The 71,889-nt window shown below is 41.3% G+C and overlaps 2 protein-coding genes across 4 annotated transcripts in view; one reads left to right on the top strand and one right to left on the bottom strand.

The window, feature by feature from the left end:
* The first annotated feature begins 22,561 nt into the window (after positions 1-22,561).
* ATP2A2 (ATPase sarcoplasmic/endoplasmic reticulum Ca2+ transporting 2) lies at positions 22,562-66,475 on the top strand. Of its 3 annotated transcripts, none has more exons than XR_008966095.1 (21): positions 22,562-22,896; positions 23,964-23,981; positions 24,072-24,154; positions 31,020-31,124; positions 34,540-34,678; positions 45,480-45,560; positions 46,997-47,082; positions 48,018-48,482; positions 50,799-50,887; positions 54,037-54,139; positions 54,660-54,791; positions 54,880-55,002; positions 55,178-55,396; positions 56,122-56,457; positions 56,674-56,894; positions 57,895-58,097; positions 58,258-58,343; positions 58,719-58,852; positions 59,824-59,941; positions 60,049-61,594; positions 65,373-66,475. XR_008966095.1 is itself a non-coding variant. In XM_057377784.1 (21 exons), the coding sequence occupies exons 1-21, from the start codon at positions 22,779-22,781 to the stop codon at positions 65,384-65,386; spliced, it is 2,994 nt and encodes a 997-aa protein (XP_057233767.1). In that variant the 5' UTR covers positions 22,562-22,778; the 3' UTR covers positions 65,387-66,475. The 3 variants fall into 3 exon arrangements, 2 of the variants coding, with proteins under 2 accessions (XP_057233767.1, XP_057233766.1); XM_057377784.1 differs by having other exon boundaries at positions 60,049-60,169; XM_057377783.1 differs by having other exon boundaries at positions 60,049-66,475.
* Positions 66,476-70,413: 3,938 nt separating this feature from the next.
* ANAPC7 (anaphase promoting complex subunit 7) overlaps positions 70,414-71,889 on the bottom strand; it is an 8,405-nt gene continuing 6,929 nt past the window's right edge. Inside the window, exon 11 of the mRNA XM_057377781.1 lies at positions 70,414-71,780. Coding sequence (XP_057233764.1) covers positions 71,591-71,780 — 190 coding nt within the window. The 3' untranslated portion in view covers positions 70,414-71,590. The remainder of the gene's footprint in view (positions 71,781-71,889) is intronic.

The raw sequence follows: 71,889 nt of genomic DNA, 5'->3' as shown, positions 1-71,889 counted from the left end.
CATATAATTTTATGGAAAAAAAAAAGAAAAATCATATTTAAAAAACCCCACAACTTTATAATGCAAAGTCAAAATATTCAAGAGAAAATTTAGACTTTTGCAAAAAAAAAGAAAAAAGAAAAAGGAAGAAAAATATCAAACCCAGGTTCTTTAGTTTACACAAAAAATTAAAACAAATTCAAAATGCTTTGATGGAGATGTTCTTACAAGATGTACAGCCTGTGACTGAGCAGTTCATTTAGAATCAGATGAACACCTCATCACAGGCTCAGCAATGTTTCCAGTATTATATCCCACAAGGAATGACATGAATACTGGATTTTCATAAAAAGGGAATTTTTCTTGGATACAGCAGCTGCATCCGAGCCAGTTTTACCTGCAAACACAGGGTGCTGGTGCAATTTATCTTTCTTTGAAATTATCCATATGGGTACACCCAGTTTTTTATAAAACAGCATTTAACAAACAGAGTGGTTTGCAATGTTATTGTTTCCCTGATGCATAAATATGGAATCCCCAAATGCAGAATTAGCTAATTAAGTTGGGGATGATTATTGGCTGGGGGAAAAGCACACAGTCAGTGCTCATGGGCTAAGCCTGCCCTCTTACTGCACACATTGTGGTTGCTCCCTGAATACAATGAGGATGTGGCTTTCCAGGAGATTAAACCCAGCAATAATTCGCACCTGGAATCTAAAAGGAAGCAAAAAAAAAAGTTGGATGGAGCTTCTTAAATTGCAGGGTGCTGCATAGACTGTGTGCAGCTTCAGCCAAARCTTCTTCAAAACTAAAATCTCTCCAGTAAAATGGTAGTGAGAGCTTTGCTTTCAGCTGGAGTTGTTCCTTGGCACATTCTAACACATTCCATGGAGTAGTCAGGAAAAACCAAGAGAAGAGGTGGGACTGCCCTGCTCTGTGGCACCTCAGTCTAAACCAGCCTGGAATTATGGTGACAATGGCTTTTTCAGTCGTGCTGGCACAACCCTGTGGGACTGCACRGCCAGGCTTATCACAATCTCTTGGTGAAAGATGATTATTAACTCAGTTGCTCAGTTTATGGCCACAAAATTACTGTGAGAGTACAACWGAAGGGGTGGAGAGCAGCAGGTGAGGAGCTGGGAGCAATGGACACGGAGAACAAGGGCCTGGAGCTTCCTAAACTGCCTTCTCCCTCTAAGAAAACAAATTCTGCAGAGCTGCACCTCTGTCTGCTGTCCTCAATGTGCTTCAGGGATCAGCTAAAGACAGTCTGAAGACAAATTAGAAAAATAAAAACTGTTTTATTAAAATGCTCCCAAGCCAAGCTGAAATCTTCCCTTCATCAAAACCTGCACACCTAATGGGATGTTGARTGATCACAGAGTTAAATAGCAGAAAACAAGATAGAAATGTTATTACTTAAGAAATGCCTACCAGGCAATCAGTGTTGGAAGGCAGGAAATTAATACTCATAACTTTTGGTTACTCTGGCAGCGAGGTCATTCTCCTCTCTTGCGTGTGAATCTCAAAAAAATGAAATACTGAGATGCAGATTGATCACCCGGGCTTTTGATTTTCCAGGGAATGTTTCTTCCTGCATCAACTCATTGTCCTCTCCTCTGAGAATGTATGCATCTTTGAAACTGGAACATATAGTTCTGGAAATGTGTCGCCCACACCATGGTATAAATCAGACTGAGCCTCTTTCCTGATGTAATGTCTTGGACAGAGCCTCCTGATTTCATCCACAGCATTTTGGAACAAACAAAGGGACATCAGACTGCCCTAATTAGTGCACCCCATCATTTACACACAGGACTTCATGACTTTCATTCAGTGCCACAGTAACTCCCAGACACGCTGTGCATGTTCTGTATATTGATAGATAATATGAGGTGAAATACAAGAACGGGGAGAGTTTTAAAATGCTTCTGCAAGAAATTGTGGAAAAYACCAAAATCCTGCAATCCAGTTGTGGGTTATGATGTAATTCAAGTAGASAGTATTTTTCAATCTCTTAAGCAAYRAAAACTTCAAATATGTAATAAACTCTCCATCACCATATGTCTTGTTCATGGTCAGTTTAAGGATTGCACCCTGTGCCAGTCTGGTTTGGGTTCTGCCTCTGCAGAATTAAGAGAGAGAAGTTGCAAAGGAAACATTTCTGACAGTATTTTTCTGAGTAAATGCTTTCATCCTGAGCTTTTTTAAAAACACACATAACTAATGCAAATGTGATAATAACACACACAACTGCCAGCAGTTCATGCAATATCATTCAGATATGAATAAAAAGGCTGTATAAAATCAAGATGTCTGCTTACAGGAATTGTTAGACTCTCCTTAAGGTTAATAGGATGATGATTTTTAGGGGAACAATTCACTCCTGCTCTAAGTATAACCCCTGTGAACTGAATGAACTAACCTCTTTTGAGTCAATCRAGTCACACCTACCTGGGATAAAAGAGTCCGACCCAAATAATCCATAATTAGATCCTCAGCTGCCAACACTATCAATCTCCTGAGGTCTGGGGTGGCCTGAGCTGCCCTCATTCCCCAGCTGCATTTCAGGGAAAAGGATTCATTCCTGAAAGAAAAGAGAAATTTTTAAGGCACGTGGAATACTAAAATAATGTTGTTGGATATTCATCATCTTGGAAGTATCTTAATTTGTTGCCATTAACATATAATCAGAAACCAGATTGTGACCTTGCCAAGCAGAACAGCAATTATGTTATTGCTTATGCAATTGGGGGCTGCTTGCTGCCTTTTATTATGCCTTGCAGGAAAATTCAGATGCTGCTCAAACAGATTTAAGTTTTTAATATCAGGTTCAATCTGCCARAATCACAACCCAAAAGTTTAGCTGCAGACACTCTTTATACAAATCCATTTTTAGAAAGCCAAAAAAYTGGATCAATACTGAAGTTATAAAATAATGAATTTCCCTCTTATTCTTATGTATTGGGTATTTAATATCTGTTACCTTTCAAGAACATTATAATCTTTGGATAATTCAAATTGATACTTTCTGTTTCTAGCACTACTTTTTCAGTGGTCATTACATAAATGTAGAGGTTACATGTGGCTTTGAAATTCCACAATGATATAACCTAAAATAAAAAKAAATATTTCAATTTTAGTAGCTTATGATGTAATTAAATGAAAAATGTTGCATGCAAAGATTTTAATTTTATTTAGAATCCCTTATTCACAGCACAGCTATTATGACTATTAAATCTGTTTGAAAATCTTATTGGTATCAGGTACAAATAAAACTCATTCCTTCCCAAAACCACCTGGATTAAATCCTTTCAAGCATTAACACACCGAGGCACACAGAATCCTTCAGAAGGATCAGAAGGCCCTCACAMAAACTGCAGGGATTTTTCCCTCATTTCTATGGCATATGTTGTATCAGAAATCTTTCAGTTAAAAGAAATTTCATGCTCAAAATGGAAATCTTTTCTCACACGTAACTCAGCCAAAAATTCCTGTGATGGCAGAATTAAATTTGGGGTTGTTCTCAAATGGAAAGAAAGCTACAATATGGAACAATTACCTTTTTTTTTATTCCTAACTACAAAAATTGTTACTTTCTCTGAACATTTATAATCATCTTAAAGACTCATCAGTAGCTGTCAAAGAAGTCCATTGTCTCTGCCCAGAATTTCTTTTGAATTTTTTAGAGGAATTTGCATATGTGCCGATCTAGAAGAAATAATTAATCCCTTTTTTATGTAAAATGCARTGAGTGCAGCAGATGGGAAGTGATATTCACTTACAAACACATGAAAGCAGCATCTTAACCTCAGCTGAGATTCTTTTTSCCAAGACACAGAAAGGTGGACTGCTACCTGGGGCCACAGCAAGCACATCACTTAAATTCCAGACTGGTCAGACTGAAGAGAGAACAATTTTGGTGATTTCAGTGTCTATCTCCTGGCAATAATTTTATTTTCTTGCTCTAAAAATACCCCTAGAGGAGACAATCTCGCTGCATGTAACTTTTTTTCTGTTGAGTCATTTGGTTTGTTTATGAATCCTATGTAGAGGTGCAGTTTTACAAAACGCCTCCTGCATGCAGAATAACTCCCTTCTGGACAGACTCTCCACCTGAGCATCAGGGAAACAAATAAACCTGAGCTGAGGACACCTCAAGGACAAGGRAAATTACTGTTGAGAGGAGAATTATCTGATTTGRTTCGTGTTTATTTTTACTTATCTCRAGCAATCTGCTCTCCAACAGAAGATGCTTATTTGCAGAGGAGAAGGCTGTCTCCTTCTTGGACTGATGCCCAACTGGAGCAACCGTGCCACTAAGGACAAGAAGTACATCTTGAGCATGTATTAACTCATGGAATAGSTGACCAGTGGTGGAGAAGCAAGAATTTGTGTCATATGTGTTAACTAGTTGAGGATAAAGTCTTTATTTCTCCCCTTCATGCTTCTCACCCACTAGGCTAAGCCTGCCTTCCACTCAGGAGGTGCATATTCCCAAGTAAAATATGCTACATGTGAAATTTGAGAACTAATTATTCCCAAAGAACTTGTGTGGAGAAGCTCTAGGGTACAGCTCTGTTAATTTATTTTACACATGCTTGCTGCCAAGTTAGGGGGGKTTTACAATTTCACAAGAAGTCTTCYTTTGAGGAACTGCTTAGAAAAACTTCAATCCTGGTGTCCTGTAATGAAGGAATAACTCCAGGTAACCAGCTCAAGTAAAACTGACTGTAGCAGCCTGGTGGGTGCACAGGTTACAAAGCAGAAAAGACCTTTTAATTGTTTGCTGCAACTGAGTCACTAAGCAAAAATGCAAAAGGGAAAAATYGAGGCTCAACCCTTCCATCTGCTCAAGGCTCAACCCTTATTTTTAGTTTGTTTCTCGTGCAGGGACTTTGTCTTGCAAACTCTTTCATGCGAGGCATTAACTGGGGCTGAGTTACTGGTGTGCCAGTGATGGTATCCAGTAGTTACTGAACATAAACCTGGGTGTTTGTGTGCTCCAAGCCTTCGCCTCAGTAATATCTTTAAATATAATAGTCTCTGCCTGTTGGCTTGTTTTCTCACAGGGAGGGTGACAGAACATTTTGTGTTCTCTTATCTTCAATAGCAATGAAACAGGAGGAGCTCCACAATGCGAAACCAAATCTACTGCTATTAATACAACATCCCAGCCACAGAGAAGAGATTTGTTTATTTACCAAAGCTAGAGATGCCTCTCTCTGACCTTTCCAGAGCTTGTGTGCTTTAGCTGGGAATAGATTCCTCAGAACTGGGTGCTCTTTTAAAAATATACAGTAGAAAACATACACACAACACCCCCGAAACAGAGCCCAGGCTGCAGCCCAAATTGCATGAAGTGACACACAGCTTTGGGTAGTCAGAATAAGCCTAACTAGGGCACAGTCCATATTCAGTTGTGATTCCTCTGCTGGAGCAGGGAGATCAGTCAGCTCTCCAAAGCCCACTCTCCTTCCTCGCTGCCACTCAGCGACACGTTCAGCTGACTATAACCATACATGGGCCCATTTCTGTCTGAGGCCTAACARCTCCCTGCAGCCCAAGAAACCTGACAGGGTGGATCTTCTTCCTATTTGAAAAGTGCTTCAGACTGGAAGGTACTTGGTTTTAAAAAAACCCAAACAAAACAGGGATTCTCTTTCTGGAATTCGCCCAGCTTTACCTGGGCTTTAAACCAGCGAGAATCATTACATACACAAATCAAACATCTTTTATTTCTCACAGTTGGTTGTATTTAGTGACTGTCTGTACAACTTAAAATAGTATCTGCAAGAGTTAAATCTTGCATTAGCATTAGGGATTCAACCTGGTTTAACCTCACAGACTCAGGATTTTTTTGTTAAGCTGGTGCATCTCTGGTATAGCAAGAGCCTGCAGTTCTGCCCATCTCCCTTTGGACACTCTTACACTGACGCTCCCCAGTTCTCTGCTCCTCAGAAGCATCTGCCCTGCACCACAAAGGCAAAAAGGAGTGTGGGCTGGCTCCTCAGCCACTGGTTCTCCAGCTCAACAAATTACTCTAAACCCTAAACCTGATTTCACTGATTTTGATCCTGCTTTGTCACGGATATTTTAGTCTAAGCAGACTAAAAATGACTTACAGGAGATCTGGGAGTAGRAATTTGGAACCAGGGAAGGGACTGGGCCTCCATGCCCTGATTCARAAGTAATAATCATTAAAGAATATACAAAAGGGAAACAACAGGGATGGCATCTCCTCCTCCAACAGAGTTATGATTGAAGGCAGCACCCAGGCCTGTGGTTTGACAGTGTTGATCACCYGTACAATTAGAAATAAAAGGCAAGAGTCCAAAGTATAGACTCTTTATAACCACTGGGCAAAATTATCTATAAATAAAACCTTCCCAATATTATTCTCAGCCATACAGCAGTTTGGAAGGCCAAAAAACTGTCTTTCATTACTCTAGAAACTACTTCACACTTCTGAAGGAASTGGTTTAGGAGTGATGCATCCCCTCATGCTCTGACCAACTTCACACTTCATTTTTTATCCAAATCTAAGTAACAGGCTTTGGGGACCTTGTCTGTATTCCTTCCTACTCAAGTCTGTTCCCATCTGCCTGATCCCCTRTGTGACTTTGTAATACTTCTTTTGTGTCACTGCCTCCCAGTCGAACTTCCCACACCGATCTCTCCAAATGCACTCTTTGCTTTTGCATCTTCCGTGTCTGGATCTGCAAGTGCATGAGTAAGGGCTTRTTTGTGTGCACAAAATTTACTATGACCACTTCTACAATTCAGGTTTACAGAGAACTCTGTGCACACAGCAAAGCTCTGTCTACATGGAAAAATTGTCATAAAGCATTTTGATCCCAGGAATTAGGGGAAAGTTCTGCRAGGAACCTGTGGAAAGGGGTCCCTGCCCTGCCTGATTCACAGCTGGGGTTTCTCCCTGGCAGCTGAGACCGGTGATGTGAGAGGTTAGTCAAGAGTGGGAGCAGATTCCTGTGGGGYTTCAGCAGCCAAATTCCTATCTAGCAAAAGGTTGCTACAGCAACTCTGAGCCTCCTCAGATACAGAAATTATTGTAATGGCTGCTGAAATGCCTCCCCACTGCTCTGAGACAGGATAAGGAAAATCCTTCCCTTTGATAGAGAACGGTTGCCCACTGCCACACTTCATATCAGCTCCAAACAAGCACCAAGCTCCCAGAACTTGCCCAGGAGCTGATGGCTGCCTTTTCCTTTCCCTCATTTATATGCAATCAAACATAAAAATAATAAACCTAACATCACACAACAAGGACTACAGCTCCAACACCTTTCTTTCCCATGGAGACCGTATGAGAAAAAACAAATCATATGGCAGAAGTTAATATACTGCTGAGTGGGCTGAACAGAATTTAGAAACCTGTACAAAGCCAAAATAYGTGTTTTCCAGAGTAGAGATTGTGGTTTTCAAAAACCACATTAGATAGAAAAAAAAAAGCCATAAACAAACCAAACCAGGACAAAACCTGACAGAGCTTCTCAATGACTCARTGTCAGCAGGATTTTGGCTGCCCCCAGCCTGTGCTTGTTTTCCTCTGGCATCTGTCCCGCTCACAGGTCGTTCAGTCCACTGGACTATGTAATAAATACCAGACAGAGATGATGCTTTAGACAGAACAGGAACACTTGTGACTGAAGCAGGTCCTGAATCTAGAATGGGGTGGCCTGAGGACAATAGGGACATAAAAGCAGCAAGTGGTGCACATTGTAAGTGGAAAAAAATTCACAGAACTTCTCCCATTTCCCTCCTTTTCATGTTTCAGCAGCCCAATTTAGCCTAGAAGCCAAAAGTGAAAAAAGCAGAATTACTGATCTGAAGTAGCACCTGTGCTAACCTGAAATAACTGGATGACATTTMAAATTATTTCTTTAAAAACAGGAGTCACAACTTTTGTACAGATGCTCAATTTAAACCTGAACATTGCATTTTAGCCACAACAAAAAGACCAAATCTCTCTGGGTATAAATCCAGTCAAATCTATGCAGTTACCTCCTGGCTGAATTTGGGCCAACATGCCTAAAAAACCCTTTGGGATTGTTCAATTCCAAACATTGCACTAATCCAATCTCCGGCAGTTGTTGAATGCTGTGATATTTGGTGTCAGCATACAGCATCTGAGACTTTTTGACACAAGCTGGGAGTCATTAACAGAGTATTTCATTGCTTTTTTACCTTTCAGCAGGTCTTTGAGTTTTTGGATTAACACTGAAAAGCTTCAGAACAAACCCTTCTTTCAGTATGACAAAATATCYTGCTCAAGGCAGAGAAAATTTTTCTTTTTACTTCTCTCAATTTGGTGTCTACTGTGAAGATGACTTTCAGAGATCAAGAAAAGCATATAATGTTTAAAACAAAACATTGGTTAGCTAAGGATTTCCTGGATATTTCTGCTTTCTTATTTATATTACGTCCTGGACCTTGTGAAATCACTGTTTAACTTTCAGTATTATTTATGGAAGCAAGCCTGTTGCTGTTTCCAGATCTCACAGAGAACTTTCAGTTTGCAGCTTCAGTACCAGGKGCATAGACCTGGTTTAAATTAATCAACTGAAAAAGCAACATAAAGTATTGAATCCTCTCACAGCCTGGCTGAGTCTTCACAGGTAGGATGTTTTTTTATTTCTATGCTCTCTCACTGGAGTCAGGCTCCTGAGTTCTCAACKCTCCTTTTCTATGACAATTTGGAATTTGGGACTGCACAGCCCTTTCAGTGCAGCAAAGGTAAATATCCTGCAGTGCATCAAGAGATTTGAAATATTGTCCCCTTGGTTATAGATACAAAATGCCGAAGCACKGAAAGACATTTTCGGAAATGAACACATTTTACGAGCTTTGCATGCTGCCACTATTGATCAAAACTCTTCAATCCACAGGACAAAGAGGCAGACAAGGCATAATATTCAGTGCAGTGGCTGTGAGATAAATCATTATCAGTGCTGTCAGGGTGACTGCTCTGACTTAGCAGCCACGAGGAAAATTCCAGCTCCAAGTGGGACCCTCCTCAGCACGTGGACCTGGATTTGAGGCTGTAGCGYTGTGTGCTGTCACTCACAGCTGCAGAAACCGAGTGCAAAGTGGTTTTGAAATGCAAGCAAGTCAGAAATCAACGTTTTCCATTCATTTGCACAGGTAGGAGTGATGTGCACACAGGAAATCCATGCGGCAGCTCCAAGCAAGGCTGGTAATGGTTGCACAGCTTGGACTGTAATAAAAAGGATGAGAGAGCAGTAATAAGTAACCAATTTAAAACTCTGCTCAGGTGCTGCCTTCCCTTCCAGTCCTCTTGCTGCCACTTGTAGATTTGTGTCACACGACAGGGGACGCATGGGATCATTGCTCAGGCTTCAACACCACGCCACGATGAGGTAAATATGCTCAGGAGGCTCCTGGGATGACACATTGCAGCCTGAAGATGGTAGAAGAATGGAATATTTTTGTTTTCCAATGTTGTTTTTCTGYTAAACCTGGGCAAATGCATCCCAAAGTCTTTATTTAAAAGAAAAAATATTGAGACTTCAAAATCAAGCACGCAGTGAAATTAGAAAATTTCAGTGTTAGAAAAAGAAGCCAGGAATCATGTAATTAAAGACTACTTCAGGGCATATGCATGGAAAAGCAACCTTTATTCTGGCATTTTCTAACTTCTGTGTACTTGCAAATTATGCATATTTTGGCAAAGATTTTGTATCTGTAAAATGTATATATTATATATAGAACTGAATTAATCTCTGATATATTTTTGCCTCATAAATAGAGTTTCCTGTTTCCATGCTAGAATCTACAGCATTAACATATTCACATGCCAGTTGCTGGATTTATTCCTGATAATCCAAAGGCTGAGACTGGACGTGCTCAGCCTCTCCAAATTTCAGTCTTATCTAGCATTTTTTCTAAGTCACCCAGATAAATTATCTCAATGTCCTGGCAAATTGATTCTCTTGTCCAGAGGCTCTGGAGAGCTCCATTTTTTTTTCCCCTGCATCTGACACACAATTATGAGTTCAAGTGCTAAGACTGATGAACAGATTTTTTCTTCTTTTTCAATKATTTAATTTTTGAGAATGTGTAATATTGTACCAAGAATTTCTAAATCAAAGTAGTTTTAAAAACACTGTGTTAGCAAGAGTGTGGCAAATTTATTTCAGTGTGYAACAAGCCACATAAAGAAAAAGCAACATAGTGAATCTGAAAATAATCTTCCTGTAGAATTAGAAAAGTGGAAGAAAGGCTGAAGAAGGAGAGACACAGTAATTCATCTTCTTGCAAATCATATAAGAATGTGACACATTCATTTGTACTTGAACAGATTATTTCATTCTTCAGGAAAAAAAAAATAGTTTTCTATAAATGTTTTCCCATAAATTAAATAGATGAGCTAACATTGTAACAGAAAAAAAAGAACATATTTAACTTTTATTGCACTCAAATTCTGAATTATACACATGGTTCATTTTCATTCATGTCCTCTTTCTGCAAAATAAATGTTCTGCAAAAGCAGCAAAACTGCTCTTTGCTGCTCCCTTCRAGTGGAAGTTTCTCTGTGTATTATGCAAACATTTCAGTCCCATTTATTCAGTGAGAACTGAGGCACACAGAGTCAGGCACTGAGGCCTCTGTTCCACCCAGGAGCTGAGCACAGAGCTCTCAGTATTCCATCTGCACCCCCATTCCTGCTGCCTTCCTCCCTTTTTCCTGCCTAGGTACACTTTCAGGGACAAAAAAAAAAGGCAGGGAGAGCACGAAGCATCCTCTGACAGGCTCAGAGAACCCATGTGCCCACTGAGAACACTCCAGATGCCAAAACACGAACCACGTTCGGATCAGGAAATCCCAACTGCCTCCACTGAGGGGTTAATGAAAGATAATTGTGTACATTTGCTGTTTGTTGCTCAAATATCACTTCCTTATGACAATATGCATTACTTAATCTGCAAAGGTCAATGGATTTCTCTTTAGTTCCTTCCAAATGCTTGTGCAATGAACTTTGTCATTTTTAATACCYATTTCTCAGCAAAGAACTGGTGGTACAGGTTTGAGGCCGAAAGTGCCTCTTCAGTTGCAAACACCTTTCATTGCATTGGATTTCTAACACTCCCCACACAGTTTTAGAACTGCCAGGCCTAAGCAGAGACTCCCCTGTAGTCTCACTCTCAATCTGCACAAGCTAAACAATAGGAACAATTAATTTCTTTTTAATCCTCTTGCAATATAAATGATCAGCCAAAGTACTGAGTGTGCAACACAAATGCAAAGAGATGCATGCAAACTGAAATATCACCTGCAGTGTGGCAGTGGTTAATGGCAGTTTGGAGGAGCAACTTACTCTGCATTGGAGAACTTTAAAAAAGAGGTGGAAATATTGCAGATCAACAGCTTGTTCAAAGTGYATAAACGCCCTGAGAATGGTATGAATGAGCACAGCCCTAATCCTGRGAGTTAAAGCACACAGCTGCTGCTCCCCTTTCCCCCATGTGCTGCTCCACTGGAACCAGGCGTGGTGGTGTGGATCCCCAGAGCCCCCAGGTTTGGGATCTATTCTGAGCCAGTGTGGATGGTTGGAATAGCAGCAGAAATCTCCACGCAGCACCAGGACAGCGGGGTTTAACTTAGCAGGTAGTGGAATGCACAAGCACAGCACAGAGACAAGACTGGGGAATTAGGCTGCTGGCAAGTAGCAGCTGAAAGCTGATTGAATACAACAGATTGGGCTTTCAGACTGGACAGATAGGCAGCAGCTATTTAAATGGAGTATTAACAGTTTTCCTCCTAATTATTTCCAAACCTTCCAGCTAATGCAAACTCAGTACGACATGTATTTTGGCCTCGATTAATTATTTGTTGTTTCTGTGTGAATCCAGTTAAAAGCAGGCTGAGTGGCTTGTTGAGAATTTCTGCCTCTCTAAAAGCATTCCCCTAAGTGCTTGGCTTGTTTCTGCAAGCAGCTGTCATGGAAGTAACTGAATCTATACCSAACAAAAATGGTCACTTTCTCCATTTCAAGTGGAATTTCTTTCTGAAGTGACACTGCCCTGCAAGCCAACAAATGGTCACCATTTTGCCCTGTGGCAGGTGGAAGGCCATGAAACTCCAGAGCTAAATGTGGAAACTCTCCGCCTTCAGAAGAGGGAGATTCCTGTCTTGCCTATCTTGCATCTTACTTTTTGGTCTGGGAGGAGCTGACGTTGAGGCATTCCTATATCTGGTACAGCTTTTTCTAGAATTTTATGGAAGTATTTATTAGGAAATTTTATCTYCGATCCTTGTACAGTTAGTCATGTGAAAGCCACAACAGCTGGTTTACACCTCAAAGAATAAACAATTACTAATAAAAAYGTCAAACCTCTCCCAAACATCTCTGAAATAAGAGAATGATCTTCCAAAATACGTTTGAACARTCTGCTTTAATGCAGCTATTTCCAAAAGAGCTTTGTTTTCATATCTGTACTTTCTATGAACCYGCCTTGACACACATTTTGTATAAAATAGCAGGGATTTCTCATCAACACTAAATGGATCCAGACACACAACAGCACCTGTGACAGATGGGACAGAATGTCCTACATGACTTTTATTCAGCTTGTGAGAAGACAGACATATAAAGATTATGGCAGCAGAAAGTAAAAAAGGTCCATGAAGCCAACACATGGTCCAGCGTACAGAGTGCTGGCTGGCACAAAGCCAACCCCTCCCAAAATCTGACACATATTTTTAYTCTCATGGTGAATTTATAGCCTGAGATTTTTATATCCTCTTCATCAAGAAAAAACCCAAAACAACTCAACACAAAACCCCCTTCAATTTCTGCATTTTAGTTCATTGCACTTTGGAGGAGAATGTCCTCTCATCGAATTGAAGCGAGAATGAATTTAACTGAGCCTCTTTCCTAATCAGAATAATTGAATTGATTCTTCTTTGAGCCAAAACAGCAAAAAAAAAAAATAAACTACTCGTGCTGCTTTCARGCTTTCAGGCCTCTTGTTTGGATGATTCAGAAGGAATCAAAATGTACAGAAAGGGTAACAAAACCCAGYCTTGTGTCAGCCAGGATCAAACAAAAGGATTAACTGGCAAATCATGGTTTCCAGTGGCAACCACAGTTTTTCAAGCAAAAATTGTTAATGGATAGGAGATTAGGGATTTAATTAAAAAAAAATAGGACACCACATTTAGTAAGAGTTGAGATGAGTTGCACACATCCCATGCCACATGGAAAGACATCTCTTTCCCATCAGCCAAGATGCCTGTACAGAAACATAGAAGAGACAGAGAAATTTTTCATGGCTCCAGCACATAACATCCAGCATAAAGTGGCTGTAAAATGCCCCCAATTCCAGTATTTTGAGGCCTTAACCGGTATCACAAAACCACCCTAAAATTGTCCCAACATATCAGAATACTGAATGCTCCAAGTTCTCTTAGGGATGATGAGCATCCTCAGGCTTTGAAGGAGTACCTGCCAGATTCCCACGGCTCAGTGATTGGACATTATTTTGAAGTGGTGCTTGCCTTTAAAGGTCAGTTTAATCAGTGGAGATCTCCCAGCTTTGCAGAGCAGCAGGGAGTTCTGCACAGCAAATATGAATTAGCAAATCCACTTATCCCTTCCTACAGTTGTCATAAACAGGTGCTACATGAATACAGGCCAGGAACAATTCACATCTTTACCATTCTCAATGAGATTTTCATTTGTCTTTCTTCTTGGCTTTTTTCCGTGACATTTGAAAGGAGCAGACTCTTGTATCTGCAAGGCAATCAAGTTCACATTTGGGAATGGTACATGAACTCAACATACTGCCCCGAGGCTCAGGCCTGAAGGAATTTCAACTGTGCAGAGATGGAATATGCRAAGACAGGAATAGGAGTAGGCTTAACCCAGCAGGCAGCTAAACACCACACAGCCCCCCACTCACACCACTCAACACCAGCTACTGGAAGGAAAATTAACTCTACCCCAGGCAAAACCAGGACAGAGGAACACCATGACATTGCTAACTGTGAGAAGGGAAGGGCATTTTTGGKTTGGGGAGGCAGAGGTGGGTGGAAAATGCTGTGATTTGGAATAACAGCACTTCTCCCTCYGTCTGCACGGGTCTAAAGAGCTCCACAAGTGTTGTTGTTCCAGTTCARTGCTGCCACAAACTCCCCAGGTGAAGGCAGCACCAACCAGGAGTGTAGTAGCAACAATGCTTGTTGTGTTTGTTCAGYGCTGCAGAATTTCTGGCTGCCACACCTAAATTATTCCTGGAGTACCTGGTGCTCCTCCTCCCACTCCTGACTGAAGCTACAACGTGGCCCTGATTTTGCAGCAAGTCTCAACAAGAACAGTAAACAGTCCGCGGCATTCCTGGCACACGGAGCAGACGTGAGCAAGAATTGTCTTTTAGCAGTTGCTATCCACAAGAGACAGAATATATTTYCCAGTTAGGAGTTCTGGATAAAAGCTATGAACCCCAGATAGAGAGTTGGACTGTACCTTCCACTTCAGCTGCAGATGTGAAACAGATTCTTGAATCTGCAGTCAGAACAAGGCAGGACAATGTCTGATAATGCTTTTGCTTTCTGTTTCAATCCAAGCTTCTTTTCACTACTCAACATTACACAAATGTGTCCAAAAAGCACAATGTGGTACTGTATGTTTTTCACATTTCCAGCAAGAAAATGAGATAATTTAATTTTTAATTTTATTTAAACACCCTCTCATATCTCATATTTATCTCTTTGTCTGCCTATCACTACATTGGAACTGAATTTTGTTTAGTAGGGCCGAGAGACAAAGTGCTTACCCACATGTGCCAGGGTTAGAATTAGAACTGTATTTCTTAAAATTCTAACCCTTTGTTGGTTAACAAAAGAGTCAGAATCTTCATCTACTAYGCACTTGGATTTTAAACATTATTTTGCCCAGTTCAAAGATCCTGTRTTATGTCTCCAGCTGGCTTTTTCTTAGAGCTATACAGCTGGAGCACAAAAGTGTTCTGAAATGTCCCAACTGAATTTCAAATGAATATCAGAAATAGGCAAGGATATACATGATACATGCGGAATATGTGTCTAGGGAAATCACAGAAGATCTAGTTTCCACTAGTTGGTTATACATAAATTATTTAGGCAGTAAGCCTGTTGATTAGCTGGAGGCAAAGATATCTATTTTAGGTGTACTTATGGTCAGGATTAACTCATGAAACTTGGATGCCATCGCCCATAAAATGGCTAAAATAATTTCAGCAACCCCATTCAAAAATTAGATAGTCTTTTTTGCATCCGTTTTAAAAAAATTTAAATTATTTTTTACTTTTCCTTAACAAATAGGACATGATTTTTGAAAATCATGTGATAAATGTCTTACAAAAGCACACTAGAAACTATTTAGGGTGACAGGAGAAGAAAGAGGACTGGGARCCAGGAGACCATTTCTATTTCTGGTTCTGCCATAGACTGTGTGACTGTGACTTTGAACCTCAGCTCAAAGTTTTTGTGAAATGGGGATGACAATCCTGTTCTCTCAGGGATATTCTATAACATAATTTTCATTTTCATGAAGGTTTATGAAATGCTCAAGACCCTTGATTTGAAGTTGTGAATGTAAATAAACAAGAAATGGTAAAAACAGTATCAGCATGACTATTATTATTGTTAATAAAAATAATAATAATAATGTTTGTTAATGTTATTAATATCAATTTGTAAGTTCACTAGCACTGTTCTCACAAAAAGCCCAGCCTGCACAAAGCAGGAAAATCATTGTAGCTCACTTCTAGGAACAAGAATGCTGCCGGCAGAGTTTCAACATGGGAGTAGGAAAGAATTCTTTAAGTTCTCCATCTCAGCAATTGTAGGTGGTAAAAAAGAATATCTTTTCAATAATGCTTTGTGACATGGGAGCAGAAGCAGCTTTAAGAGCTTAACAGTATTTTTAAAACATGACTCAGGGGAGGTTTTCTTTTTCTAACAGAACTGGGGGAAAAAAACCACCCAGGAGTTAAACAATCTTTTAGAAACCCAAAACCTTGAAATAGAACAAGAATTGTAGGTCAGGATAATTTGAGTTCATATGCAACACCATTGACATATAATAAATCTATGCATAAAAAAGCAGAAAAAAAACAGATGTCTTATATTGATAACATTGAGTTCTGACAGAGAAACTGTAAGAATTTCTGTCTTGTGAGTGACCAAAACCTACCACGGGTAATTTGGGAGGTTAAACCCCTTCGAAAATCTGTCATTTCTGTGAAATACCTAGACAGATGGTATTAAGTGATAGAAATGAGGTGAGGAAATGGAAGCAGAGGAGATCGATATAACATTTATTCCRCTAAAGAAAAACATGTTCAGGTTTGGTTAGAGCCACACTAATGGAGAACGAAGGCAGTCCAGCAGTTTCTCTTTTCCCCCTCAACAGCCCATGTTAGGAAGCATTAGTGAAGACCTTAARAAATGTAGGGGAAGGTGACAGACACACTGTAATTGCACCCACTAGTCTTACCACCAAAATATTGCCTTTTAAAAAACAAAACCCACATGGATTGTGGATTACACAGATTTCTGMGGGTTCAGACTGGAAGACTTTAACTGGTAAACCAAAAAGAGCGTTTGGTTTCGATCCCTCATTTCGTTTCATTTCATGACAGAGGGGGGAAAAATCACCTCAAAAGAATTTTATATTAAATAGAATTTTGGAAATTCTATTTAATATACCCCATAACCAGTAGAAGAGCTTGTTGGATGGCATACAAGAATTTTATCAGCATCTGAGAACTGAAGTGTGTTACTTCACTGTATTACTAATCACTACCTATGAGTTTGGAGGAAATCCTCTAGAAACACAGAGACTTCAGCTTGTGTCACATCACAAGGTATCACACGTCTAAGAAAAGTGTGTCATGTGCCATTAGTCCCAAACAATGCCTGAAAATGGAGTCATCTCCATGAGTAAGAAGAGYTGTTCAATCTTACATTACTGCTACTCACCTACATGGAGTGCACCTGCATGTCTTYCTTTCARTCTTGGAAACTSAGAAAGAGTGTGACTTTTCCTTGAGATTCAGCAAATMCATGGRATKATGWAGCCCGTGGCATGGTGGAACTGTTCATGGTCCTGTGTAATAACTGGAACACCTTTCAAAGAACAAACCACCATTTTACAAACATTCTGCTTGGCCATGAAGCCCCCTACAAGCTTGGTAGTATTCCCCACCCAACTACAGAGAGCAGAACTGAGATCCAGAAGCCCACAAGGAATATTTACACAGGAAAAAAATGGCAGCGAGCTGCCAAATTAATCAGAATTAGACCTTAATTAGATGGAAAAATCAGGTCAGGATGAGATAAGAATTCAAATCACGTGGGCACCAACCAGTGCTTTATTTCTAAAGTTGCTGTACATTTTTTAAAATAACCGTCCAGCTGATTTCTTTTCCAGGGAACTGACTCACCATCAAAATGAGGAGAAATAATTTTTTCAGCTACGGATGGTGGACCTTGGTTCTGATATAATATTTCTCTCTCCCATACTCCYAGATCTCCTACCAACACCAGCATGGGAACACAGATTTTTCCAAGCAGGGAAATTGAGACTATTGTGGCAAACACTCTAATGGAGTCTTCAGAGATGAACCAATGACTATGAATAGGATAYAGAAATTAAATAAGAAATCTACCGAGCCAAACTGTGATCTCTCATGGTTACTGTCACTGAGATCAGACTGTCTCGCTGCCTCTTTTACACTTTCAAGGCAGCAAGGAGCTGCTTTGTGCAGGAACAGAGATCCAGTTCTAGAAATCTCCCAGCAGCAACACCATCCTTTGTGTTCACAGTCTCTCAGTCTCAGTGGAAGAGATCAAATCCTACCTGCTGCACATASAGGAACACACATTGCCTAGGAATAAAATTTATTCAGAATAAATTCAGATTATCTTAATTATCAACATTCAAACTCATATTTTATCACTGATTTCTCAGCTGGGTTTGTGTAACTGTTTCATCTCAGTATTTTTTGCATTTTGCTGTTTAAGCTATAAGCTTCTTAAAGGGGGAGAGAAGAAAAAAAAAACCCTTGACATAATACCATGAATTCAAAGAGCAAGCTGACTGGAAAAAAATAGTTACTATATTTAAACTGCTTTATCCTATGACAGAACTGCAGAYTTAAAACCTTTCCACTTTGATACAGCACTTTTGCAGCATTTTAATATGCCTTAGTAGATTTCAACTGGCTGAAACATTTTAATAACTGTAATTTCAGAGGAATAAAATAGTCCTGTGGGAGGAAGAAACAATGCCCCCATTTGTCACTCACGAAGACTTKTATTTGAAATCAGCCAGAGTGATGAAAGCCATGAGTTTGGTGGTCTCAACATAAGCCCCATTAGGCAATTAGCCAGTCTGCAAAAATCATGACATAATTTGGCACAATTAAGCAGAATATTCTCACTTTGTCTATGCTCACTGAAAGAGATCCTATTGCAGGTCAGCATTCATTTGTATTGGCTCAACAACTGGCATTTTATGTGGTGCTCTTCCACGCTGAGTTCAGCCCCACTCAAAACTATTAATCTTGTTTGAAAATTGAGCTACAAAACATGTGTTGGTGAGAGACAATTCACATTATGACCAGTAACTCTGCTGTGAATCTGCTTTGCAGCAGTGGGGATGACTTAATGTTATTGCAATTTGAAGGAAAGCATCCTGCAGTCCTCTCTCAGGCCAAATTCCCATTTACTTCAATTAGTAAGCATTACAGGAACTGTTTTAATGCTGCTGCCTGATGTGTTGGCTKCTTCTTCTTAATATATTACAGTGAAAAAAAGATAGTAGGCCAAATGTACGAATTTGTGCTTCCATTACGTGAATGGAATTTCAACAAGGCCAAAACTGCCCCATTTTGTTGTGTTTCTTTCCCAGGTGCCACTCTAAGGGGGGGGCACTCTTAGCAACAAACTGCAACCTTGCAGCAGCAAAATGAATTGATTTTCTTCCTTGAAAATGGAGGATGTAAAGATCTCTGCACCTGCTAGAAGCATGAATTGCCTGGAAGCCTTCACGGGCTCTTTTGCTTCAGGCAGAGCTGAGGTGCTGTCGTTCTGATTTGGGTCAAAATAACCATCTTTAGGTAACCATCTCCTTTAGATAACCATCTTCTTTAGGAGGCAAGACAAATRTCATAGGAAGCATTATGAATCCCTGCAGAGCGATGGGAAACAACACTGATTTCAACTCACAATTCTAAATTTGTATGATCTCAAGTGATGCCAAATTTAGCAGGTACTGCTTCTGCTGCAGTGTCTACATGGGTATTTGTAGCTCGTTCTGCACTGTGCTGTCTAGACCATGAATTGGATCTGCAAATGTTGTTCAAATGTGTAGCTGTCAGAAGATTTGGAAGGGATCACCTGCAAAGGAATCCTCACTGGCCAGCAGCAGTGGTCTTGCATTTCTAGGGAAAGACAGAGAAAGGACTGTGAAGGAAATGCAGCGGTTATTCTGCTCTGGAAGAGAAAGAACTGTAGAAGAGTCCTTTATTCAGTCATTCTTCTTTCAAAATTCACTGAGCCATAACGGAACACGTGACAGAAATAAACACAGACAGAGGACTATGCTTCCAGGTTCTTTCCAGATTTTATATAGGTTGGGAAAAAAGGGGGAAGAATCAAGTCCTCTGTAATGAACGCATGAGAGAGAAACAATGGAGGGGAATTGTCAAACTGTAGCTGAACTAGAGAATGCCAAGAGTTCTCCAGGATTTGCTAGAATTCACACTGTTTGCCTTCCTAGCAGCAGTTCCTCCTGTTAACAAGTTAGATTGAAAGAACACAGTATCTACTTTATTTCACCCTCTGCCAAGCTCGAATTGCATGTGCCATGCCTCTGGTATGCTTAAAATAATTTTCCATAAGCCCTTTTGGAAACAGGCACAAAAAGGAAACCAAGAATGACACAGGAAATATAACACAGGGAGAAATAACATGAAATGTGACCTGGGTTTCTTTCTAGCATCATTTTGTTTTGMAAATGTTACAGATGCTTAATTGTAATACTTTGAAATAGTAAGAAAATGAAAGGCAGGACTTTCAAGTCCTTTACAGGTACACTTGTATATGAAGGCTAGTAAATGTGCTTCTGCATAAAAATATTGCTTTTACAAAAAACTTACACCTAATGCAGGTTTTATTGATGTGGTAGAAAGGAAGAAACTACTCATATGGATACACTGAGCTGTTAGTGAAATATATGAATTCAAGTGGYTGGCATTATCCCATATAGAATTATTGTGGAAATCATGTATTTTCAATGTTATATATGCATATGTACATGTTTTGGGGATGGGGGCATCATGGGTTCATACCATACCTAGAAAACTATTAAAACTGGTTAAGAAATTACCATAAAAGATATAAATTATATACACRTGTCATGTTGACATTCTTCAAGTCTGCAACAGGCTAAGTCTATTTAGGTGTCGAGTGAGGTATGAAAAGCAACATAACTGCAACATTTGGCCAYGCTGATTAATCCTGCTGATAAGCAAGATGAAATTAATATGGGCATGGCATGGAATAAGTAATTGCCTTACCTGAACTAGGTCATCAGATCTGAGGAATTTTCATTCAGAACTGCCCTGTGAAGTGTAGGCTGTCAAGYTATCCTTCCTTGGACGCTGGCCATTCACAGAGGAGTCTTTTAAGCAGTTGTACTTTTGTCAGAAAGGACATAGGGCCACATGTACCSTAGAACACCATAATTTTRTRTGGGCTGTCCCCTCTCCAGCCCCTYTTTTGTAAGACAGTGGTAAGACTAAGATATTTCATTCTACATCAGACACGCAGTTTCTTATGGTGTGCTGCTGTGGGTGGTTTATAAGTGGTGCAAATGCAGATTGTATGTAGGATCTGCATTTATGTAAGCCAGCACACATGTAGGGATCAGCTTCGATATTTGCACATGCATACGTACACAAGAACATCGCTCAGCACCAAGTTTTAGAGGGAGGGGGTTTTTATACTGTGTGCAGAGCTGCTGCTGTGTCGTGTGTGTGTTGCAGGTGTATCAATGTCCCGGTTTGTGTTCACTGAAGTTCCTGTAAATTACCGGGTGGGATCGGATGGATCAGTCAGTTTTCTGCGCTCTGTATCGACTCCTGTGCCAGAGCCAGAGCCGAGATACGGTGCTGAGGAAAGCTGAAATCACAGCGTGTGCAGTTTATTCCCCCTCATGTTATCGCTGGGACTGAGTGTGCTGTCACTGGGATGTGTGCGATGGCAGCTGGGGACACTGCTCGGTGCCAGGGCAGGGCAGGACCTCTGAGGAGTGACCCCCATGTCACAGCACCGAGGAACACGGCCCTCACCTCTGCACACTCGCGRTGGATGAGGTCCTGTCACGACACAGGCTGGTGGAGCCCACAGAATCACAGAGTCCTCAGGGCTGGAAGGGACCCCGAGACAACCAGGCCAACCCTTTGCCAAGCCAGGTTCACCTGGAGCAAGTGACACAGGAACGCGCCTGGAATGTCTCCAGAGAGGAGAATCCATGACTTCCCTGTGCCTCACGCTCACACTCTGACCGGATGATGCATCTGTCGCGACAGAGCGCGCCAGCCCCACAGTCACCCTTCGACCGAATGATGCTCATGAGGAGGGGGCCAACCCCCCGTTCACTCTTGCACTGGATGAGGCTCCTATCGCGACAGGAGGAAGGCAGTGCTCACAGGACGGCCGGGCTCTTGTCACGACACGCACCGGTGCAGCTCCGCGCCACCCGCCCCGCGCCGAGWCCCTCACGGCGGGCAGCTCCCCTCAGGCCGCCCGCTCCCCCTCAGCGCGGGCTGAGGCCGGGACAGGGGCGGTTCCCGCCGGGGCAYCGGGGGCGGGAAAGCGGCCACCGCACCGGCGGGGCTGTCCCCGTGCGCAGCGGAAACGCCGCCGCCGCCGCGTGAGGCGCAGCCGCCGCCAGGCCCGGGCGGGAGCACGGGCGAGAGCGGGACCGCGCTGCGCAGGGGCCGCGCCGCAGCCATCGCCTCCTCCCCATGGGCGGGGCCGCCCGGATCCCCGCCCCGAGTCCCGGCCCCGCCAATGAGCGGCGTCCACATGCCGCGGCGGCGAGAGAGCACCGGGCGGCCCCTGAGTTACATTAGAGCCGCCGCCGCCGCTGCGCGACCGGAGCGAGCGGAGGCAGCGGCGGGCGCGGGGGAGCCCGAGCCGTGACGGCGATCAGCGGCCTGGGCCGGCCGGGGGGGATCGGGCTGCTAGAGAAGGAAGGAAGGGGTTGATCCTGACCCTTTGCGGGMAGCGGGACAGCTGCGGCTTTTTCTCCCCCGCGCCGTTACCGCCCTCCCTTACCGGGGGCGGCTCGGAGTCGCCGAGGCGAGCGGAGAGGCTGCTTGGCCACCTGGACGCGGCCCATCCCCGCAGGGACCCGCCGAGGCCCCGCGGCGACAGCGGCTCTGAGGGCCCGCGCGCTCCCCGCCCCAAGTCCCTGGTCCCCGCCGGAGAGGCGGCTCGGCTCCCTCAGAGGCGTGAGGGGTGGGAGGGGGTGGGGGCTTTTTTTTTTTTTTTTTTAATTTTTTTCGTGCCCCTCCCGGCCTCCTCCGCGAAGAGAGAGGTGTGCTCGGTCTTCTCTGCTGCGGGAGAGAGTCTATGGTGATAGCACGGGGGTGGTGAGTGCTGAGGAGGGGTCTCGCCGCCGCCCCCGCCGCCGCTGAGGAGGAGGAGAGGGAGGAGGAAGAGGCGAGGCACGGCACCATTTGCTGCTCCCTGCCCCAGCCATGGAGAACGCGCACACAAAGACTGTGGAGGAAGTTTTGGCTTATTTCGGCGTCAACGAGAGCACCGGGCTCAGCCTTGAGCAAGTGAAGAAGCTGAAGGAGAAATGGGGCTCCAACGGTAGGTGAGGCGGCCCCGCCGCGGGGATGCTGCCGCCGGCGCTCGCCCTCTTCCCCCTCTGCTCCCTTTCCCAGCCCTTTCCCTTCTCCCTCATCCTTGCCGGGGCCCTGTGCGAGGCCTAACGCGTGTGCTCTGGCGAAGCCGGCATCTCTTCCAGGACCCGGAATAGGAGCGAGGGAGAGAAGATGGCTGACTTGAACTCCACCTCGTGGGTTTCTTTCAATCCCGAGCTCGCAGGGCTGCTCTGGGGAGGAGGGTGGCACCTCCGTTCCCTTTCACCGTAGCGGTGGGAAACCTTTTTCCATTCTGAAATGATGCGCTGTGGGGTTTAGGGTTTGCTTTTTTTTTTTTTTTTGTCCGTCTTGACCTTCATTTTTCTCAGTTTTTTAGCGCCTTTCAGCCCCTTGTTTTATATCCTTTTCTCCACTCCGGACATGAAATTCAGTCGATTTTTTAAATTCTTACCGCTTGGCTGTCCGAGTCCCTTCTAAACTCCCTTGCCGTTGTGTAAAAATGAAAATCTGTGAGAAGATTACACCGTGGAGGTGGTTTTTTAGCTCTAACACTGCTTTTATGCCTCTTGGATTACTAAATCTAGTTGCAGGGACGTAAAGGGGAGAGCAGAAATAGGGAAATGCCCTTAAAATGGAGGAAAGAATCTGAAATATTTTGAACCAAGTTTTATGGTTTGTGTTTTTTTGAAGTGAACGTGGAGGAAAAGCTTTTTCAGAAAGCGTTTGAAAAGCGTTTTGAGCCTTTGACCCTTTGTGTGCAGCAACAGCAGAAGTCCCACAGCTGGCTGGAGTGATGACTTGGCTGAATTATAGCCCTTGGCACATTCCCGCGAACCTTTATGTGTTTTAAAACGCACAACTCTCAGGCCCATTCACATGCTCTGGTGAAAAGAGCCACCTTAGTGAGGCTTTCAGTATGTCTGTCAGATTCAACCCAGTTGAGTGTGTAGTTGAGGAACAATATCTGGTGTGGATGCCTGATAATGCTCTAACGTGTTTCTTCAATGATTTCTTTTCTTTGACATGCTTCCTGGAAAAATCTTGTACTGACAGAGCTACCAGCAGAGGAAGGTGAGCATGGTTATGAAATCTTTTGCTAATTATTGTTGATAATTTTTTTATTAAGTATGCCTGACTAAATGGCTTTGTTACATATTGCAGGAAAAACCTTACTTGAGCTTGTGATTGAACAATTTGAAGACTTACTAGTTAGAATTTTGTTGCTGGCCGCTTGCATATCTTTTGTAAGTATGATTTATTTATTTTTTTTATTTCATAGGGTTCTGTCTTCCAGACTGACGTGTTCCAATGTATGCGAACTGCACATATGAAATTATTCTTTCTCAGTGGATCAAAGTATTAGATGCAAAATTGCTGCCTCTTAAATTAGTTCCTTGTGACGAGGTTTCTGTATGCCAGCAAACAAAAATTTCAGCGTGTCTTTCATTGCTTGAGTCATAAGTACATAACTACACTAGGCAGGTATTTTAAAAAGTGCTTCTCATTCAACCCAGTTTGCTTATTTGAGGTGGGATTTCCCAATGCTGCTGTTGGCTTTGAAAACTAACCTTGAGTAAGTAAGCGTTTAACTGGACATTCTTCTTGCCTTTGGGTTAATCGTTATCAAGCTCRATGTATAATCATTGGAAGACATTTTTGGATGCAATGCAGACKGTAAATAGAATCTACATGGCGAATATTCCAGTTGCCTTCCCTTCCTGATAATAGCAAGGTGACAGTTGTTGCTTTTGACAGTGACAAGAATGTTGACGGCTGTGATGGCACCATTGTTGACCAAATTTGGTAACTGACCTTTGGATGGTCAAGTCATTAAATGGACATCTTGCTTTGCATACAGGACTAAAAGAACAGGAACATTTTAAACTTTTTTTTTTCCTAAGAAACCATGATTAGGCAATCTTCTTGCATTATGTGTAAAGGGTATGTGCTAGCTGAAAAACTGGAAAATGGAGTGAAGGCTCAGTAGAGAAGGAAGGTGAAGGCTGTATTTCTTGGGGAGCTGGACAACGGGAACAAAAGCTTGCAGAATATTAAATTGTTTAGGTAGGGAGTAAAAGTTTACAGTAGACTTTGCCCTGGAGTTGTAATTAACTGCTTGAAAAAAAATAAATGCTCCAGCTCTTGGGGGGAGTGGAAATTGTAGTGACTCTTTAGCTAAGGGCAAGCTAATTAGGATGGGCAGAGGAGAATGTGCTCTGGAGCTGTTGTGTGGTGGGGGAAGGGTTGCCCTGGTGCTGCAGTTTGTGCTGTGCTGGGGATCTGCTCTCCCCACACCAACACCTTCCAAAGGGCTCTGGCTTTGGGTCTGTAATTCAGCAGTACCAGCTGAGCAGTGTCTGGTGACATCAGTCTTGACCATGGAGACAGATGTGTTTCGCTCACTCCTCTGTTTCCTGGAGAGGAAATCAGGCTGCCTATTGAAAATTGAATAAACAGTCATTCAGAAGCCTTTTTTTTTTTTCCCCTCTTCTCTTTCCCCTTTTCCTCACAGAGAGTGGGAAGGGGATATATTTTTGTTCCTGAAAAGTCAGGAGTGTTTCTGTCATCTCATGAGACAAATGACAGCACAGGAGTTTGTTAGCCTTCCGTGCCAAGGTACATTAGTTGTTTTTATTATAAACAAGTAAGTGAAAAATCAGATTCACCAAACTGAAGCTTTCTTTGCTGCRTCTAAGTACGAGACCAGACTGACAGAGGTCATAGAACATACACTGCTGAGTCCTCTTGGAAAACTTGATTAGTAGCTGAATTCAGTTGCTTTTTTCAGTATGGTTAATTTTCCTATCTAATTAAGAGGAGACTGTRGTCTAATAGAGTGTGGGATAGATTTGGGTTCTCAGCTTCTGTGCAGCTGACATGGTACATGACCTTGGGCTACTGCTCTGCCTTTTCTGTCTCCTATTTTAGTGTTACAGAGGCACACTAAATTGATGTTAGAGGTAAAGATTTTTCTCTGATGAAAAGTAGAAAAACTCTTACATATATTATGATTTCCGTACTTTAAAAGCTCTTCCCYTTGGTGTTTGGTTCTGATGTTTTCTTTGCTTAGAAGGTGATCATGTTGTCTGTTTTTCTTAGGTTTTAACACTTCTTCTTGATGAAAGCATAGTACAGACTTCTGTAGTAGCTGTAAAGCACTGTTGGATATGTTGAGACAAGGATTGCATTACTGCAAAAATAGGATGAAATTACATCACCTAAATTCTGGTGTTCTTTGCCAGCTGTACACTGTCAGTTTAGAAAAATTAAGATTCAGSTATGAGAGAGAGGATCTCAAAGTATATAATTGGTCTTTTTTTTGTGKTGAAGGAACTTCTATAGTGGTGGTGTTGCAATCATAAATCATATTAGTTTATTGCTGTAAGAACTGCCTGCACATCTGTAGCACTGAGACCTGCATTAGGTTTTTGTGCAGAAGCATCCCTTCTTCTRTAGACTATAAACTTGTGTGTTCAGAGTGTCTTTTGTGCCCTCTGCTCCCACACTGCCTGTCAGGTACGTGTCAGTAAAAGAAGTCAGAGCAGCAGCTCAATCTGTGTCACCCAGGCTGATTGCCGGGGTCAGATGCTGCGTGTTTGTGGGCTGTGGATCCTGTGTCCTACATTCCAGGTCAGAGCTCCTGTTAGAGATGTGCCTGGTTAGTGAAAGCCTTAAGTATGGCTTTTGAGGTRTAAATAATTTCTGGTGGTGAGTAAATGGATCTGTGAATAGACTTGTCTTGGTCTTCTGTTAGATCTGTGAAATCTCTGCAGAAAAAAAGTCGTGGAGTGTATTCGTGGCTTTTAATTCTTGATACTTGTGTATCATGTGCTCAGATCTACAGTGTTTACTGAAAAGAACAGCTTGCTTTGCCGTATAAATGATTTTGACAGGTTGCAAAACGTTAACTGCATCTGATGTAGAATAATTCCTTGTTAAAGTGTGGATGCTTTAAGCAGTGATTTGTGCTGAACTCTGCAATCTTAGCTCTGCATCACACAGTGGATTTCCTTCTCCAAGGTGCAACGTAGGCTGTAAACTCTACCTAAACTCAAAGTATTTATACGGCACCCTAARAGCATTCCTCCCCTCGATTATTCCTCTGATTCCTAAGCTGACCTAGAAGTGAATATTCTGGTAATGTTTTCTAATAGTGGATGTCTGTGTTTAGATTAAAACAATACGCTGTGCTTGAGCCCAGAGATTGTTACAGCCTGTAAATTAGCATGAGGATAACCAAGCTTGTGGTAAAAGGTGAGCAGAGGTCCTCTTGGAGGAAGTAGGATGTGTCAGTAACAATGTTACAGGCTTTGCCCTKAAATCACCCCAAAAGCTACCTGCTAAGGTCAGCAGCAGTGAGTGTGTGGCACAAGATAAGGGTTGCTGTGGAACATGACACTGACATGCTTTTAGCTAAACTTAGATTGCTCATTAGCACAAGGGTAGGGGTGATAAAAATGTGAGAAGTCATTGTGATKCCATTTTATGATGTAGAGATTAAACTGTGGGTGACAGGTTTTCTCCCTTATTACTATAATAAACAATATATTTATTTTCAGAAATAYGGAGTGTTGATGGGTGCTTACAATCTGTTAACTCAGTAAAATTTTTAATTTTGTGCTTATACATTTGGTCAAGATAACTTCTTTTGTGTTTGAGATTTTTTTTCCCCTGTCCTCCTTGTGTAGCAGACAAAAATTTCTACTGAATCACAGAACTAAAATTGGGAGGTTTTTCTTTAATGTTACCTGGTGTTCGGTATAACTGACATGGATGGAATGGGTCAGCACTACTGAAATACTTTCCATCTACTTATTTTTAAGCTAATTTGTATTGAAAAGAGAAATCAGYAAAAGAGGATTTTCTGAGCAGTAGTTGATACTCTGTCCAAAATATACTGAAACTTAAATCACATTGTCCTGTGAGAAGGAAATTCTTAAAAGCATYCCATTTTATATGACCCGCTTTAATTTTTCCAGGGCTTCTTTTTGTTGGGATGAGATCTTGCCTCTCCCAGCTTGCTTCTAAGTTTCCATTGCCAAAATGAAAACCAAACAAAAATCCCTGGTCGGTTGCTGACAACAAAGTGCTTTTCCTCTGTTGGTGGTGAGCGGGTACAGCCTGCTGGGCAGCACAATTCTGTCTCGAAACTCCCATTCTTCAATTCTGTTGTTGTTACTTAGTGATACATAGTCATCTGAGGTAACTTGTCTCCATGACTTCCCTGACTGTAATACAGAGATACTTCACTTGTAGAAATGGAAAAAGCTGTTTTGGCCGCTTCCATCAGTGCTCACCCCATTGGTGGCTGACTCTGGTATTGTACTTCTGCCTCCTTTTTACAACTAAGTGCTGTTTGCCTGTCACTGTGTATCTTCTGCCTCAGTGTCCTGCAGCTCCACACCATTAGGCTTTGTTTAAAATAGGCTCTGCAAGCCRTAGCTCCAGCAGCCCTAAAGCAAATATGCTGAATGAAAGTTGTCCTTTAAGCTGCTTATGTTGGCTGTTGATATGGGTCTTTTATGTCTTGCTATTATTTCYCTTATATTTTTAGGCTTGCACTTCTCTTGAGCAATTTTCTTACTCTTTTCTTATTTTTCCTGCTCTTTCTTAAGTACATGGTGAGTTTACCTATTGACAGTACTGCCTGACCAGTGCATTGGAGATCAATGACCTGGAAATTAAGCTGTTCTGCATGTGAGTCTTAAAGTGATTAGGGCTGAAACATGATGGGGCCCTTCTGAGTAGAAATGGAAAGAAAAAAAGAGATCTCTCAGTGTAAACCTCTTCAGGGTCTTAAAAGTGTGCTAGTGGAAACTTTCTGACAAGGACTCGGTGACTTGGACAAGAATTGTCTAGTCTTTACCAGGCCTCAGCATATGGTCTGTTGTTAGTAAAAATGCTGAGTTAAATACTTGTTATTGCTTGTTCTACTTCCTCTTTGTTTTTCTTGGGTTTGTTTTGTTTCTTGCATCAGGCTACTATTAAATAATAAACCCAATCTGTTACAGAATATGTGTTGTGTTACCACAAGTATCCTAAATGGAATGTTAATATAGCTGTAGTCTGCTATAGCAAAACCAAAACTCACAATGTATCTGGTTATTTTATGTCTATATTTACTGAATTTTTCTAGAACTAGAGCTTGGATTGTTCCACTGTTAGTAATTGTGTAGAAACTTCTGGAGGGAGAAKTGTTTACTSCTGGCTTTCAGGATTAACTAGAGACTTCATTTTAGTCTTGACACAGATTGATAATTTCACCAAGAAAAAAGTGAAGATTTAAACCATCAGACTCTATACTCTCAGGATCTCTAATTTGAGTTCATCTTCTCTTTTTGAAGTAATGGCTTATTGAAAGAAAAGATCCCTTGAAAACTTAATTTTGGCTSTCCTTGACATACTTGGATCTTGATGTCCTTGTAGCTACTTTCCTTACCTCTGGAAGTTGTGGCCTTTCTCAATGTTATTTTACAACACACATGRTCTTAAATCAAAAAAGGTTCTGGTTTAACGTCGTGTAAAGCGGATGTTCTATTCCAGTTAACCTTGTATGCGCCTGCTCAGATAAGAACATCACAAAATAATTGAATTTATTTGCTTTGTTTGGAAGCAAAGTGGGCTCTAGAGAATCCCAGTAAAGAAAGGGAGGGAATAAACGGATACTGGATAGCTTTTCTGATGGGAGCAGGTGACCTTGTGTATGCTGAGAGATTTGGAAATGCACCATTGGCCTCTCCTGTAGCTCCACAGACAGCAGCAGTGCTGGTGCAGAGAGAAGGCTGCCCGTGGCACGGGGATGTGTATGGAGTGAGGACAGACAGCGTGGCCTGTCCGACTGCCCAGATGGCAGGAGGGGTTCCAGGGATTGGACAGCAGTGGTGTGAGAGGAGGGAAGAAACACCGAGGTGTGGAGAGCATGAGAAATCCTGACTAAATCTGTTCTCCAGGGGGATTACACAGACCCTCAAAATCTTGTGTCGCCAGTTGGAACGTTTCAGTTGTATTAATCACAACCTGGGTCTTACAAGTTCATCCCTTTGCAATAAAAACTCGTTGTTGCATTGGATTTGCTTGACAGTCTGTTTTCTGCTTGAGGCTTTCATGCTGCTGCTCCTTCCTTTTGACGTCCTGGAGTGTCTCACAATTGAGCAATAGCTCGGAGCAGCGTGTTGGTGGAATCATGGGCTTGCTTTAGTAACAGTTTGCTCGCTGCAGTCTTCTAGTGATTCAGAGTGCTGTTGCCTGACTACCAGCCCTAATTATCTCAACACGTTGTTCCTATTTACTGTCACTTTCCCAGYTTCCTGTTGCTCAACATGTTGATGAAAACGCTCTTCCTCTCTCTGGTCRTGTTAACTTGACTTTTCATCAGTGGCTCCAGCACTCTGCAGAGACCCTGACACATTCAAGTCAAGTGAATGACAGATGCCTAAAACTGGAGTGCACTTTTAAAACAAACGAATTAAAATAAAATCTATGTGGAGCCTTTTATGCAAGTCCTCAGGTTTGATTTACCTTTTAAAATCCAGTTTTGAGTTTTATCAGCTACTTGGTTCACAATTGAGCTTCAGATATAACTATTCCATTCACTTAGATGCTTCAATATGACACTACTTGCATTTAAATTGCTAGATGCTTTTTTTCATATCTAGTCACCAAAAACTTTTAAAGCTGTACTCGTAAAGGACAATTGACTTGCTTAAAATTCAGATTCTGGCAAGGTTTTGGTGTTTTAAGTAGTCAAACTAGTCTGTCTGTGTCCTGTTTTATACAGTAATGAAGGTTTTTTTTTTTTGTTGTCATCACTTGTCACAGCTTCTGCTTTCATTTCTGAAGCAACAGTAGCAATTATTTCCCAAATAAATCGCTTACTCCTTTAAAAGAAGAGCGGCCTCTAAAATGAACTTTGTACTACTTTAGTAAAGATTCTTTTTCTCCTTTTCCATTATGTTTTGCCAACTCATTCATGAATTACAAAACTACAACTTGGTAGATTGAGGGGTTTCCAAAACTGCTGAAAGTCTAAGCAGTTGAGACTTAGCAGGCATGAAGTTTGCAAGATGTCTGTGTAAATCAGTAATTTAAATCACTGTGTTTCTCTTGCAGGTCCTGGCCTGGTTTGAAGAAGGTGAAGAAACAATCACAGCATTTGTAGAGCCTTTTGTAATCTTACTCATATTAGTAGCCAATGCAATTGTGGGAGTGTGGCAGGTATGCAGAGATTTTTACAGCATCAAATCACAAGTGTTTTGGGGTTTTATGGTTTAAGAAGCACYGTACGCTGGAGTGTCGGGTATTCTTACACAGCAAGTAGGATGTGTTGCTAACTTTGGATTCCKGAGAGTCAGCAAACCATAAAGCTTTCTCGACAGAAAGTGTTGACTTAAAGGTAAAATGAAAGCTTCAGAAGTGTTGCCAGAAAGGCAAAATGCCCATCAGTGTGTTTGGCCACACACTGCTGAACACATGAACGAGACAGGACAGAATAAAGGCCTGAATTCAGGCAATAAATCAGGCCTTGCAGGGTTAAGAACAATTGGATTGGTTTGCTTGGGRTTTTTTCCCAACTAAGGAACAAAGGATGGAGCATTTCTATTCTCATTTCTTGTCTGTTTCCTCTTGAGACAACTGCTGTGTTTTAGTAAATTATTAATACAGTATTTTCCCTTTTTAATCACTGTAGTACCTATTAAGTGTACATCCATAAACTGCATGTCTRTCAAAAGGCACAAGTTTCTTCTGAAAACATTTAAATATCATGCAACTTTCCTTACATTGTCAGCTATGACATTAATTGGATGTTTTTTAATAAAGCATGTAGACAGTAATATCATAACATAAAATAACACTTCATGAGATGCCAAAACAAAATTGTTCATATCACTTTAGTTTACTAATTTGGTCATTTTAGACAGTGGATGTTGTATTAGAGGGKTTTTTTTCTGCAGATTAAAAACTAGGATTTTAATGGTAATTCAAGTTCTTTGCATGGTTGGTTGGTTTTGGTTGGGTTTTTTTTTGGTTGAGAGGGTGCTAATGTGATGTAATTACTTGCTTTCAGTGCATGAGGCGTCATGCTTAAAAAAGGCAAACTGGTCAAAATAACAAAAACTAAGAGAAGGAGCCCTGTAAACAGATTAAAACACATTAGACAGGACACTGCATGCTGGAAGAAGGGGCCTTGAGTGGCATTGCTGCACATTCCTGTGCTATCCCAAGTGAGCTGGCTGAGGAGTATTCCTCAAAATTCAGTTTTTAGCAGTACCCAGCTTGCTGCACAACCTGGAGCTGGTGTGGAGGGAAGAGGTAATGTTGGTCAACAGGTGACAGCCTGGCCCCCTTAAATGACATTTTATATTCAACTCTTCATAAGGTAATTGTGCAAGAGTTAAACATTAACTTCGAACCGTGAGTTACAGTTCTGCAGGTACTAATTTTAAGCTTGAAGTGGAAGGTAGATCTGCCTGCATAGTTTGAGGATTTTTCTTACGTAGTTGTTTCCCTGTTGTAGGAAATAATCAGGTTTCTTTCAGCTTTGATAGTACATAAAGAATAGCTCTATGAATATTTCTACGCCATGGAACTTCATTGTGAAACAGAGTTGCTGCACAGATTCCATGACTCATTCCCTTGTTCTAATGGGCATGGAAAATCAGTCCCAGTACACAGTCTCCACCCATGAATGTATCTGTTCCTACAGGTAGCAGATGTGAACACTGAGTCACTGCCACGGCTCTGCCACCCTCAACCTTTCCTCTCACTTGCASTTTTCCCCAGGAGCCACCTGCCAGTGCTTCAGTGCCTGGCTGGATAGTCTGGCTACCATAACTTCAGGCAAACTGGGAGCAAAAAGAATCAGTCTGGCTGAAYRAGCTGAATCACAGAATTATKGAGGTTGGAAAAGATCTTTAAGATCAAGTCACACCGTTGACCCAAGGCCACCATGAAACCATGTCCCTGAGGGCCACTTGTACGTCCTTTAGGTACCTCCAGGCRTGGTGATTCATCCACTTCCCTGAGCAGCCAGTTTGGATGCTTGACAACCATTTCTGTGAAGAAATTGTCACTAATATCCATTCTAAATCTCCCCTGGTGCAACTTGGATCTGTGTTCTTGTTATTGTCTTTTTTCTAGAGTGACAAGGTTCTCCCTGAGTCCCCCCAGCTCCCTCAGCTGTTCCTGGTGCYCCAGGCCCTTCCCCAGCTTTGTTCCCTGGGYSTGCTCCAGCYYCTCAATRTCCTYCTTGTYATGAGGGRCCCAAAACTGYCCCCAGGATTTGAGGTGCCTCAGCARTGCCAGCACAGGGGATGGGCACTGCTCTGCTCTTACTGGCTGCACTGTTTCTGCTACAAGCCAAGTGCCATTGGCCATCTTGGCCACCTGCGTCATCATGTTGAATTTTTATTTCTCCTTTTTGAAGGAAAAGTTCTGTTGAAGTAACCTTACTTTTGTGGGACTTTTAAGGTTTTGCCTAATTGAAAAGCAATTTGGTGTGACAGTGCTGAGGAGCAGAATTAATTTAAATTAATAATTTACCTGGTGGAATATGAGGCTGGTATTACTTACAACTTTATGGTATCTGGAGTGCCAGACTCTGAGCTGTGCCGTGTAAATGTTAGTTCCTCAAGGTTGTTTTGGTAACACTCATTTTCAGCTGCACTGTTACATGGAAACTACTGAGTTCCTCAGCATTTGAATTTCTGATGGTTTTGTTTCTGCTGGGACATGCAGGAGGAATTTTTTATTATCTCGAAAGGCTGATGTATATTTGAAGGGCAGATGTTCTAAAAACTCTGTGCACTCYGCCATTATCTATAATTATCAGGGCTAAATGACGTTTGTTCTTGTCAATAGGCAGGGAAATGGAAAATAAATTCTTTCTCCAAGAGCTGGAGAAGGAGCACTGATAAGCTGCTGGTTTCTGCAGTTCTTTATCCAGGTGGCATCACARCATTGATACCAATCTCTGGTAGTGCCTAGTGAGAGGACTGCAGCTGAGATAGGAAAGCTGTTGTGTTCATGGAAACCAGAAGGTTTTCTTACKTGGGGATTCATCCAAGTCTGTAAATTGTTTAGAGATTCTGGGCAAGTTTCTAGTGTATGCTTTAATTTCCCTTCAGCATGGCTTGATTTGCTGAAACAAAGTTGATGATAAATTGGCTTCATGGTAATTTGATCCCTGATTTTTGTCAGTAAATTAAATTCAGCAGTGCTTATCCACTCCAGGCTGAGTCTAAGCTGCTTCAGCCAAGGTACAGCCAAAACCTACATCCACAAGTCTTAATTCTGCTTAGTGCTTTTTATTTTATGTCAAAAAGCATTCATATGTAACGTGGAACTCTGTGTGTGGCCTCCTTGCAACAACACAGTGGATGTTCTTGATGGAAAGTGCTGCAGGGTTTAAATAAACAATTTCTGTGTTCTAAAGGCCCCAAATCACCTGAATTACGCTCTAATTATTTCCAGTCAGCCTCATAAGGGGAGGGGACACAAAATGTTCTGTTTGAAGAAATATAGCTGAGCTGAGTTGGTAGTATTCATATGCTAATGCTTTTGAAAAATCGCATCTGACAGGCTTATTTTTCCGTGAGGGCTTTCAAAATTACACATTTTTGCTGTCTTTTAGGAAAGAAATGCTGAAAATGCTATTGAAGCTCTCAAAGAATATGAACCAGAGATGGGCAAAGTGTATCGACAAGACCGAAAAAGTGTCCAGAGGATTAAAGCAAGAGACATTGTCCCAGGTGATATCGTGGAAGTGGCAGGTAAGACCCATTTTTGTTCATACATGCATTAGCATATTAATGTAAAATTGTTGTGGGGCTTTGTCTTAATGATTTGAGGCCTTGGGGAAGTTTTCAGAGACTCCTAAGTATATGCTTCACTTAAGAATGGTCTCGATTCTGTTCATCTGTAATTACCTTAAATGTGCATTTGTATGGAGGGGATTGTTTTTCAAATTGCCACTTAGTTTAATTGGTAGGTTTAAAAGCAGAGCATCTTAATTGGAGTTGTGGTTTTAACACTTGTCACGAATTTAAAATGGTGTTTTCTAATGTCTGGTTTCAGAGTGTCTTAAAACTTTTCTGGTTTTCTATCACAAAACAGATGTTTGTTCCTGATTTTTAAATTTCTTCAGTTTCCTTGGGTTTGGCAGCTGAGACTTTTTTTTGGTCACTCTCTGTTATTTTATCTGAATGTGGTTTTCCAACTCTTAGACTTGTAGTAGCACTGCCTTTGAACTTCTCTTCACAAATGTCTTCTGTCCTCTCAGCAAGTATGACTGGCACGTGACTTCACTGTTTTCTCATCTTTCATAATTCTTTATTCTTCTTTTGAAAATTTGCTGCCTAGGAGATCTCAAACACATAAACTGTGCAAAGTAGAGCTCCCTGTTTCTCCTGGGTAAGCTTTTGAAGTGCCAGTCTTAAAAGACTGGACTTTGCCTAGAGCTTTCTAATACCTTAGCTTTGCTCTAAAAGGTGTATCTTTGGAAGGAGTGCAAAAATAAAAGTGTTATATGCTTTTAGCTTCAACTCCATCATTTTGGTTACTGCCACAGCAGTAACTTCTCTAAACTGGGCTTGGCTGTTCCTTCCCTGATAAAACTAGGTGGCTCTTGCTAAGTGTCAGGAGTGGTGCATGCTCAGATTTTGTAGGTCATTATCAACTGTTAACTGAGTGATTTTTCCTTTGGGAACAATGCAGGGTGTACATCAAACTTKCTTTGCACTAGTGTCACTTTGATTTTAGAGGTGGTAGCTGTCTCAAGAGGAGATAAATATATACCCTTAAACTCGACTATCCTCCTGTTTTAATTAGCAGGCAAAGAGAGTGTGCACTCAGAATGAAGTTGGTGTTGGCTGCCKGCCCAGCTTTCTTTCCTTGAGAAACTTTAGCACTGGCTGAGCCCTGTCTCAAGCCCCTGTTTTGTGCACAGGATGATTCAGCTAGGAGTCCAAATCCCAGGTGGTGACAGCAGCACGGGAGGGTGAACTGTGATGCTTTGTCACTCACTGTGCTCTGCCTCACTGCTCCTCTCTGCACCAGAGCCGTGAGCGAGGGGGGGCTGATTCTGCTGCTCTTGATGTGTCCTTTTTGAGGCAAACAGAACTGTATCAATTACAGACTCTGCAGTAGATGTCTGGGCCAAATCCTTATCCTGTTTTTAAATGTCAGCAGTGGAATGGTAGTTTTGGAAGGAGTTTTCATCATGGGAATACACTTGGGTTGTGTTTTTTGGTACTTTAGAGCGGTATTGGTAGAATTGGCAGTTGATGACTGTGTGTKTTGCACTGGTTTGGGGTATCACTGAGGAGAAATGCTGGATTTTGATGCTCTGCCAGGTGTCTAGAGCACAGAACACTTTCTCCTTGATTCATTGCTATTTCAGAAGAGGTACAGATTGTGTTTTCATCTTCAAATTTAGCTTTGCCTTTATTCTGTATGAGAACACCTGGGGGATGTGTGGGCTTTTACTTACCTGCTGTATATTGTCAGTACCAATAAAATCAATTACTCTGGTTAAAAGGCCTATGTCTGAGGGAGAAAAACGAATTGGGAATAACCAATGTGCCTGTAACACCAGGCTGCCTTTGACAAGTATAATACCMTCTTTATCACAAGGTTGCTATTGCATTATTTTAAAATCTGCTCATAGAACAATGACTGATAGTCCAGCACATGTAGAATTGATTTGTTTATTTTTTAAAAAAGGACAAGCTTAAGCTGGTACGTTTATATAGAAAAACAAATCCAAGTTTTATGACTGTCCTATAAGATAGGTGGTCTGGCTTGTTGATGRACTGTAGAAGCTTTTCTGGGTAAAATACTCACTTAAACAGGTGGGTCAAACAATGCATTTAAATTACCCTCCCTGGAAGCTGCAGTCAATTGTAAGTCACGTGGATGTTTAATAGAGAAATAAGTGCTTTGGTGTAACACAGYTTCTGATACCAAAGTAATAAATTCTTGTAGCTAGACAATGATGAKGTTATTAATTGTAATCAAACTGAGAAAAGCCACAAAGCCAGTAAAGAAGAGCCAATAAATGCACTGTGTCCCAGCATTGGTGTCAAAAGCTGGAGGTGAGAGAGAYTCTGTGCATGCCTGCGCCTCAAGTGCAGGAGGGCTGCGATGGCCTTTGACATGGTGTTTGCAAAAAGATGACCATGTAGGGAAGTGACAGAGCCCTTCATGCTGGGATACATATCTGGCTGTGGAATTCTGGGCAAAGTGCCAACCACATTTGTGTGTCCGGGCTAATATCTTTCAACYGAGTGCCATAAACAACCAGGTGATTGGTTTCTCCCCTGTGCTGATAACTAATATTGAACAAATTTCTACAGGTCTTGCACTGCACAATAGTTGTGTTCAATGCTGTAGCAGCTTTGCTAATTTGAAATAGCTGTGGCTCTGACACAGATAACTTCATTGTGGGAATTGTTAGATTGCTGTTGATACATGCAGACATGAATTTCTTAACTGGACGTTATTAGGAAGACTTTCTTCCATGTTCAGTTAAGCAAAGATGGTGGAAAAGATACCATACAATGAGCAGGAGCTCTTAAGGATGTTGGGATCACAGATTTGGGATGTGTGCTTTAAATTTGCTTGCAGAGCTGTGGTGGGCATGGTTCTCAGAGCTGCAGTGTGTGATGGTTACTCAGCTACAGAGTTTTTCTTAGAAGTGATGAACTGACAGACATCCAGATGCTGTCCTCACATGGCTTTTCAGTATGCCTGTCTTTAAATGGATTATCATGCTGTTGTAAAAGCTGGACTTAATTGGAGGGTGCACTCTAAACTTGTATCCAGGGGCTATCTTGATAGATTAGATATACTTTGGTTTAGTTGAGTTGTTTGYTTGCTGGGTGAAAGTAACATTTTAGAGAGAAATTTAAAACAGCATGGCCCTACTTACAAGTTTTGTCTGAAGTTCAGCCTGAAAAAATGGGATAAACTGGTTGTAAATCATTAATTTTTTTATAGAAGCACATTTGGGAACAAAAGTGACCTTTGTTCACTTCCGTTGTATTTTCCTGTCTAAAATTTCCTGGATTAGACACAGTGTATCTGAGTTTCTGTAATTTAATAAATGAAAGTTCAATAGTTGCAGTCAGTAAATGACCAAAGCACAGCCACAGTAGTTCCTCTTTTCCCTGAATTTCTGCATGGTGGTTCTTGTCATCTGTTACTGTATCTGTAAGTACTCAATATGTTAAAAACACACACAGAGTTGCCAGAAGCTGTTGTTTATTAAATTAGTGTATATTCCAGAAAATTCAGTTTTGTACCTGGCGTAGAGTGGGCAAGAACTATTTCCTGAGGCTTTTAATTCAAATTGCAGAGTACTTCAGGACTCTTTAGTGCCTTACAATAAAAGAAAGATAAATTTTGGGATGAAGAAGGTTAGGAAGGAAGATTTTTGAGGTGAATTGTGTCAAACTCCCATGAGGTTGAGAAGAGCTCCAGGTTCTCCCTGGTAGTACAGCTAAAAAATACGGATGTTGCAGATCTTACTCCAAAACTTCTGGATCCTCATGCCTGTGTTACTTTTCTAATAACTAGGATTGATTTTCAGACTCAGTGCTAGGGATGCAGGTTTACTTTTTCTGGGAAAGTTTGAGATTGGAAAAAAATAAGGAAAAGGATGGAGTAAGAACAGAGACCTGCTGAAGGTTGTCTAAAAGCAAACTGCTGAGAGCTTCTTTTSATAGGGAAAAAGAATTAACTGCAAATATTATCATTGTTCTTTACTGGGTCCAAATTGTTGGGTTTAAAGCACGTATTTTGCTTTTTTTCCTAAAGAACTACTTTTGAACCAGAAAAGACAGGAARGCAAGATCACTGGTTAATAAATACATGTACGAGTAGTGCATAAATCTGTGAGCTTCAKTGAACATTTTGGCCAACACATCAGAGGCACCTTGGGGATAGCCAGACACAGTCCAAACTCCATTCCATACTTCACTGGAGTCTGGAGTTATGTGAGGTTCAATTGAGGGCACAGCCCAAACTTGTGTCACTTTTAACACACATTTGAAATACTGCAAAACACATTTTCAATTTTTACCCTCATTCTTGTGGTATTTTCCTTCAGAGTTACCAAACGGTTTGGTAAAAATAGCAAAACTAATTCTGGTTTGGTTGCTTGAAAATTGGGAACATACCTGGTATTCTGTACTCTGACAGAACTGATACTGAGGGGGTTTTATTATAAGCACAAATAGTACTGAACAAAAAGCTTGAACATCAAGATAATGTTCTGTTATTACTGTATCACCCTGGCAAAGGGAGCTCTTTTTTTAGGCTAAAGAAAACTTTCAGTTGGAGCTTTGCTGTACTTCCAGAATTCAGACTCTTGGTTCTTCTGTTACTCAAATGAGCATAACTTGGAAACAGGACTTGAGCTTTGGTGTGAAGGTGTTGTTCTCTACCTGACCTGGCTTAAGTTGGAGCTTAACTTACYAGTACATTCTTTCTGCTATTGGATATTTTTATAGGCTGATCACAAGAGTTTTCCATCTAGTAGGCAATGATATAAATAGGTCCACTAATTAAAAGTTWAAACTAGACAAATTTGGTTTAGAAATGAGTGCAGACTTACAAGCAGGGTCCTTGTCCATCAGCACATCTTATCTAATCTTCTGGTGCCCTCTTCAGAGAGAATGACACAAGTCTGGTTTTAGAGAWTGAAAAGAAACAAATTAACAAAAATTCAAGTCTTATGTACCATTTAATTCATTATCTCCATTTCTCTCAACCCTCACTTTTGACCTGGAAATACTTTGCTCCCAGAAAGCAAAGCTTTTACCAAGGAAAGCCAAAAGGACAGAAGAATACAATATACATGTGTTGTTTAAATTTTTTTGGACCTCTGCGTTTAACAGTTCTGGGGTTACATAGATATTGTCTGTCTGCCCAGAATGGCAGAAGGTAGAGGCTGTTTCATGCACATTGTCTAATGCAAAGAATGAATTTAAATGTTTTGTTCTGTCGTCTTGTCAGTGAAAGCAAATGCTGTTTTACTGCTGTGGTTACAATTGATGGACCTTTACTGGTGTAATCTGTCTTGTTGGAAAATAAATCYTACCTTCCTGGTTTGGAGTGGAAACTCAGACTTAAAATATGGTTCATAATTACTCTCCTAATTTTGACACTTTGACAGTCTTGGCCTTGTATGAAAGTGTAGATGGACTCGAACAAAAATGGACTCTACAAAACTTCCTGTTTTGTAGAGCTTCTGATTTCTGGTACCATTTTATTATACCCTATTCAGGAAGTGTTAAATACTTAACACCTGTTAGTACGGAAGAAAAATTAAGTTTCTGATGGTCTGAGGAAATCAAGCACAATAAGAAGATGAGATTGTCTGTGTACAAGGGGGGGAAGAGGAGCTAAACTGAGCTGATGTTAAGGAAGTTTAATACRAAAACCAGTTGTGCTGGAGTAGCTCTACCTCAAAATAGAAGCAAACAATTCTGTTCACTCAATTCAACACTCAGAAAATCCTCAGTTCWGTTGATTTTSGTGTTAYTTTAAGTCTACTCWTTTCAGTTCTTAAGCTGAATTCTTCAATTCTTTCCTTYTTGTAGGAAGTTTCAGTTGCTTCAGTTTATTAGTGAATACTCATGCAATGGTGTGTCCTCTAATTTAAGGTATAAACTTACTTTTGGGTAAGAAAGGGGGCTGAAAAAACTGACYCTTTAAGAGACTAAACAATCTCACTAGGAAAAGTGGTTTTTAAATAACTGTACCAGCAATGTCATGTTAAACTGGAAAATAGTTGCTAATGCTTCATGTGTTTTGGCAAAAAAATTAATACTTAGTCTTTTCCTCTTTTGATGGTAAAACCSCATGTATTTTGAATCAGTTGTTTTAATAGCAGTGTGGTGGGTTATACCTGTTGAATTTGATGGAATTTCTGCTAAAATTAGAGCATCCTAATAAAGCAGGAGAAAGCCCATAGTGTCTTAAAAATCAGAATACATGAACTTGTCATCAATGAGCCGTAATATATTAAGGCACTTTTTTTGTTGTTCTCTCCATTTGGTGGTGTATGGAAATTGGTTTGGGGATGCTTTTACTCCRTTTCAGGAACTGTTTGTGTTCACAAACTGTTCAGCTATAGGATAATTGGAGCTGTACTGATAACCTTTATTGTAAAAGTTCTCTTCCAACCCCCAGCCTGCTGATAGCAGATCCAGGGCGACACTGACTTTGGTTAATAATGAACATAAATAACAAAGTGTGAGGTACATTTTGTATATGAGCAGCCCTTCTGACTTCTGCAGGAAGAATTGCTTTCATTTGCTGTGATCACAACGAGCTTTTGCAAACAGATCATTTTCTTTGCTAAGAATAATTGTTCTTGTAACACATTAACATAAAAAAAGAAGGAAAACTCTTCACTTTTTATGGTGTAGCTGCCTGTAAATCTCTGAGCAAGTSTCCAGGGGTGTGAGGGGTCAGAGTTAACAGAGCTGATATTGGTGTTCAAAGTACACATTTAAAGCTGTGCTTTTSCTCTGAGGACTGTTCTGTATCACGGTGGCTTTTGGGGGTACAGTTAATGTTGCTCCCTGTCATCAGCAGTTTTGATTAGATCTGGAATATGGATCTCARCTGACTATATTGGGATATAATCTAATAATTTGAGACTTGAAAGATGAGTGTGGCCCTGTTGTAGTCTCAGGTTCTTTGTTAGTGCCCAGAAGTAACTAAAAATACAAGGGACTGCAATCCACACAGCTTTAATAGTTATTTTCTCTCCACCTTCATTCTTGATAGAATTTGTGCCCCATAATTTCTGTCCATCTTCCTGGCTGCTCAAAGCACACACTGCCACATCCTGCAACATTAATATTGTGTTTTGGCTGTAGAGGTGCCCCAGTGAGYGTCTCAAACCATTGTCTGACAGAATTCTGAAATTGAATATTCAGTTTTATTGCTATGCTGGAAACTGGTGAAGTATTRAAAGGGATATCAGTGCTCAAAGGAAACACACAGGTAATGAGTTGATCATTCACTGTAGGACTTGATCAGTGCCAAGCATTAAATTTGCCAAGTATTAAATTAAATTGCTTAATRTATTCTGTACTTGAAGTCGATTTGGGACAAGTCTTTTGAGAAGCAGGGTTGGACTGTGTAAAAATCAAATATATATGTCAATGAGTGTTCACATAGAGGGAACTTGACCTGTAACACTGCCCCAGAGCTGGGAGCAGGAAGATAAGGGCTGKGGAGCTTTGAACTTGAGAAGAAAGGCCGTGGTGTTGGGTGTAATCATTGGGAATCTTGGCAGGTAACACTGCTGGCTAGGTGGCTGCAGAACCAAGTGTGTTCAAGGACTAAATTATCCTTWTTTTCAGTGAAAAAATGTGGCTTCTTTAAAGCAACCGACATAAACTTTAAATTCATATTGCAACAAAATACCGCTCCAGTTTCTGCCAAGGAGTGGAAATTGTAAATTGTCTGTTTTAGTGTAGACTCCTGCACAGTTAAATAAAATGGATATTTATCTTTTTTAACCCCCTGTAGGGACCAGGTTGTTTTTAAACAGATTCATTTATTGTGTGCTGAAGCTCAGTATTAAAATTCTAAAATTCTRTGCATAAATAGAAGGATTCTGTGGGTAAAGCTGGAATGATTCAAACCAAACCATTCTCTGACTCCTCCAAGCAGCAGTCAGTGCTTTAGTTAGTGGGGCTGTTTTAATCAGTAGTTATGTACTTGGCTACATTATGTTTCAGAACACGTACCTGGGCAGTTTTGAAAGCAGCTTATTTGATTTCTTCAGAGCTGTTGTGGAAATCAAGTGACTATTTAGGATTAAAAACTTCGGTTGAAATAATAGATGAAAATATTTCTGCAGCTGACTTGTTATTTTAGCTGTCAGACTATGGAATTAGATCATTTACTGTAGCAGCTCTGTACTGAGCAACACAACTACATAATCACTTTCTCATTTCTTAAAAGCCTTGGGTTTTACTTTTATTCTTTCTGTGGACTGCAATATATGAATTTTAAAAAGCCTTCCAAAAAACAGCATCAATCCCCCAGTTTTTTTCCTGTTGTAAAGTATATGTTAAAAAAGCCTTCTCTTTGTAGATGAGATAGGTAGTACACTGCTCACTGGAWGTTTCCTGTGGTTCCTCTCTATCATAGGATGATTTCCTATTTGTATTCARTTTCAGTTGTGCTCCTGAAAGCAAATTCAAGACTATAAATGACTTAGTGTCATAGTTGTTATTTTGCAAAGAGCTGTTTAAAATATCTCTGTAATTGACCCTGATGTACATCTTTCCTGCCTCTTGGAAATGCCTTGAATATTTTACTACATCCTTCTCAGGSAGGGCGAGTGAATAATGTGTCTTATCTTAAATGGTTGAGATAAATTTATAAAGTTGCGCTGTCATCATAAATTTACCACTTCAGTTCTGGTGATTCAGGCACTTGATAACAACAGTAGTAGTTTTCATGGAAATATTGATGTTAAATATCAATAATCTSTTAGAGGGGTGTCTCCAAGTATTTTAGGTCTTGTGAATATTATGTTTGAGTTTGAACAACTTGGAGCAGTTCAGAAGTAGGTTCGAAAATCACTTGTAAACTTTGCCATATGTTCCTTCCCATTGCTTGAAAGTTTCAAGATTAGTTTTTTAACAGCTTCTTTTTCCTGTTACACATTTTAAGAGTGTTGTCAGATGTGGTGGATGGGGGCTGCCTGTGGTTTTCCAGCTCTTTGCAGTGCTCTGAAGATGTTTGTGCAGGTTGACAGGCCTCTCTGAGGACTTTTCTGTCCAGCCATATCTGCAAAGCAGCTGCTACTGTGTGTCTGCAAATAWCCCTCCTCAGGACACCAGGAGAGCAATTGAATAGTTTTGCCTTTTTTGGCCTTGGTCACCGTTTGTCTAGGGCTATTTTCTCTTGCTGCTCAAGGGCATTGTGGCTTAAATTAGTATTCACATGGTATAATGATACATTTGTGGCTGCTTTTTTGTCCCTTCAGGTACACATGCTCRCAAAAGCACACTTATAGCTCCTACAGGCAAAACTATACAATCTTTTGCTGATTTTAGTGGTTGGAGTTACTCAGAATTTACAGAAAGTCACGTGGTGCAAGTTTTCCTAAGGTTTGAAGTWGCACTTAATTCTTCTCTTCAGGGTTTTGTTCCACAGTTTTCCACTCCAGGGTGTGAGYGGTTGGATGAGCCAAGGCTGTGACACCAATGTAGAATTTTCATTATATTATTTCTTAATGTGCATTATTGCTGCTGATTGCATAAGCAGTTCCTGCAGGAATTGCAGCTTATTTTCATTTCACTGCAGGGACACAGATTCCACCAACTGAAAAGATCAACTGTCTTTAGCTGGTTATTCTCTCTTCTTTATTTCTTTGCATTATTTTATAACAATATAGCTGATACTTGAATGCTTGCAKTGCTAAATTACATTAGGAGTGCTCAATCATGTGTTAATTAGCAATRTTGACATGCAGAATGTAGAACCCCTCCATGTGAGTCAAAAATGTGCCTCATTAATATCCTTTAGCAAGTTAATTTGCATGCAGTCATTTATTTGCAGTAGGCACAAAATGGTAGAGCTTTAGGGTTTTTTTTAAGACTAGAAAAAGCTGGGTAAGAGGAAGTAGGAAGGTAAAAGAACTAATTTTGAGGTGGTAGAGATGCTAGAACTCAACTGACAACTGGAGTCATCACTGCCATTTTTAAGAGTGGTGTTAGCTTTTTTCATCTGCTGCCTTGGTGTCTCAAACACTTGTTAGTGAATGTTTTGTTGTTTGTAGGTTTTATTGTTTTTTTTTTTCTTTAATGTTGTCTTTTGCAAAGTAGAAATGTGTATGACAAGATAAACACAACAGAGTTCTGTGAAAACTGTAACTGGRACATGGATTGTGGTTATTTAATAGAGCAACATTACTGGAAAATAAAGCTACTGTGTGATCTGAAGTTAACTTCCAACTYTGAAACATCTGGCAGAATTCAAAGTATAACATTACAAGAGCATATTTGCAGAAGCACGTTATTCTCACAATTGGTGCCAAAGAAAAGGAAAATACAACTTCTTTTAGTTTTCTAAATAAATAGATGAGGATAATGTGATCTTTGGAGAGCAGAGGACTCACTTTGGGCATAGAGAAAACAACTGAAAGGCTCTCCAGGACCAGTTGTTCTGAAAAGGGAACTCRATTCACCTTAGCTACGGGTTTTGATTGTTTATAAATACATCTTCTGAAATTGATATCTTGCTCTTGAGACTGTTTTCCCTTTACTTTCAAGAGGCCATGTGGTTAGAAAAACAATCCAGTGATTTACAGCTTCTTTCTTGGAGGTTAGGTAGGGGCAAGTCTAAATTGCCAAAGTGTATTGGATACTCAGAAAAAGGGAGATTGCAAATCACAAAAGCAGTAAGGAACTGCTGGTATTTTTAGTCTTCTGCACAGGCATTGGGAAGTCATTTTTCTGGGTGACTGAGGTAAGAGACACGTGGTTCGAAATCCCTCAAATGGCAAAATTCTGACTTTGTCTTGTCATTTCTTTGTAGTTGGAGACAAGGTTCCTGCTGATATAAGAATTACTTCTATCAAATCTACAACTCTAAGGGTAGACCAGTCAATTCTCACAGGTACAGTTTCTGTGACTTTTATGTAATGATGTGCATAATTGAAAGTGCCTTTTCACCRTTTGTTTGAAATGATCCATTAGAAACAAGCCTGCAGCTATTGAAGTTCTCTGCATTCAAGTGCAGTAAATTTCTGATCTGGTAACTTCTAGAGTGGCTGAATGTGTTGCTTCATCACTGGCTTTGTGTTGCCTTTAGTGMGATGAACATTCTTACTGAGTCTTGTAATGTTTTTTTGGTCATCCCTTTCCCCCAACAGAAACAAGTAATTTGTGGGAAACTAAAATTTAAAAAAAAAACAAAAAAAAAACCACTTTAAGAATTTCCTTTTTTAATTTACAGAGTCTTCTATGTTTGAACATCTTGACACCACTCAAACATGAAAGTATGTAAATCTTACTAAAAGTCTTTTCCAACAGAAGAGAACAATTTTTGCAATACTGGCAGCTTTTAAGGTGCTGCTACTAAAGACTCAGTACACTCGAGCCTTATTTGCTGAATTCTGTGCACACACATTCGTGTGTTTTCTGGTACTAGCCCTCAAGTGAAGGGGCTATTTTTAGATCCCTTTTCAGATTTGTTGAAAACAAAACAAAGTAGCAGCACTTCTGAATATAGGAAAGAAGCTGGGAATCAACCAAGCATGCTACAACAGTTTTTTCTCTCAGCTGGAACATGGAGATCTGTCTGCCTGTTTTTGGTAGCATAAATTAATGTTAACTAGCTCTGAATTTTAAAACAGTCAAGTATTCATAGGAAGCCTATTTTTCATCTTTGAATCCGTCTTGAAACAGGCTCCAAAGTTTCTCACCACAGATCCTGAATAGCACAAGACTGATCAAGCTTTCCTTATGTTTAGCACAGGAAAATGGGCGCACTCCATGCCTGTAAAGCTGTTGGAATAAGTAGAAATAACCCACCAGAATTCTATAAAAAGGGGCTATTCCTTGCGTTGATTTAAGTAACAGAATTCTTGTTTTGGAGGAAGCCTTTTCTGTTTGCAGCCAAGTTGATGCTTGAGTCTCCTGACTGATAAAATAGGACTGAGGTCTGAGAGGCTGCTCAAGAAAATCCTTTTRAAAGGGGAAGCTTTGGCTCTCTTGAGCTTACACAAAGTATTGTAACTCAGTGGCTGAAGCTAAGAGCACCACCTTGTGAATCTGGTGTAGCAATGAACATCTGCTTTTAAAGAAAAGGAGTCTTTCTGTACCTGTGTCACATGTTTGTAGAAACTGATGCATAATTTTTGCTACAAGTCAGACATTCCATTTTCTTGGCCTACCAAAATATTTCCTGTTTCACTCAAGCAATGAAATGAAAATCATCTGACAAAAGAAGTTTGACATTGTAAAAATTTCAGTGCTGAAGATTATAACTTTTTGTTTCCCTCAGGACTCCATATACGTAATCTCTTCTTAAGATTATTATCTTTATTTTAGGTGAATCTGTGTCCGTTATTAAGCACACTGACCCTGTGCCTGATCCTCGTGCTGTAAACCAAGACAAGAAGAACATGCTCTTTTCTGTAAGTTGTTCTGAGATTTTCAAAACATTCATAAAATAACACTGAAGCTGATAAAAATGTGCAAAACTTCACGTCTTCCCCAAAAGCTGCATGACTTTGCTGTGTTCTCTGCACACATCTCTGTGTGTCTCCCTACACATTGAACTAAATGCATTAAAAATTAGAATTAACTTTTAATAAAAGCTGTCCTTGGGGAAGATGCTGGATGAAACCAGTCTATATGAGRAAAATTATTTTTGTCCTTCACAAGGAAGTCTTGGAGGGTGGAGCACACACACTTTTAAAGTGCTTCTAAAGTAATTTCCTAAAGTAATGGTTCTTCCATGTGATAAGAGCCCACACAAATTGTGGTGTCATGTAGCTAAAATTGAGAACTGTCTTTCYATGTAGGAATGAAACAGTTTGTTCAAATTTATTTAAAGGAAGCATTAGATACCTTTCAGATAAGAAAATAACTTTTTTGCTGGTGGGCTGCTCAATTTAGCTGTTCCTTTCCATGTTAAATATGTTCACACAGGGAGCCCTAGAGAACACATCTCTTATTCATAGTAAATAACATTAAATCTGGACAAAATAGAGTCCTAATTAAAAAAAAAAAAAAAAAAGGGAGGCAAAACACATTCAATATTCCAGTTGAAATACATACTGCTTGCTCAGCAGCCAGGTTTGACTGTGCTTGTGAGAGAGATCAATACTGACTCATTTTGAGCTGGTTCTGGGAGCAAAAATTCCATCCTRGAGTGTTTCCTTACAGACACAGGCAGTGTCATCATCTTCCTCTTTACCCTTTATCATATCCTGGCTGAAACACAATGGTTTGGTTTGGGGGGTTTTCATGGTGGTTTTTTTAGTTAAATTAAAACCAAAGGAAACTCACCCACAAAACCTATTTGTAGGTTGACWCCCAAGTTTTCCCTTCTCTTTCTTTACCTCAGGGTACAAACATTGCTGCTGGTAAGGCCATGGGGGTGGTCATTGCAACGGGGGTAAACACCGAAATCGGGAAAATCCGCGACGAGATGGTGGCGACCGAGCAGGAGAGAACCCCCCTGCAGCAGAAACTGGACGAGTTTGGGGAGCAGCTGTCCAAAGTCATCTCCCTGATCTGCATCGCCGTGTGGATCATCAACATCGGCCACTTCAACGACCCCGTGCACGGCGGCTCCTGGATCCGCGGYGCCATCTACTACTTCAAAATCGCCGTGGCCCTGGCTGTGGCTGCCATCCCYGAGGGGCTGCCTGCTGTCATCACCACCTGCCTGGCACTGGGCACRCGCAGGATGGCCAAGAAGAATGCCATTGTCAGGAGCCTGCCCTCGGTGGAGACYCTGGGCTGCACTTCTGTCATCTGCTCCGACAAGACGGGTACCCTGACCACCAACCAGATGTCAGTGTGCAGGGTACGTGCTGCTGGCTGCTTTTGCTTCTCCTTTGCTCCTCAGCACTGCTCAAATTCTCCTGATCCCGGCTCTTTTAGTTCTCATATCATCAAAATCCTGCTTTATTTCCCTAAGATAAGGAAAATACCTCCACATTTAATTCAGTTTTCCGCTGTGTAGTCTTGAAGGCTTTTGTCTCATCCCTTATTTAGTCACGGCCAAAAATAGCTGTACCCGCACTCAGGGAAGAGAAAGTTGTTGGTAAGCAGCTTTCCATTGACTTGTCTGTGAGCCTTTCAGGTTGTGGTAACTCTTTGGTGTGATTTATGCCTTTTTTTAGAAAGTTACACTTAACACACATCCTGTTCTACAGAGTAAAACACTTTCCTCTTTAATTGAGAAACACAACAATGGTGGGGAAACGTAATATGAGAAAAGGAGATTTACTGCAGTAACTCTGGTAGTCAAATGTGTTTTCACTACTGAGTGGTTCCACCTTTATTTGGTTATCTTGGTTATCTTTGCTGGTCTGATGTGGATCACTGTAGTGTTTTCAAAGTGTAACACTGACTAATCTGGCAGCTTGAGGTGCAGTTGACTCTTGTTACCAGCATTGTCAGAGTCATCTTCATTGTTGGTGTATTTTTAGGTGAGCCTGAGTTCTGTGCCTCTCCTCCCTTCTCCCCAGTACTCTGGGTTCATTTGGGGCTTTCATGGCTGGTTGCTTAACATAATGTATGTTCAGCTGCCAGTTTGTGCTTCTCTGTAGGGATTTAATGGAGAAAACACTGAATTCTTCTGTTTAATAACTTTGGATGTTCAGTGGCACAGCAACTCCAACATGAAGTGTCCAGAGTCTCATTACAGTGGGTTAGAATTCCAAATGTGTGCATGTCGAGCACTGCACACMAGTGGTGAAAGTTTGTAAGCCCTAAGCACTTTATTCTCATGTGATTGATGGCTTTTTCTTCCTAATTGGTGGTTGACTTGTTCTACTTCCTTAAGTATCGTAGTATTTATACCTAAGAGACACAAAGCAGCTGCTCATCAGTATTCCAGAGGAGGTTACTTGCAGTAGAGTTGCATAACTGCCCTAGTCTTTGCAGGGATTTTTTCATCTTGCAGATGCCAAAAGCAGGAGCCTTCCTGGTTAACTCATCATTAAAGTTGTGTTTATTTAAAAGCTCAAAAYGCTCTGCTCCTTATTTAGAGGGCTAAATGGTTTAGATCTTGTCCAGTGCAACTTACTTGGTTCCCTGGTAATCTCTGACAGTTGCAAAAGAACATGAATTGCAGTTTGCAAAAATGTAGCAAAATTCTGATACCCATAAAAATTGTAAGTTTATTTTATTGGGCTGTACTTTATGAGGATGCTTGTCTAAAACATAGGGCAGCTCAAYGAGGGGAGAGGAGGGCATTGCTAAAATGTGATGTGACAAAATGGCCTGTGCTTACCAGTGGATGAGAAGTTCCATTAGGATTAGAGAGAAATTGTCAATTAGAGAGAAATTATCTTCTCTAGTGCCATTCCAACAAGCCATGAAGAGTAAGACAGCTTCAGGCACTGTGGTTTTTATCTCCATCTTCTCAGATCTGGTCTGCCTGCAGCTCTCCTAGAAAGGAAACAAAGGAAAAACCGAATTGCAGGTCTCTTAGAGCTAAACTGCATCCCTCAGATTGGTGCCTTGATTTGAAGATATCATTTCACCAGTGCTAAAAGAGCACTTGAGTTGGGTGAATGATTTAAACTACCAGTGTCCCATGTGGCAAAGTGACTTGTAACTAGAAAACCAGGAYAGGAAACACTTTCAAGCTGGTGTTAAGAGAAACTGGCCATAGYCTGCCTCTTGCTAAAACCTCACCCTTTAGATCTCAGCTTTTCCTATTTGTAGATGCTTTTATTTTGACTTTGGCAGGAGTTGTCAGTGCCCAAGCTGCCCTGAGCTGCTTTTGACTGTTTCAAAGCAGAGAATTAATTCATGTTTCATGAGAGTTAATTTACTGGTGTGAAGCTTAGGAAGAGTGAGTTTGGATCTACTGAGGATTGTCGGGTGGTGTGTGAATGGTTTTCCCAGCTGAAGTGTCCACMGTTCCTGTGGTTTTCAGCTCTCAGTTTTCCAGTGAGATCTGCAGGCAGGAGGGCTGTTACCTGTACTTTGTGCTTCAGTATGGAGCTGTTCAAACATATGTGGGATCGAAGTGCAGAGAATYGGGTTTTGTATGGTTTGTTTGCTCAGCCTGAACTTGCCTCTTGTACCTGCTTGCTTAAGGCCTGTTTAAATCTCTTGCATTAATTATTGTTCAAAGATAGTAACACTCCTAACTCTCTAATTTCAGATGTTTATCCTGGACAGAGTAGAAGGAGACAGCTGCTCTCTGAACGAATTTACTGTAACTGGCTCAACATATGCTCCTATGGGAGAAGTGTAAGTGTTCTGTTCAAGTTAAATATTTGTCTGTGCATTTACTATTACCTTAATCTAAAAAAGGGATGCTTGTAATACTCAGTAGTGATTGTTAATAAATGAGACAGCACACTGAAGGGCTGGGAGGAAAAGTAATTAACAGGAAAACATAAACTGTAGAAAAGTAAACCTTCATGAAACTGAACAGTCTCCAGTATTGCAGTCTTCCCTTGATAATCTAAAAATTAATTAGGGGTAGAGAGGATTTATTTTATTGAGATCTTGCTGGACTGAGATTACCTATCTCCGTGCTTCTAAGTGAGGTTTCTTTTTTTATTTAAAAGCTGGGTAAATCTGAAGAGGTGTGCATTTGTTAGGCTGTGAGCTCAGTGTTTCCAATTTCCCTGCCTCAGACAATGGGGAAGTTGTTTTTTCTGAGGCATCTTCTGAATACGTTGGAGTTACCTCTTAAATCAGCTGTAAATTCCAGCCCCTGGCTCTCGGTAGTTTATTGGTGCATCTGTACTTGAGTTGATGTGTGTGTTTGTCTGTGCCTTTGCTATTTGAGCTGCTGTTAAACCCAGTCCTTTAGGAAAGGAATGAGCTTTGGTTTACTTTATCAGTTGCAAGTCTCTGCTACTGAGGTAAGTGGTTCATCCTGACAACTTCAGGAATTTTTAGGGCTCTGCTTCTTGAAGAAAAGCCTCTTTTTACTGARTTGTTACAGCTCCTTTTACTTGGTCAGTCCTCCATGTGTTTTATAATCTTATCAATTCAGTTTTAGTTGCAGAATACAATTCTGCAGTGGCTGAAGTAGAATTTCATTTCAGTTACTGTAAACATCTCAGCCTTGTGCYGTTTCACACGTGTGCCTCTGACTCCTGCAATCTTGCCCATCTCAGTAGTGATTATCTCTGTTTAATTTCCATAGCAGTTAAGACCCTGGTGTTCCCAGCAGCTGGAAATCTTAATTCCCCAGTTCTCTTTTTTGTTTCAAAGCTAATTGCTGTCAAAAGCTTATGCTCTCATTTCAGGAGATAGCATTTGCTCAGGCAAGGTGACTCCAGACCTTGCAAAACTCCCAATATTGCACTTGAGATGGTCTCACGAGCTCCAGATAAACAGAATAATAAAAGAGAATGTGGTGACAGATGTGGGGGATAATGAGACAGACAGCAATGTTTGTTAATGTGCTGTTTTTACTTGCTGAAGTTGGGGGAATGTGAACAAGTGTGCTGAACTCAATGCTTTTGTGTGTACAAAGGGTTTTGAGAGAGGGAAATGGCCTCAGAAAGGCTCTTAGTGGAGCACAAGGAAACACAGCTCAGCTCCAACCCTTAGGGCTGCTTTATTTCTGCATTTATGGACAGCTTTTAAAGCAGTGGCTTTGGACGGATTTTAAGTAAGGTGAATGAGTTCACCTTAGGTTGCAAACTCACTGAAAATAAAGTTTGGGGAGGTCAAGAGGCAGTTAATCCATTGCACTGCCCCATAGCAGGACCTGAACCATTTCTGACAGGTGTTATTTGGTGTTTCAGACACTCTTGTCTTCCACAACTGATTCAATTTCATAACCATTAAATGGTTTTGCACTAAATCAGCAATTTTTCATTTACTCTTAAAATATTTGATACCTAAATCATCCCTAAGATTCATCCAGGATATAAAATCACAAATACTTCTTACTAAAAGCCCCCCAAATTTCATACTGATTTTTTTTTCCCAGGGATATTGGGAGATATTGTCAAAGTTTGGAGTAGTTTTGCCATGCCTMGGCACACTCAGTGCTTACTGCAAACTGAGAGCACAAACCCAACAATAATTAAGAACTGCAGCAAAAGCTGGCAGATTGCATTTGACCTTCAAGTGAGTTCATTTGAAAAACCTGAAGCTGTAAGAAAAAAAAAATTCCTTTATCCAGAACTGATCCCAGCACCTTAGACTCTGCATTTGTTCTTCAGAAATTTTTGATAAGGAACACAGAAAAGGATTATAAAAAACACACTCTGGTGTAACTAATTATGGATATTCCAAAATGYTGGTGTTGTTTGAGTTCAGAACAGGTGAAAACAGGAAGTTTTGGGTGGGATAGACGAGGTGACAGCCTGAGAGTTGGACTGTAAAGCAACATCTCACAGCTTTCGTGCAAAATGTTTCATGCAAAATGAAACATTAAAACCATACTTGTTTTCTCAAGATTCATTTTGTTCTCGTGCTGTGTTACACAACACTGGAATTTGTTTGCAGTGCCACAACTGAACAAAAGCTTACATAATGGGACATGTCATAGTCTGTGTTGTGAATTCTTACGGAGTAATGATCCACATCTTTCCACCATCAGACCTTTTTCTTCCCCTCCTTGGGAGCTTTAATAAAAGATGTTATGTATTAGCTCTGCCTTGCTAATTTTACTGGGGGGAAAATAACAGTATTGAACAYTGTCTTGGTTCTTTTGTGCTTGCTGCAGAAGTATGGGAATGTTCCAGAAAAGGAATCGATTCACTCTTTCCAAATGTGAAAGTAGAGAAGTTGCTCCTTACTGGTGATGTCAGAATGGTGCATTCCTTCAGGAAAATGTACCTTCCTTTTCCTCTCTCTCAAGAGTTGAGATATTGATCATTTCTTTTCTAGTGGAATTAGTCTTGTGAAATGACTTCACTTCTCATGGCTTTAGGAGGCTCACGTGTAATACAGATCAATTTTTCAGCAGTTAAAGAGGTGCAATCTGCTTTAATGCCTGCCCAGTGCATGCACTTCATGCATTGCAGGGAAGCTGCAGATGTGCAGTGGGAAGGAAGCGAAACTCCAGGGTATCCAGTGATATTCCTSTCCTGCTTGGATCTCCCCTCCAAGCCCTGCACACGCTCAAACAGCTCCTGTGCCTCATCCCTGAGCATTTGTCCACGCTGCTGAGTGACTGTCCTTGGGGAAGTGAGGTTTTGTCACCCAGGGGTGGTCAAAGATGATCATTTTCATTCCATTCATGGYTCTGAGCAAACTTCAGAACTCCCCTTTGTCAATGCTGCTCTTCTCGACAACTTCTGTAGTTCCAAGTCCATGACTAATGAGCATTGTACTAAATGGAAATGCAGGAAAGAGGATAAAGAACAGAAGAGATGCTAATACTAAATAACTAACTTTCAATCTCCCCCTTTTCTTCCTCTGGAAAGGCATAAAGATGACAAACTCATTAAATGTAGCCARTATGATGGTCTTGTGGAACTGGCAACGATCTGTGCACTCTGCAATGATTCCTCTTTGGATTACAATGAAGTAAGTTCATGTCCTGGAACAGAGGAGAGTGTGGGAATGAGGATAAATGTTCTCATCTGTCTGTGTTAATACCTTTCAGTGGTAAATCCCCTTCTAGACAAGGGGGRAGGAGAGTATTTAGGTCCTCTAAARTATTAATTCTGATAATTACTTGTTTGTTGAACACTGAGAACTAAATCCAGCAGAAGTGTAATCTGTAATTTGGAGATCTCCTGGTGCTGCTCTCTTGCTTTGCCTCGCTGTCTTKTGGTTGCTGCCAAGTCTCAAAAAGTCTTAAATGCTTGATGATAAAATACTGACATCTCTCTCTGCTGCTCTTGAGGGTGAAAGCTTCAAATTCCTACAAATCAAACTCCTCAAAGCTGCTCTTTAAAAATAGTTTTACTTGTTTGAGACACATTAAATCTTGTTTAGCTTTTTTGGTTTTTTTTCCCCATTGTGAAACTTGAGCTTTTGTCTCTGGTAGGTTCCAGGTGAGGTTTAAACCCCTGTGTTTTTGTGTGCTTTGTGTTAACTCAAGGCTAAGGGAGTTTATGAAAAGGTTGGTGAAGCCACGGAGACGGCGCTGACGTGTCTGGTTGAGAAAATGAACGTGTTTGACACAGACCTGAAGGGACTCTCGAGAATCGAACGTGCGAACGCCTGCAACTCGGTGAGTCCCGTTTTACTGGGATTGTCTGGGGAGACAGCTCTGTAGTAAATCCCATCTAAATGCATTTTAATGCTGTTCTTTTAATAAGGTGATAAAACAACTCATGAAGAAAGAATTCACTCTGGAATTCTCAAGAGACAGAAAGTCGATGTCTGTCTATTGTACTCCAAACAAACCGAGCCGCACGTCCATGAGCAAAATGTTTGTTAAGGTCAGTCCCTCACTTGAGAGAGTGTGGTGGTGGGATGGCAGCACTGTATTTAAAAATTATGGTACAGCTCACTGCAGCTTCAAGTGGGAGGAAGGGCTTTGTGATTTAAATGTTGCAATAGAAAGGGATTTCTTAAGCTAATAAGCAAAATGACTTTTCCTTTCTGCCTCTGCAGGGTGCTCCTGAAGGTGTGATWGACAGATGTACACATGTCCGTGTTGGAAATGCTAAAATACCTTTAACCTCGGGAATTAAGCAGAAAATAATGTCTGTCATTAGAGAATGGGGAACTGGCAGGGACACGTTGCGTTGCTTGGCTCTGGCAACCCATGAYAATCCTCCTAAAAAAGAGGAAATGAATCTGGAGGACTCCTCAAATTTCATCAACTATGAGGTAAGATTAGTAGCACTTCTCTCTCCCCAAACTGAAGAATGGTGACTTCTTATGTTGGATTATTCCTTGAGAAAGTTACGTCTGAGAATTTTCTTTTTCTGGATATTTTTGATGTGAGACACAATAGTTTCCCACATGTATGGAGGGAATGCTCAGAAGAAGGGACTTTGTGTTTTAGAAGAAAAAGTTGATGGCAGGTAGACAGGCTGCTGCTGCTTGGCTTAAAACACAAAGAGAAATCAGTTAAAGAGTCCAAAAATTGTACTGTGGTTTCAGTTTTAATGGKTTTCAGTTTGGTGTTGCTCAACTGCAAGACCTTTTTTGGGATTTTGTGATGGAATGTACCTGCTCAGGTTCACTTCCCTGCCTCTGTGCTGTCAGCTGCAAGGGCTCAGTCCATGATTATCATCTTAGCTGCTCTGTAATTTTCCAATGAAATCTCTATCTGGTATTKAGGAGGAAGATAATAACAGTTGCATGAGTTTTTGGCTTGTGCTCTCTCTGCTCCTGGCACTGATGATAAAAATCAAAGACTCAATGCTTGCAGGTTGAATYTGCAAGGCTGGCAACTGGAGCACCTTTTAACTAATAAAATCAGTGCATTTGAAGCAAAAGTTGGTAAGGTAGGACAAGGAATCATCCCAAATGTCACGACATATGCAGGGAAAACAAATTATTTCACTGCTGCAGGATCTTACACTAAAACTGGGTGTATCTTGTTTCAGACCAACCTGACCTTCGTGGGCTGTGTGGGAATGCTGGATCCCCCGAGRATTGAAGTGGCCTCATCCATAAAGCTGTGCAGGCAGGCTGGCATCAGGGTTATTATGATCACTGGTGACAACAAGGGCACGGCCGTGGCCATCTGCCGCCGCATCGGGATCTTTGTGGAAGATGAAGATGTGTCCACCAAAGCCTTCACMGGCCGTGAGTTTGATGAGCTGTCCCTTGCTGCCCAGAGAGATGCCTGTCACCATGCCCGCTGCTTTGCCCGTGTGGAGCCTTCCCACAAATCCAAAATCGTGGAGTTCCTTCAGTCTTTTGATGAGATCACAGCCATGGTGAGTGATGGTTACTTGGTTAGAAAGGCAGATGCTTTGTTTAAACCCCAATTAAGCCTTTTCAGAGTAATTTCCCATTCTGGAACTTGCTTCCACGTTTCCCTGCACTTTGTGAGTTTTAAAGATCCACACCCAGTGCAAAATTCCTGTCTGGATCTGTATGTTAATACCCACCTTGTTTACTGATTCATTTCCAACCCTGAATTCTTATTTTAGACTGGTGATGGTGTCAATGATGCTCCTGCACTGAAGAAAGCAGAAATTGGAATTGCCATGGGTTCTGGTACTGCAGTGGCCAAAACTGCTTCTGAAATGGTTTTAGCAGATGATAATTTCTCCACGATTGTAGCTGCTGTGGAAGAAGGACGTGCGATTTATAACAACATGAAACAGTTCATCCGATACCTGATCTCCTCCAATGTTGGGGAAGTTGTTTGGTAGGTTTCAATTTATTTTTTCTTTGAACTAGAGTAGTGATGATGGAGTCTTCCAGTATTTCTCACTAAAACCAGAGGAGCAGGTTCTCCAGGTAATGGATCACTGTGGAAGTTGCATATTTCTGGCCAGCATGTTTCTTTAGTGAAGAATTGTAGCTTGGCACAGAAGTTGCACCTTGTGTTACACAGAATATTCTAGCTCAGTAGGTAATACTTTCCAATTGTTTCTATGATTGGAATAATTCTCTAGAGAAGGAAAACCAAAACCTTAATCAAACAGTACAAGATCTGGAATTTCAGATAACGTAGTCACAGACGTAGCTTGGATGTTTGTTTAACCTCAAGTTACAGGAACATGTCGTGTGTTCCTCTGGGAGGAGCAGTGGTGACCCAGCACCACAGAATGCATTTCTGGTGACAGAATGTAAATATTGATGTCCTCAGAGTCCTCACATCAAAGCAGACTTTCTCCCAGAGGGGATAAACCACAGCAATTGTCTTGCCTTGTTTCTTGTCAGCTTTAAGGCTGTCCTTCATAGGGCTCTTGCTGCAGTCCCTGTTTCTGTTTTATTTATTCACAMAGGCTTGGAGCCATGAAAATTACTGGCTCATTAAACTTCTGCAAGGACTAGCAGTAATCTAGAGAAATGAAGCTTAGTCATTTGAGCTAAAATGTGTCTTTTAGAAAGTCAAGCCTTTATCCATATATATATATATATATATATATATATTTACCTGTACAGACTAGTAGAGTGAGGAAAAAACAACCTTAAAGTGAAAAATCTTCAATTTTTGAAGTTACCAAAAGAAGACAATGCTTCAAAGCTTACATGCCAGTGGTTAGTCTTTGCTCTTGGATATGTGTTTAGTTTTCTGATTGTGAATATTCAGCTTGTGATCTTCAGTGGGTGAGAGAGAACAGAAGTGCTGCTACAGGCTTAGGTTTAAACTTTACTGACATGCACCAGAACAAGCTTGTAACTGGTGGGTTTCTTTGTAGTATCTTCCTGACTGCTGCCCTGGGTTTTCCTGAAGCTCTAATTCCTGTTCAGCTGCTGTGGGTAAACCTTGTGACGGATGGTCTCCCTGCCACTGCCCTGGGCTTTAACCCTCCTGATCTYGATATCATGAATAAACCACCGCGCAACCCCAAAGAGCCCCTCATCAGTGGGTGGCTCTTCTTCCGTTACCTGGCTATTGGATGTAAGTACTAATGGCTTTCTTTTTTCCTTAAATAAACTAAGACATGAATTAAAACCTGTTTTATTTCAGTATTTGAAGTCTTGAGGCTGAAGTTCAAGCGTGACGAGTGAGGTGTTGTCTTGCATTTCACAGCACTGAGAAGCTCTTTTCTCTCTTTCAGGTTACGTCGGTGCTGCCACAGTGGGTGCTGCTGCTTGGTGGTTTATTGCTGCTGATGGTGGTCCAAGAGTTTCCTTTTACCAGCTGGTATTTGCTCAGTTTAATATCTGTGGGGGGAGAGGGGTGGTTCCTGCTGCTTTCGTACTTGAAATGACTGTACAAACCTGGTAGGTTATGGGAATTTATGTAATTAAACATTTTTTTCATCATGATTAATTAGTCTTGATAGTAAAGCTCAGAGGCTGGATACCTGAGCTTCTAACAATTTGAAGGACTAATTGTTGTCTTGTAAGTGAAATCCTAAAGAAGATTTTTCTAAAGCAGGCAAAAGTTTCTAAGCACTGGTTTTAGGAGTCATAATAGAAACTTTTGTTTCTGTAATACAGTTTTTTTCCTAGTTGCCTGTTTTACATATTAAAAGTTAACAAGCTGTGGAAGTGAGTTGATTCTGTTCTGTTCCAGAGCCATTTTCTGCAGTGCAAGGAGGACAATCCAGACTTCTTTGGGGTCGACTGCGTGGTGTTTGAGTCCCCGTACCCGATGACAATGGCTCTGTCTGTGCTTGTCACCATAGAGATGTGCAATGCTCTCAACAGGTTCGTATGTCCCCTCTGCATGGCTTATCCAAAATGCTGCTTTTTGTGCAATTTGATCCTTGGTGGACAGCTCAGCTAATGAAGAGTGAGTCACATTTCCCTTCTGAGTTGTGGTAGTGAAAACAAGTTTGACTCTTAGATAACATTTGAGATCTCTTATCATAAGGTGTATTTTTAAGTCTGCAATTTAKTCTGGTATTTTACAAAGCACAAGCAACTGAAATATTTTCCATTATTTTAATCTAAGCTTAATCAATCAGATTATCCCTCCTATGTTGGTATAAAGTGATATCAAGGAGAACTAAAATAAGAATGCTGAAGATATGGAAAATAGTTTTTCCTGCCCTAAGGGAGTGTGGGTTTAGCCAATTAATATTAGATTATAAATGGAAACCACTAAATAGCACAATGTCAAGGGTATTTTTCTTCAAATAGCTTAGAGGTCAGTTAATTTAAAAACAAATAAACTTGAAATACAAGTGTACTGGRGTAGTCCTACATAAAGATACTGCTCTACATCTCCTGCTCTGGATCTCAGCCTCTTCTAAATGCAGATGGGATCAAGAGCCAGCATTAAGAAGGTGCAAGTTCTTGACCCCCTGGCAGTCATTCAGAGAAGTTCAGCAGAAGTTGGTGCATTTGGGGCCCTGCTAGATTCAGGGGGATTCTGTCCTAGGCCGCCATGTCCACACTTCCCTTTCCCCCATGGAGAGGATTTTGGGGTCACAGTGAAAAGAACTGATCAGGAATGAGCAGAACACCTGAGACCTTCATGAATAAACCTGAGGCTGATGGTGCCTGCTTTGCTAAGCTGACTCCCAGGCCAGTTTGGAGYTGCAGCCAACACCCAAAGCCTATCCTGGGCTGTTTCCTGCCTGCCATCCCATCCCTGTGCCTTGCCAGGCTGCTCTGTGGTTCTCAGAGTTTCCTGTTGGTGTTACAGTCACACACCAGCTGTGTTTTCATTGCAGCCTGTCAGAAAACCAGTCCCTGATGAGGATGCCCCCGTGGGAGAACATCTGGCTGGTGGGGGCCATTTGCTTGTCCATGTCCCTCCACTTCCTTATCCTTTATGTGGAACCACTGCCAGTAAGTGCTCGTGCCTTCCCTGATCCCTGAACTGACAGAACAAAACCTTGTGGGGTTTGATGCCAGGGCTGGAGGGGGAGCTCGGTAACCCCTGGCTTTTCTTGCAGATTATCTTCCAGATCACACCTCTGAACTTGACACAGTGGCTGATGGTATTGAAAATCTCCCTCCCCGTCATTCTGCTGGATGAAACACTTAAATATGTGGCCCGTAACTACCTGGAACCTGGTAAAGATGATAGTGTGCGGCCTGCCACCAAACCCTGTGCTCTGTCAGCATGCACCGAAGGAGTTTCCTGGCCGTTTGTGTTCATTACTATGCCCCTGGTTATCTGGCTTTACAGCACAGACACTAACTTTAGTGATATGTTCTGGTCTTGACTGACATGGTGACGAGTTTTACATTCAAAGGAAAAAAAAAAAAGTTTAACTTAATTTTTTTATTGTTTAGAGCAACTGTCTATTTCTGCTGAATTTTCACATGAACATATTTGCCGGTGATGGAGGTTTCATAATCTAGATTTTGGTTTTTTGCTTTTTCTGACTTCAGTGGGGGCAATATATTCCTCTTTTATACACAGTTAAAGTGTCCATTGACATGTACAGAGAACTAACACTATTTTATGCAAATATTTTTTTGTAGATGAAAAGCATGTACAGTGTTCTGTTCAATAGTCTATTCATCATGTAAAAAAAAGTAAATTTTTTTTGAGCCAGCGGACACTATCAAACTAAATTGGCAGCAGATTTTAGGGAATGAATGTGTGTTGTCTAAAACTAAAAAAGCATGTAACTGTTTGTCTTCTGCATGATCATCCAAACTTAATTTGTCATAAAGTCAGGTTTTGTTCACGAGCAGAACTTTCTGCACTGGGTAGACAGTCCTGCTCCCTGGGTCAGGATTTCTTCTCGGTCCCCTCTTCCCTCACTCTCGGTTCTTGACTGTCCTTGTTTACACCACTTTCTGTATGAGGTATGCCTGATCTCGCTCGTGCAGAAAATATCATTCCAGGTGCAGCCTGCTGGGGTTCTTCCATACTCTCAACACACATAGGGTTGTTTTTTTTTAAAGATTATTTATTTGTCTATTGTATTTTATTGTAACAGACCTTATTTTGCCAGTGTTGCCCGTTATGCAGGGATAGGGAGGGCTACTTCTGTCTCCTTAAATCTAAAGCCTTTTTAACWCACACAATCTGTTTCAATTCAAGAGGGTTTAAGTTGGGGTTTAATACCTTTTTCACACGTGTCAGAGCCTTTCTTTTTCTTTTTTTTTTTTTCTCCCCTTTAAAATCAAAATTTGCAATGAGACCTGAAAAAATAACTTGCACTGCATAGCTAGAAATTGGATTTCCTACACTTAGGGCACTAATGCTCAGTTGTATACATGGAGTTACTCTGCTGGCCTGTTGTTAGCCTGACTTGAAGTAACAAGCTCGTGTGTGTTTTTTGTAAAATCTGTAAATAGCACATGACCAAATTGAACATATTGTATAGAACTATTTTTATTTTAATGTGGCACTAACCACCTTCATTATTACGGTAAATGTTAAAGCATGTTTTCAAATTCAGTCCTGTATCAACAATGTGTAAGTCATTAACAGTCCTAACTGTGGTGTTTTTCTCCAATGCCTTCCAACTTTCATCGACTAAAGTGAGTATTTTTCTTCCATTTCACCCTGCCAGTGGTGACTTGCTGTAAAATAGCATATGCTGTATACATGTTGAAGAATAAATAGTAATTTCCTTCATTCCCATGCTGTGTTTTGTCAAACTCTGCTGTGCTACATTATTATCACCACTTTAGACTCTTGTTTTGTGGTCTGAAGCTCAAATTACCGATTCCAAAGGCAAAGCACTTGCTTTTGGTTTAGTGTATTTTAGGGTCTTGTTTTATAGCACCTGGGAGCCTTAGCGCCCCGAGGTCTCACAGCTTTTGGTCTTAAGTTTGAGATAAAATCAGACAAATCTGTAACTTAAGACCCTGACAGCTGTTACCGTGAATGTTTAGTGTCCAAAACTCTCTGGTACTCATGGTCAGGTGCTGGTTTAGTCCAAAGCTTTTYCCTGCTCTGAAACAGGGGCTGCCCCTTGGAGCTGAGCACCCTTCCCTCGTCCCTGGTACCTGCAGTGCTCCAAGGGCAGGTGCTGCTCCTGGCAAAAACAGCTCATTATTTGTTATTTGCCATCTGAGAAGGCAAGAGAACAGTCCCAGCTTAACAGGGCACTCTTTGAAATGTGCCCTGGGGTCACAGTGTCTGTGGAGCAGCAGGTGCTGTTATCTTGTGCTGGCTCAGTCTGCTTTAGTAACCAAATTCAAACAGCTCTGTGATCCCTCTTAGAGGGGAAGGATTGTTCCAGGCTCTGTTCTGTTGGTGCCAGCTGGAATCCAGCGAGCACACATAATTCTCTAGGTTTAAGCTCTGGAGTGGAGATGCTTCCTCAGAACACAGAGGCTCTATCAGACATTCCACTGCTTTGTGATACTTTGTTTATAGAGACTTTGACTTGTTTGAGTTGATGCTGAAGTGGCTCAGAGGAGCTGACCTGATGATGTAGTAGGTGTGTTGCCAAACTGTGAGCATTCAAATCSCCCTGAATGCCCTTTTTTAGTGTGGAGGAGCCAAACTAAGGTTTTGCATTCCACAGAACTGCTGGCCTGCACCAGCCATTTGCTGTGTCAATAACAAATGAGCAGCATGAGCCTCATCTCTGTTCCTTGAAACAAAAAATAATAGTTCCTGTGATCTAGGACTCCTTGAGATCAAAGCATATACCAGTATGTTATTTGCTGGAAACAAATTAGCAGCTTAGTTCTGYGTGCTCCCACTGCTGCTGACAGACATTTCCAGGGCAGGAATGCCACAAAATCCTTGAACACGGGTTCTGCTGAACCTCAGAGCACCATKTTGGTGGCCTTTTTAAAGCCACATRTCTGACTGCCACCTGAATAATTCTGCTTCTTGTACAATCCTATTCCTGTTTTTTATGCCAAATAATCCTGCTATACATCCTTTTTCCCCCCTCTTAACAAGCTGAAGGGAAAAATGACTGTCARTAAGTAGAATTCAGTCTTCAACACCCTCTCTGTTGGATCTGTCAGTGTTGAAGATGAATCTTGTTGCTTGTCACGGATTTCTGTAGGCATCTGTGAGCTTGTTCGTGCCACTCTCTCAGAGGCACTTGGGGTAGGGCCTCGTGTCCCTTGGAGTTTGCCTTGAAAGCTGACGAGTGGTGGGCACAGGGAGTGGGGTCCATCCCTATCAGCTCCTGAGCTTGCAGGAACAGTCAGGTTTTATAAGGTGCTCCTACAGAGCCAAGCAATCTTCATCTACCCTGTTTCTCTTCTMTTTCTCCCAGTCTTGTCCAAGTTTTCCTGCAGAAATGGAGCAATAGGGTTGCCCAAGAACAGCAGTTGCAGATCTTGGCTGGCTGCTGTTCTTTCAGGACTTCTGTTTTCCAAGTGTTGTAAATGAGGTTCCTCCTGGGCAGTGAAGCATCCTGCCCTGGAAATCACATCCTTGTGATCCTGGACCTGGGAGTGCTGGCTCTGGGCTCCAGCCCAGGCAGCTGAGCAGGCTGGGGGAGGCTGCAGGAGGAGCGTGAGGCAGCTGAGAACTTTCCTGTTACAGAAAGTACAGAACTKCAGTGCAAAGTTTGTAATGTCTGCAGGAAATGTCTGAACTAAAGTGTTTATCCTTAGCTGTATAGATCCTGTCATCCTTCAGCCTCAGTCCTTTCAGCTGCAGAAGTCAGGGAGGCCTTTTCAGGACAGACTCGTTTGCTAACATCTCAAAAATCAGAACTCTCTTTTAATTTCTTTGGCCCCAAGTATTTCTGACCTCTCAGTGCTGGGGTTGAAGTAGGTAACTCCTGTTGAACCGTTAGCCCAGAGAAGATACCAAAAGCAGCACTTAGTCACAAGCAGAATTCAGAATCCCCCAGGCTTTATCTCCCACTCCATTCTTACAAAATAACTTCATTTTTTTTTTTGTTTCTCTTTGCTCCCATCTCACCGAGCTTTTTCATYTCTGCTATTTTCTGGATTCCTTGGTGCCCTCACACATCACTGCTTATTCTCTACTGTGAGAGGGGTGTGTAAGACCAGGATCAATCGTGTGATTGATGCTGCCTTATGCTGGGAACACCAGGAAGGATATTGGCTTGTGCTGGGACCCCAGTGGGTCTGGAATGAGAGCAGCTCCTCCTGAATGTTCTCTAGCAAGGAGGATGCTCAGGCAGCTGCAGTCATGCATTGAATTTTTAGCCAGGAGCTTTTTGTCTTTGCAGTGCCTTGGGCTCTCTCTGCTTTCACGTGTGAGTGCTCCAAAGTGCTGAGCTACACAACGAGCTGCTCCTTCTTGCTGGCATCCGAGCAATAAAAATAGTTCATACTTGGTTTCCCAAAACATTATTGCAAATAAAATGAGTGTGAAAGAGGCTGCAGAAACACATTTCTACCAGTCTGTCAAAGTGCTCMGAGGCTTGTGTTGGTAGAGAGGCTGTTGGGGAGGTTCCTGGTACGAAACTGAGTTTTTAATCTGATGATAGAATGCAGTACAGCAGTGCCGGCCCGAGAACACAGCTCGGGCCCAGGGTTGATGGTAAACAGCCCAAAGGAGGCTGAATTTGCTGAGGTGAAGGGAGGTAAAACTGATACAGAGTCGTCTGTCTCTTGCACCTGTCTTGTTTACTTTTTTGCACTTCTAACCATTAACTGTTTCCCTAATCTCTGCTAATTACATCCTTAATTGCATTAATATGCATTTTCAAATCTTAGCAGGAGAGCCCAAATTTTAGTGTTGAAGCAGTGTTTGGAAGAGCTTCCACGGAGCTGTAGGGACTCAGAGCAGTCTCTCCAGACACGAGGCTGACCTTATGCTGTGGTAGGGGTGAAGTACAGCAGGAGCTTTAGGACGTTGTACTCTACCCTTTGCCTACACATTAATCCGTGTAGTTTAATGACTTCTTCAAAGCTTTCCTACTGCTTCCCAGAACAAGCTGCCTAACTTGGAAAAGGGACATTGTTAGGTCACTTTGGGGCCAAACTTGTCGTAATGCCTCGACTGAAAAAAAAAACAAGCGCATAATATGGAACTTGAAAGTAAAAATTCCAAAGAAGTGAGAATTGTCTGTTGCCACTGGTCAGGCAGAGAAAGGCAAATGCTAATTAAACRTGTCTTAATTGTTCTTCACTTGTCTTGGGTAGGAAGTGCTGGCTCTGCTGATAATCAAGGAAGCTGAGCCTTAATCCAGAGGATTCTGAGCTTCAAGAACAAAGTAACCTGAGAGTGTCCCTTCAATGACAGAGCAGCCAGTTAGCAAACTTAACATTCTTTCTTCTGTCACTGTTGATCTTAGTCTTGCTTGTATAATGATACTTAGCATTCATCCTTTCATTAACTGAYGCCTTTTCTTTCTTTCCTTTTCAGCAATACTGGAGTAATCGCTTCCTAAACAATTTTGCAGAAATGTAAGGTTGTTTTGTTGCGTGCATGTGTTTTTAGCAACACATCTACCAAAACTTCTGCATGTATCGTGTAAAGATTCTTTGCTTTCCCTAAAAACAAAACTCATTGTGTTCTCTGTGGAAGAAATGTGTGGTACCATTAGGACTTCATGATACAGATGTACAAACGTGCAATATAGCTTGCCAAGTCGGAACTCTCTCCAGAGAAGTTGGGTTTCTGTGCTGCATGGAGAAGAGTTTGGTTATCCTTGAACAAGAATTGCGGAGCTGTCAGCCAATTTCCATATTCCTGTATGTAAAATGTCAGTTTYTACAATGTACAATATCAGATAATGCATGCCTTGGGTTGTAGACGGATCTCTCTCTGTATTGTATCATCCAAACATCCTACTCCAACAGCTTCTGTACAATGCTCTCCTATTTATAAATCCATGGAAACGATTACAGATGAATGTTAAACCGCAAGCCTCCACTTCATACCGTTGGATTTTTTTATCATCTGTGCAAATCAACCTCTTTTGCACTGTAATGTAACTTATTTAAGGCAGTAAGACAGATGTTGGTGCAATACAAAATATCGTGATGCATTTATCTAAAAAGCAACAACGACGTAGCCAGTTCCCACAGCTGCATGTGTGACCTTTAGAAGTTGTAAATAAGATCAATTGTCTATTGACATGCTGACAGTAAGGAGCATCACACCTAGTTTCATTTGTATCAGGTAAATAAATTTATTCTACAATACATACTCGGCGTGTTATTTGATGCACTTTGTTTCCTGCAGGTCCGTGCGTAGGCACTGCAGCGCGCTCTTATTTTAATGCCAGGATYTAATGACACTTTTTAGCACCAACACCATTGCAATCTTTCCTCCTAGAACTATGCAGATGCAGCTGCTCCTCGGCAGTATTGACCTCCTCGCTGGTGTGATTTCCTCTGTCCAGGGGCTTGTGTGTGTGTTTAAGGGACACTGTCAAGTACTTTGATCACTCAGTTTTTTTAAAATGCTCCATTGTTTGTAAAATCCCTCTGAGAAACGTAAAATAAACAATTCTTTCCCAACTACATCTTTATTTTTTTTGTCCTTTTCTGTTTTTTAAATTGCCCCAGCCTAAAGTAGCTCCATAGGCAAAAGGAAGATGAGCCAAAGTRTTTGCTCCAAACCACACCACGAGCATCCTGCTGGGAGTGCTTGGCAGTTTGGGCTCACTCTTCCCCAAACCCAGGGCTCTTCTGCCACAAGCTCACAAAGTTGCTGCTGGGCAAGGCTAAAGCACTCCCARGGTAAAAGCTGGATTTTCCAACTGTCCTGTAATGCTCTGCTCCAAAGCCCAAACACTGGATTTTGTTTGGAGTAAGAGACAACTCAGGAATGTGTTTTACATTAAGTGTAATGCCTCTTAGCCTCCAGCCCGATAGCAACACCCCAATGGCAACAGCGTTATCCAGATGAGGTGACAGCCTGAGACCCTTCAAACACAACAGGGACAGGTTTAAAAATACAAGGGTTGAATTCCATGGTGCTGCATATCCATAGGATGGTGGAGGGTGTTTTAATTCAGCTGAGCTGCTGCTGGCTGCTTCCTACTATGGAAGGCTGAGCTGTCAGAGCCGGGCTCCACACTCCGTTATCTCCCATTGCAGCAATTCCCACAGCCCGATTTAGAGCCAGTCCTTGGCACACAGAGCCAGTGCTGTCAGTACAGCCCCTCCTGAGCTCAGGGCTGCAGGATTTGGCCAGGCMAGGTGGGGGACACTGCCCCATGAGCACCTCTTCACCTTCACAGCCTCAGCAGGGCTTCCACATGGAAGCCACCACGGGAAAAGGGAGCGTTTCTCAGAGCTCACCATCACTGCATCACCGTGTGGAACTTGCTCCAGCTCAGCTGCTCTCCTGCCCCTTCTTTCTGCACCTTTGTGCCCAGCACCAGTGCCAAAAGTAAAGCTCAGCAATGACAGGAAGTTGTTATTCAGCACCCAACTCATCACAGCGAGGTGCATTCCTCAGATGGTTCCAGCAGCTCCACGTTCAGACAGCGCTGAGCAAACTCACACCAACTCACACCTTATTTTTAAACATTTCTTTAAATGATGAACTGCAGTTTAAGCAGAACAAGTCCCCCAGCTGGAGTACAGCCACGTGAGGAGAACGTGATGCTCAGTGGGTTGCCAAGGTACTCAGTGCAAGAGTATGTGGTAAGAGATGCTGAAATAAACAGCTTCATCTTCCCCCTCCTCCTCCTCCTCCTCTCCCTGCAAACCCCCAGCTCTAAAGCATCACATGGATGAGCCCACTGACAGCACAGAGCAAAGAAACCTCTCCCCACAGCTCAAATAATGAGGCATTGTGGACGTATTACACCAAACTCTAAATACAGAGAGCAGGAAATATCCCTATTTTTACCTCAAGGTGAATTTGAGGATGATTAGAGCCTACATCCACCCCCAGAAGGGTGGGTGAGAATGAGGGAAGCTCTGAGCACTGAAAAGGTCCTCTAAAATATTTCATCCCAACAGTTTATCCACATGGAAGTGCAGAGAAGACTTTGGACATGAATTTATCAGGCTCCAAGGATTTACCTGATCTATTTTCTCCCAAACACCCAGTATTAYATGTCCCTGCCTCCTCTTGGCCAACTTCCAAAGGACACTTTAACCACCTAAAGCTGTTTAATTTGAAATTGTAGRTTTATACTGAGTTTAAGCCCTCCTAAGGTCACTAAATAGAGACTGCAGATCTTGGTTTTAAAAATATATTAGGTTGTGGTATGTTTATGGAACTTGCAATGACCATGGCAGGCACAGCCTTTGAGATTTTCTTACCACTGAGAACTAAATGAGGGAATAAGGCTTGCTGAATCAGAAATCCTGCCTGCTTCTGCCCTGGATGGATCASTTTCCACATCACTGAGCTCCTGAAAAGCAAGGAGGAAAGAATCACCACACAAAGAGGCTTAATGAGGAAGACAGTTACTGAAAGGGGGAAAAAAAAAAAAAGTCCTAGTTAATCAAAAATCTCTCTGTAATCAGCAGTAGCAGAAAAAGAAGCAGCACCTCGATTCAATAGAGAACACTGATAATGGCCAGCAATCCTTAGTCCCTCCTTTATCTCAGTCTCAATTCCACAATTCCCATGATCTAGAAATCAGAATTAGAAATATTGCTTGTATTTCAGGTGTTATCAGCACGTGACAGGAGGAAATGCATTATTTAGGCAATTTCTAACCCTACCATGAATGTGTGCTGCTTTTAGACTGGTAAATTCAGCCTTTTAGCSCTTACCCAAGTCTCTGTACAGTTTCATGAAATTCTGTCCCTTTCCCATCAGTTCTTGTCTTTCCTGTCATAAAGCAGGAAAGAATTAAAAGTTAGTAATGAAATATGTGGTTTAAACTCCAGAATTTCAAGCAAATAGGGGCACTTTGCCCAGACCAGCACCTCAGACACACCAACACTTCACAGCACAACTGCATGATGACAAATTTCTTGCCTTGTGTCCTATTCTATTTCACTTCCATCACTGATTTAACATAGGCTGAACTTCAATTCTTGGCTTTGTGATCTTTTCTTCTCGGGTGCAGAGCATGTGATTGAGGGAGGGAATGAGGTCAGCTGCTTATTAAGGGCTAATTGTTATATTCCCTGAWCTAAATGCCTGTAACTGCATTGGAGAGTACCAGATCTCTGCAAAACCAGAGATCACAGTCTAAAATTAAAGCACTAATAAAGGCTCATTAATARGCAAGCAGAATCCCTCTAGAATTCTGGAGTGAGGGCCAAATATATCTCTCTATGTAATCTCAACATGTATGGCACCTTCAAATTCCACAGTCTCTGAGCAAAGACTGCACACAGCTCTGTAACCCCAACACACCAGGTACTCACCAGGCTTTWTCTGCAGGCTCTGACAACTCATTTYCACCAAGGAATCAAATTCTCAGAAAACCAAAGGTGTGAGGATACAACTCTGCTTTGGACAGCCATCTCAGACTTGTTTGCTAAAGCTGCACCTGRGCACTCATCGTGGAGTAGTTTCAGTTTCCTGCCTGAAACATTATCAGATTATCCACAAATATACTACAGAATGGTTTGAAGAGAACTGTGGCTCTCCAGTTTCCTGTTCTGTGTAAAAACATSAGAGAAATGTGTAAGGCCAGTGGTTTCCACCTGCAATGAACAACCTRTTTAAAGGAACCATTAGAATAAAATGGCTGAAAAATACATCACATACCTGATATACTCATCACAATTAAATGTGTCCTGTCTTTAGTTTAGTAACAAAAAACAACTCAACTTTCATCCACAGCAGAGGTTTGGAATACAACCAGAAAGCTGATGCTGCTACCCAGCTTTCAGCTGCAGAATATGTCTGGTGAATGCTGAGTGTGAGGAGAAAGCAAAGTCTTTTTTATAGAGAAATGATGCTTTGATTATGCTTGCATATTTTTTCTGTTATGAGGCCTGTGATGAGCTGAAATCCATTCASTGCATCCCAGAGCAATGGTAAAGAGATGAACAGGATCAGGCCCCTCATCTGCCAGAAAATCATTAATAAAGTATTTGCTCTCCCTGAGCTGCACCCATTTGTGGATTTGCTTACTGGAAGAGCAGGAGCAGTTTATGCCAATCCAACTGCCACGACAGCTTGGCTTTGCTGCTCTTCCCCTATCACTCCAAATAACCACAATTCAGTCTGGTATTTTGGAAAATAATGCCCACAGAATTCCAGAGAGAACTGACAACCAGCTGTTTTCTTCTCTTAAATGGATGAACTATTGAACTCCTYCTTTGTAAGCCATGACATACAAAAACATTTCCAAAACAGACAATAATCTGCTATTCCTTTTGTTGTGCATTTTTGATACAACATCACAGAGGGATATTTTACCCTTATCTGCCTTTCTGGGAGAAGCTGCTTTTCCATGTCATGTATTTATAATAAACAGCCATTTTCCCTCCAACTCACTCAGACACTCAAACTATTTTTTAGCTTTCTAAAAAAGTCTGTGTGCTCCATCATATTTTGTGATAACAAAATAAATACAAAAGGAATTAAATTCTCAATATAATGATTAAAAAACCACATTTTGGTAAAGACTAAGGAAATCAGAACTGTAAGAAAAGTAATTCCTCTTCCCACATATCAAGCCCACAGAAGTGAAACAGTTTCTAGATTACCCAAAGCAGTTCACCCTTGAAATGCTGAGGTTAAGAAATTGTACATAAAGTGATTTTGCTTCAAAAGGTGAGGGGAAAACACATGAATTCAAAAATTACCTGACAAAACCAGGAAGTGTATAAACATGAAAAAACCAGGACAATAGGTGTATTTGCATAATTTAACATTTCTCCAGCAATGCAAGGGAAGAGGGATGAATTCTTTTTATAGCATTTTAAATGTCAGTGCTGTACACAGAATGTAAAGTGCTTTGAGTCACTGCTGCAAAACCTTCCAGGAACATACTGAAATAAAACTGCATTTTAAAATAAATGCTCATGTATAAACTTTAAGTGATTACAGGGTTTAGTAAGGGTTGAAGAAATKATTTTAATTCTCCACCACTGGCTCAATTCTGTACACAGAGAAATCAGTCAGCTACAAAATGTGTCCTGCAAGTCCAAGYTGCCTGTTGTCCCAAACTTCTCTTGGACAACACAGGTAATGCCCTAGAAAAAGACAAATTAATKCAACAAACACAGCAAAAGAAAAGTGCTGTTTTCAGCCACACTCAAGTAACTCCCCTGGAGTTCACTGGGAGCAGCTCCCCCAGACTCAAATGGCAGAGTACAAATGAGCAAGACCTTTCCCACAAAGGAGTACAAACCTGTATTGAATTTACAACTTGCCCAACTCAGCCCTGGACACAACTCAGACATTGTTTTCCTCACAAACAACAGGCTCCTGACACCTCAGATTCTGATGGTTTCAGTTCTAGCAGGATTTTTCCAAAATTAAAGTTGCAAATAACCTCAGATGCAGTTAGTCCCTTACTCTTAATAAATAAGAAGCATCAAGAATCTCTGTGGTATTGAGATGCACAGAACTATTAATTCATTTCAGAGTCTATAAAAAAAACCAAAAAAAACAGTCCTTTGTTACTGCAAAAAAATCAAAGTTTCTGTTCTTAGAAGAGTGGCCTAGTGGTGTGTTCAAGTGCCAAAAGAAGCAGCAGGAGGCTTTTACTGCATCCCAAACCACTGTTCTTGATCTGCCCACTGAGCTGCTTCACTGTCACTGCCTTCCAAGTCCCCCTCTTCTCCACTTCCCTCCATGTCATCCACATCTTCTTCCTGAGTGGCATCTGTTGGACTTTCCTCTTTTTCCATTTTCTGCAATCCTTCTAGCGACTTCTGATCATTTGGATCCAAGCTGAAGAAAGGAAGAAAAGGTAAGCATTGTCCTGAAACTTCTTTCTCTTTGTGACCTTAGTGTAAAGAGCAATAATAAAATCTCATCCTGTTGCCTGCACTTCCTGTTT

This window comes from Malurus melanocephalus, unplaced genomic scaffold, assembly GCF_030028575.1.
Source record: "Malurus melanocephalus ecotype Western Australia unplaced genomic scaffold, MMel_1.1 scaffold_325, whole genome shotgun sequence".
Taxonomy (NCBI): Eukaryota; Metazoa; Chordata; class Aves; order Passeriformes; family Maluridae; genus Malurus; species Malurus melanocephalus.
This window is presented reverse-complemented; position numbering and strand designations above follow the sequence as displayed.